The 62,717-nt window shown below is 53.2% G+C and overlaps 5 protein-coding genes across 12 annotated transcripts in view; 3 read left to right on the plus strand and 2 right to left on the minus strand.

The window, feature by feature from the left end:
* Positions 1 to 4,702, plus strand: part of LOC145339561 (tubulin beta-4B chain) — a 5,845-nt gene extending 1,143 nt beyond the window's left edge. The window contains exons 2-4 of the mRNA XM_080184052.1: positions 1 to 38; positions 133 to 243; positions 3,423 to 4,702. The exon at positions 1 to 38 is cut by the window's left edge and continues 71 nt beyond it. Coding sequence (XP_080040178.1) covers positions 1 to 38; positions 133 to 243; positions 3,423 to 4,483 — 1,210 coding nt within the window. The 3' untranslated portion in view covers positions 4,484 to 4,702. The remainder of the gene's footprint in view (positions 39 to 132; positions 244 to 3,422) is intronic.
* Positions 4,703 to 16,393: 11,691 nt separating this feature from the next.
* On the minus strand, positions 16,394 to 20,292 carry LOC145339556 (uncharacterized). Of its 2 annotated transcripts, none has more exons than XM_080184041.1 (3): positions 19,928 to 20,292; positions 18,803 to 18,846; positions 16,394 to 17,374 (listed from the first exon to the last, which is right to left on the minus strand). In XM_080184041.1, the coding sequence occupies exons 1-3, from the start codon at positions 20,271 to 20,273 to the stop codon at positions 16,394 to 16,396; spliced, it is 1,371 nt and encodes a 456-aa protein (XP_080040167.1). In that variant the 5' UTR covers positions 20,274 to 20,292. The 2 variants fall into 2 exon arrangements, with proteins under 2 accessions (XP_080040167.1, XP_080040168.1); XM_080184042.1 differs by lacking the exon at positions 19,928 to 20,292 and adding an exon at positions 19,595 to 19,672.
* Positions 19,777 to 22,662, plus strand: LOC145339558 (uncharacterized). The gene is made up of 2 exons (XM_080184043.1): positions 19,777 to 19,888; positions 21,411 to 22,662. Exon 2 carries the CDS (start codon positions 21,556 to 21,558, stop codon positions 22,477 to 22,479), a length of 924 nt encoding a protein of 307 aa, XP_080040169.1. The 5' UTR covers positions 19,777 to 19,888; positions 21,411 to 21,555; the 3' UTR covers positions 22,480 to 22,662.
* Positions 22,663 to 30,398: 7,736 nt separating this feature from the next.
* On the minus strand, positions 30,399 to 39,829 carry isoc2 (isochorismatase domain containing 2). Of its 6 annotated transcripts, none has more exons than XM_080184050.1 (6): positions 39,742 to 39,829; positions 36,253 to 36,413; positions 35,405 to 35,617; positions 33,733 to 33,803; positions 32,379 to 32,496; positions 30,399 to 30,805 (listed from the first exon to the last, which is right to left on the minus strand). In XM_080184050.1, exons 2-6 carry the CDS (start codon positions 36,382 to 36,384, stop codon positions 30,725 to 30,727), a joined length of 615 nt encoding a protein of 204 aa, XP_080040176.1. In that variant the 5' UTR covers positions 36,385 to 36,413; positions 39,742 to 39,829; the 3' UTR covers positions 30,399 to 30,724. The 6 variants fall into 6 exon arrangements, 5 of the variants coding, with proteins under 5 accessions (XP_080040176.1, XP_080040174.1, XP_080040177.1 ...); XM_080184048.1 differs by lacking the exon at positions 39,742 to 39,829 and adding an exon at positions 39,647 to 39,735; XM_080184051.1 differs by lacking the exon at positions 39,742 to 39,829 and adding an exon at positions 39,324 to 39,631.
* A 312-nt stretch (positions 39,830 to 40,141) lies between these two features.
* On the plus strand, positions 40,142 to 57,816 carry LOC145339559 (splicing factor U2AF 65 kDa subunit). Of its 2 annotated transcripts, none has more exons than XM_080184044.1 (11): positions 40,142 to 40,398; positions 45,680 to 45,815; positions 47,533 to 47,636; positions 47,909 to 48,060; positions 48,670 to 48,786; positions 49,000 to 49,138; positions 49,701 to 49,780; positions 50,094 to 50,216; positions 52,054 to 52,140; positions 56,733 to 56,981; positions 57,399 to 57,816. In XM_080184044.1, exons 1-11 carry the CDS (start codon positions 40,350 to 40,352, stop codon positions 57,531 to 57,533), a joined length of 1,371 nt encoding a protein of 456 aa, XP_080040170.1. In that variant the 5' UTR covers positions 40,142 to 40,349; the 3' UTR covers positions 57,534 to 57,816. The 2 variants fall into 2 exon arrangements, with proteins under 2 accessions (XP_080040170.1, XP_080040171.1); XM_080184045.1 differs by having other exon boundaries at positions 47,915 to 48,060.
* Positions 57,817 to 62,717: the final 4,901 nt, after the last annotated feature.

Raw genomic sequence — 62,717 nt, forward strand, 5'->3', positions numbered from 1 at the left:
GCTGGAGAGGATCAATGTTTATTATAATGAAGCCTCAGGTACGTGACTCTCCCCCACCCTCTTTGGAAAAATAAGAAATTTGGTTGCATTGATCTGAGAAATCAATCCCCTGTCTATTGTCTCCTCCTGTAGGAGGGAAGTATGTTCCCAGGGCGGTTCTGGTTGATTTGGAACCGGGAACAATGGACTCGGTCCGATCTGGGCCTTTCGGACAGATTTTCAGGCCGGATAACTTCGTGTTTGGTGAGTGTCGGTGGGGGGGGGGGGGGGGGGGGTCTGGGCAAGATTGGGGGGGGGGGGTGTTCTAGGCAGGGTTGTGGGGGGGGACCTTGGGCAGGGTGGGGTGTGTGTTTGGGGGGGGGAGTCTGGGCAAGGCTGTGTGGGTTTGCCCGTGTGTGGGGGGGGGGGGGGGGTGGGAGGAGGAAGAGAGGGGGCTGTGGGCAGGATTTTGTGTGGGAGGGGGGGAGGAGTCTGCGCAGGGCTGTGGGGGGAGGGGGGGGGGGGCCTCTGCGCAGGGCTGTGGGGGGAGGGGGGGAGGAGGTTTTGCAGAGGAATGAGTTTGAGAGCAGTGTGGTCTGACTCTCTCTCTCTCTCTGATGTGGGTATGCCGGCGTTGGACTGGCGTAAACACAGTAAAAAGTCTGACAACACCAGGTTTTAGTCCAACCAATAGGTTGGACTAAAACCTGGTGTTGTCAGACTTTTTACTCTCTCTCTGCCCAGGGTTGTGTGGGTTTGCCGGGGGGGGGTGGAGGTTTGCAGAGGAATGAGTTTGAGAGCAGTGTGGTCTGACTCTCTCTCTCTCTCTGCCCAGGGGTGTGTGTGTGTGTGTGGGGGGTGGGGGGGGGGGGGGGGGTGGAGGTTTGCAGAGGAATGAGTTTGAGAGCAGTGTGGTCTGACTCTCTGCAATTGCAGAAGGAAGTCACGTGGTGGTTGTGAAACTGCAGTGAAATGGCTTTGTCTTGTACTGAAATCCAGTCCGCCCTGTCTCTGTCTCTGCCTCTGTCTCTCCCTCCCCCGCTCTCCCTGGCTCTGCAAACACACTCGCTCCAAGGCCATTTACTGGGTGTTGTTGTGAATGCCGATGCAGTGATATCCAATCGGCAGATTAAAACCAGTCGGTAATTTGGAAACTGAAACCCTCCCCCTCCATTTTAAATCCAGTTCCTCCCTTCAAGTTGCGCAGTGTGGGTGATACAAACCCTCATTCCATCAGCTCCCTAGGAGGCCGTTCAGCCCCTCAGCCTGCCCCACCCATTCCACTTTCCTGCTCTCCTTCCCCCCCAATAATCTGAGATTTCCTTATTGATCAGTAAGCAGCTACACCACAGCTGTGGCAAGGAGGCTCTCTCCCCTCAAGTTCCTCACTACTAAATCACTTCCTGTTCAAATCAGTTCCTATTTCTAACCTCTTCCAGCTCCTACAATCCTCACTCTCTCCTGTTCAAATCCCTCCCTTGCCCCCTCACTCCCTACCTCTAGTCTCCAATCCCTGCAGTTAGTCCAGTCTATGCCCTGAAATTGGAAGTGATGGCACCTGATTGAATTTTCACCATTTTGGGGGGAGGGGGGGGGGGTCCTGAACCTGTTTCCAATCCAGTGACACTTTGGGCCTCTGAGGGGTTTGGGCCCAATCTGGGAGCTCTGCCCACATTTCAAACTAACACAGCAGCTGTAACAGTCCATTCAACTCCAAACATCCTGTCTCCCCCCCCCCCCCCCCCACAAGGATGGGTGTGGAGAGTGGGTTTAGCAGAACACAGGCTGGGGGGTGGGGTTTAGCTTCACCGAGTGGGTGGGAGAAGCCGGGTGGGTGTTGGGATGGAGGAGGGAACCTCAGCAGGACCTTTACGGAGAACCTGACTGGATTGGTGGGAGGGGAGGGGAGGGTGGCAGTGGCTATTATCATTAAAACTGGCTCGATTCAGGGTGATCCCTGTCACTGATACAGGGGTAGAAAAATCCCTCATCTGACAAACAGCCCCCCTCCCACACCAGCTGAAACGCTACATTTGCATAGCGCCTGTATCATACTGCACCCCCACAATGCACTCAGTGCCCAACATACTCTGCATTTTGACCCTGAGTTGTGAGGAGATATTGAGGGATCAGCAACCAAAAACCCTCAAGGGAGGTTCTGAGGAGCAGAGAGATGAAGTTCGGGATGGAATTTCAAAACCATTCCTTATTTTAAGTTCTGAACATGAGGATGAGGATTGTAGGGGCTGGAGGAGGTTATAGAGATAGGGAGGGATTTGAAAATGGGGGGGGGGGGGGGGGGGCAGTGAGCACAGGTGGGGGTGAACATGGTGGGGAGGGGGTAGCAGGGGTTTGGACCAGCTGCAGTTTACTGGGGGGGTGGGAGATGGGAGTGTCAGTTTCCAGGGGAGCTGAGGCACAGGCGAGGGTTTCCACAGTTGATCAGCTGAGGCAGGGCAGATCCTGGTGGGTGTTAGTGATGGTGAATGGAGATTGTCCTGGGTTACAATGTGATCCTGTGTGTGAATATTTGCTGTTAATATGTAACCAAAGTACGGACACCACAAGTATGTCAGTAACATCACTGTCACATTGTTAAACTCTCATCAGACTGAACAGATCCAGCTTTTGATCTGGGCCACAGATTACAAAACTATTTACATTCCTGCTGATGCTTTATCACCCTGTGGGAGCATTCAACCTCAATCTCCCTCCCTATCTGTGTAACCTCCTCCAGCCCCTACAATTCTCACCCTCCTGTTCACCTCCCTCCCTATCCCTGTAACCTCCTACAACCCTCTGGGATCTCTGCTCTCCTCCGATTCCAGCCTCAAGCATTCTAATTCCCATCGGTGACCACGCCTTCAGCTGCTTGGGGGGCCCTAAACTCTGGAATTCCCTCCAATTCTCTCTCTCAATCTCTGGCTGATCTTCAGGCTGCTTGTCACTCTATCTCATTATTTCTGCAGTGAGATGGTGGTGGGCAGGGCTCACCCTTGTGTTAGTTGGCTGTTTCTGTGCCTTAAAATATGGGAAACTGAAGGCCATTTGGCCCTTTGAGCCTGATCCACCATTCATTATGATCATGGCTGATCATCAAATCCTGACTTCCCCCTGCATACCCCCCCATATCCCTCAATCCCTTTGTATCTAACAGTGATATCTAATTTCTTCCTGAAATCACACAACATTTTGGCCTTAACTACATTCTGTGGGAGTGAATTCCACACATTCACCACCCTCTGGGTGAAGAAATTTCTCCACCTGTGTCCTAAAAGGTTTACCCCTTATCCTCAAACTCTGGACCCCCCCCCTCCCCACCATTGAGAACATTCTTTCTGAATCTACCCTGTCTGGGCAAGTTTTTTTTCTTGCGTGAGGGGGGTGGTGAGTATGTATGTCTTTAATCCTCTTATCACTCTTCTCTTTCCCCCACCCCTCAGGTCAGAGTGGGGCTGGCAACAACTGGGCCAAGGGTCACTACACAGAGGGTGCTGAGCTGGTGGACTCGGTGTTGGATGTGGTTCGGAAGGAAGCCGAGAGTTGTGACTGCCTCCAGGGTTTCCAGCTCACCCACTCGCTGGGTGGGGGCACTGGCTCAGGCATGGGCACCCTGCTGATCAGCAAGATCCGTGAGGAGTACCCGGACCGCATCATGAACACCTTCAGTGTGGTGCCCTCTCCCAAGGTGTCCGACACAGTGGTGGAACCCTACAACGCCACCCTCTCGGTTCACCAGCTGGTGGAGAACACGGATGAGACTTTCTGCATTGACAATGAGGCCCTGTACGATATCTGCTTCCGCACCCTCAAGCTCACCACCCCTACATACGGAGACCTCAACCACCTGGTCTCTGCCACCATGAGTGGCGTCACCACCTGCCTCCGCTTCCCTGGTCAGCTCAATGCTGACCTGCGTAAGCTGGCAGTCAACATGGTGCCCTTCCCTCGCCTCCACTTCTTCATGCCTGGCTTTGCCCCCCTCACCAGCCGTGGCAGCCAGCAGTATAGCTCCCTGACAGTGCCTGAGCTCACCCAGCAGATGTTTGATGCCAAGAACATGATGGCGGCCTGTGACCCCCGTCACGGACGCTATCTGACCGTGGCAGCCATCTTCCGGGGCCGCATGTCCATGAAGGAGGTGGATGAACAGATGCTCAATGTCCAGAACAAGAACAGCAGCTACTTTGTGGAGTGGATCCCCAACAACGTCAAGACAGCTGTGTGTGACATCCCGCCCCGGGGCCTCAAGATGTCCGCCACCTTCATCGGCAACAGCACCGCCATCCAGGAGCTCTTCAAGCGCATCTCCGAGCAGTTTACTGCCATGTTCCGCCGCAAGGCTTTCCTCCACTGGTACACCGGCGAGGGCATGGACGAGATGGAGTTCACTGAGGCCGAGAGCAACATGAACGACCTGGTGTCCGAGTACCAGCAGTACCAAGATGCCACGGCAGAGGAAGAGGGTGAGTTCGAGGAGGAGGATGACGAGGAAGCCGCTTGAGTTTGTCTCACTGTCTCTATCTCATGTTCCTGCCACCATCTTCCCTTCCCTTCCCTCTTTCCCCCTTCTCCCTCCACTGCCACAGCGTGCTTCAGTCATCAGCTGGTCTCGCTCGCTCTCTGCATGGATTCCTGTCCGCGTTTATGCGCGCGTTGTCTATGTCTTGGTTGCCAGGCGCTGTACAAGGCTTCATTAAAAGAGACTTTTGATAGCAAATAACTTGTGTTTTCCTGTTTCTTCCTGGTGGGTGGATGGGCTTTGTCCATGGGGGTGCTGTGTTCAGTTTAATTTTAAACTTCACAGGCCATCTGGTGGAACAGGCAAGTTTGAGGAGAAAAACATTTTACTGAACAAAGGGCAGTGTTCAGTGTGCAGATTAATACAATTCTCAGGGCACCTGGGGGAACAGGCACCTTTACTGCAGAAAAGGTGTGTATGTGTAAAAGTGCTGTTGGGGGGGAAACCATGCAGTGATGAGGAAAAGCAGCAGACAAACTTAGTGAGCAGTTAGGGTGCAGTAGGTGCTGCTCGAAGGAGCCAGTGAAACCGAGGGGGAAAGCTAGATATCAGGAGCATGTGGGGTACTAGAGTGAGCTGCTCTCGCAGAGGCACCTTTTTGATTTGGATTACAGAAGACAAAAGACTTCCTTTCTTGGAGGGTGGTGAATGTTTGCAGATTTGGGGATACTCAGGTGAGCTGACAGTGAGGGAGACTATCAGGAAAGGAGATGGAGGGAACTGAAGGAGTATATTCAAATTAAAGTTTGGGTGTGATTGAAGCATCACAAAGGTACATTGGAGATTTAAACACTTGAGGTACTGGCTAGCAGCTACAGAAATGTTAGGACAACTTGAACATAAACAGATGCCAAATTCTGAAGGTGGCACTTGTTTGGAACCCTGGTTAGACCACGCTGAGAGCACTGTGCACAGTTCCAGTGTCCATATCCCTTGGTTAGACCACACTGGGAGCACTGTGCACAGTTCCAGTCTCTATCCCTCAGTTAAACCCACACTGGGAGCACTGTGCAGAGTTCCTGTTTGTACTTCAACCAAGGATTTTAAATGCCTCTGAATTCTGACAAGTGATAAATTCCCTCAAAGGGAATGATCGATCCAACACAGCTGGATTTCTCTGGATGAAACAAGGGAGAGGATTTACAATGAAGGGAAAAGGTAAGTGTGCTTATAGTGGTTAGAAAAAATGAACCATCCTGAATCAAGATGATTCAGCTGAAAAGTAGGAGAAACAGGCAGCTAATGGGGGAAGGGCTACTCATGTCTAAATATTTAAGGACAAATAGGGGATTTGTCCAGGCAAGTGAGTGAATACTTCGCATATGACTTTACAAAGGAGCCCGGCCCATGCTGATCTGAAAGGTAAGAGGGTGTTGTCAGCACTTTAAAGGTGACTAGGACAGCAAGACACAAGTTGAATCCAAGAATTGAGGGTGGACAGTGGGGACACCCTGCATCTAAACCTAACCCAGAGTGAGGGCTACAGAATTGCCAATCTTACACTAAAGATGAAAACAAAATGCTGGAAAACTTCAGGTCTGGCAGCATCTGGGGAGAGAACAGCCAACATTGAGACTGCTGATTTTCATCCAGACTTATAATTGGGGGTAGGATGGAGTGGGGCAAGGAGTGTAAATGAGGATGCAGAAGGCTGAGTATCCATTAAGTGGTCAATGTGTGAATGGTAGAAGAGGTACAGATTGTTAAAAGGATTGCCTGAGGAATATGGGAGTTGCCCTGAAAGGGGATGGTGGTGAGGATGAATGTGATGGTGGGGGAGTCCAGAACCAGGGATCACAGTCTGAGCAATTAGGACAGATGAGACATTCCTTCACCCAAAGAATGGTGAGTGTGTGGAATTCATTACCACAGGAAATAGTTGATGCCAAAACATTGAATGTATTCAGGATGTGGTTGGAAACAACACCTTGGGGTGAACAGAATTCAAGATTATGGGGAGAGAGCAGGATTAGGCTATTGAGTTGGATGATCAGCCATAATCATAATGAGTGGTGCAGCAGGATCAAAGGGCCTCTTCCTGCTATCTTCTATGAAACAGAATGGGAATGGGGTGGAGGGGAGCGTTCACACCTGGAGTTGTTGAACTCAATGTGCAGTCTGGAATGCTGTAAAGCGACCAGTCGGAAGATGAGGTGCTGTTCCTCCAGTTTGCGTTGGGGTTCATGAGAACATTGCAAAAAGCCAAGGACAGACATGGGGACAGGAGTGTAGTGTGGGGTGTTGAAGTGACAGGAAGGTCTGGGTCCTGTTTGTGGGCAGACCAAAGGTGTTCTTCAAAGTGGTCACCCCATCTGCATTTGGTCTCTCAGATTTGTAGAGTAGATCACATTGGGAGCAGTGAATGCAACAGATCAGGCTAAAGGAGGTTGCTTCACCTGAAAGGGGTGTTTAGGAGCTGGGAAGGGGTGAAGAGGCACCTTCAGTGATTGCATGGGGAAAGTGCCATGGACCAGGGGGTGGGTTTTGGGAGGAGTGGACCAAGGTGTCCCAGAGAGAACGATCCCTGTGGAATGGTGACAGGGGAGTGAAGGGAAGATGAGTTGGGTTGTGGTGGTCTGCTGGAGTTGGTGGAAATGGTGGAGGATGATCCTTTGAGTTCAGAGACCGAGATGAAAAGTGAGAACAAGAGGGGGGCCTATCCTGGTTCAGGGAGGGGGTGAGAGCAATGGCTTGGGTGAGATGTGTTGGATGCAGTTGAGTCCCCATTCCTTTGCACCCCCGTAGTATAAAGTGCTGCTGATTCTGTGCTCTCAGCTCTGTCAAAGGATCATCCAGACTCACTTCCTACAGATGCTGACAGACCTGCTGAGATTTTCCAGCATCTTCTGTTTTTGTGCCAACAATACACCCTGGATTCTTAAAGGCGTAAGAATAAGTTGTGGGCCAGTCAGATCAACTTTGGCAGGGGAGAAGGCGGAAGTGGGGGTGAGGAGGGGAAATGATTGGGGATAATAATGTTCTGGCCAACTATTGGAAAATCTGCATTGAGCTGTCTGGAGGTTTGTTGGAGGGCATTGCTGTCAGTGTGACGTACAGAGGCCTCCAAAAGACAATGACCATAGTAGACAGACTTGAGCAAGGAACATACCAGCAAGGATTTGGATAAGATCCCCCGATCCTGCTCCCCCACTCGATAAGATCACAGCCCATCTGATTGATTGTGACCTCGACTCCACATTCCTGCTGACACCCCCCCCCCCCCCCAAAGTAACCTTTCACCCCCTTGTTAATCAGGAATCTATCCCACTCTGCCTTAGAAACATTTCAGACTCTGCTCCTACTGCAAAGAGTCCCAGAGACTCACCCTCACCTCCCCTCGGAGAAAACATTTCTCCCATCTCCATCTGGAATGGGCCGCCTCTTATTTTTAAACAGTGACCCCCCCCCCCCTTCCCCCAGTTCTAGTTTCTCCCACAAGAGGAAACATCCTCTCCACACCCACCCTGTCAAGACCCCCTCAGGCTCTGAAAGGTTTGGATCGAGTCACCTCCAGCGGATACGAGCCCAACCTTTCCTCATCCGACAACCCGCCCATTCCTGGGATTAGTCTGCTAGTGCAATGGTTAGCATTGCTGCTTCTCAGCACCAGGGAGGGTCACTGTCTGTGTGGAGTCTGCACATTCTCCCTGTGTCTGCATGAGTTTCCTCCAGGTGCTCTGGTTTCCTCCCACTGTCCAAAGATGTGCAGGTTAGGGTGCATCAGCTATGCTAAATTGCCCCTTAGCATCAGGAGAATTAACAGGGTAAATACATAGGTTACAGATAGGGCCTGGGTGGAATGTTACCACTGCATGCTCAGTGGGCTGAATGGCCTCCTTCTGCACTGTTCAATGAACAAATCAATTCTTCACCCCAGGAAGTTGTGGAGCTGAATCCTCACGTTTTCAATGTTGAGATCGATAGTTTTAGAACAGTCAGGGGACTGGTGGTTACAAGGAGAAGGATTTAGTAAGTAGATCAATTGTGATCTTATTAAATAGTGGGGCAGCCTCAAAGGGCCAAATGGCCTACTCCTGCTGCTGCTCCTTATTGTCTTTTGAGACTTATTTGTTGCTGTACCTGTATCCCAGACTTTTGTGATTTCACGCACTAAGACACCCAGATCCCTCTGTACCTCAAAGCTCTGCGCCTGTTTGGGTACATGGAGGGGGAATTTAGCACAGCCAATGCACCTAACCAGCACATCTTTCAGAATGTGGGAAAAACAGGAGCATGTGGAGGAAACCCATGCAGACACGGGGAGAATGTACAGACTTAGCACAGATAGTCACCCAAGCCGGGGATTAGCTGTGGTGAAGTAGACTGGCCATGCTGAATTGCCCCTTAGTATCTAAAGATGTGCAGGTTAGGTGACTTGGCCATGGAAAATGTGTGGGGTGGGGGGGAGAGGGTGTGAGTGAGATACTCTGTCAGAAACTCAGTGCAGACTCAATGGGCCAGTCTCTTCCACACTGGAGGGATTCGATTGATAGACAAGTTGGTGGAGTGGGTAGATAGATACAAATCATCTCAGCTCCAGGACATCTCTGCAGGAGTTCCTCAGCGTTAGTCTCCTAGACCCCCAACCATCTTCAGCTGCTTCATCAATGACAAGGTCAGAAATGTGGATGTACAATCATCAGCGGACAATGTTCAGCACCATTCGCCACTCCTCAGAGACTGAAACAGTCTGTGTCCGAATGCAGCGAAACCTGGACAGTATCCAGGCTTGGGCTGACAAGTGGCAGTAACATTCGCACTACACAAGTGCCAGGCAATGACTGTCTCCACCAAGAGAGGATCTAACCATCTCCCCCTTGACGTTCAATGGTATTACCATCGCTGAAACTCCCACTGTCAACATCCTGGGGGTTACCATTGACCAGACACTGAACCAGACCCTGCTGTATAAATACTGTGGCTCCCAGAGCAGGTCAGAGGCTGGGAATCCTGCGGAGAGTAACTCACCTCCTGACTCCCCCCAAAGCTTGTCCACCATCTACAAGGACACAAGTCAGGAGTGTGATGGAATACTCTCCACTTACCTGGATGAGTGCGGCTCCCAACAACACTCGAGAAGCTCGACACCATCCAGGACAAAGCAGCCCCCACTCGATCGACACACTAACCCCCACCTTCAACATTCACTCCCTCCACCACCGACACACACAGGCAGCCGTGTGTACCATCTACAAGATGCACTGCAGCGACTCACCAAGGCTCCTTCCACAGCACCTTCCAAACCCGCCACCTCTACCACCTAGAAGGACAAGGGCAGCAGACACATGGGGAACACCACCACCTGCAAGTTCCCCCTCCGAGCCCCACACACACCATCCTGACTTGGAAATATATCGGCCGTTCCTTCACTGTCACTGGGTCAAAATCCTGGAACTCCCTCCCTAACAGCACCGTGGGTGTACCTACACCACACGGACTGACTGATGTCCAATAACAATCCTGGAACTCCCTCCCTAACAGCACCGTGGGTGTACCTACACCACACGGACTGACTGATGTCCAATAACAATCCTGGAACTCCCTCCCTAACAGCACCGTGGGTGTACCTACACCACACGGACTGACTGATGTCCAATAACAATCCTGGAACTCCCTCCCTGACAGCACTGTGGGTGTACCTACACCACACGGACTGACTGATGTCCAATAACAATCCTGGAACTCCCTCCCTAACAGCACTGTGGGTGTACCTACACCATGGAACTGCAGGGGGTTCAAGATGGTGGATCACCTGCCACCTTCTCGAGGGGCAATTAGGGATGGGCAATAAATGCTGGGCCTGGCTAATGACAGAGTAGCTCACAATCCATGACAGTATCTGCACAAGGTATGGGGAGAGAAGCAGTTCCTATTGGTGGAAAGATCGAGAGAAAGGGGAAATGGGGCGGTTTAGGGTGGGAATTCCAGAGCTTAGCCCCCCCCACCCCCACCTCCACCCCACCCCAGGCTGCTGATGGTACAGCTACCAATGGCAGAGTGATGGAAATTGGGGGATGCTCAAGGCCGGAATTGGAGGAGGGGAGGGAGGGAGGTGAACAGGAGGGTGAGAATTGTAGGGGCTGGAGGAGGTTACACAGATAGGGAGGGAGATTGAGGTTGAATGCTCCCACAGGGTGATAAAGCATCAGCAGGAATGTAAATAGTTTTGTAATCTGTGGCCCAGATCAAAAGCTGGATCCTGCTATCAGTCTGATGAGAGTTTAACAATGTGACAGTGATGTTACTGACATACTTGTGGTGTCCGTACTTTGATTACATATTAACAGCGGATATTCACACACAGGATCACATTGTAACCCAGGACAATCTCCATTCACCATCACTAACACCCACCAGGATCTGCCCTGCCTCAGCTGATCAACTGTGGAAACCCTCGCATGTGCCTCAGCTCCCCTGGAAACTGACCTGACACTCCCACCTCCCACCCCCCCAGTAAACTGCAGCTGGTCCAAACCCCTGCTACCCCCTCCCCACCGTGTTCACCCCCCCTCTGTGTGCTCACTGACCCCCCCATTTTCAAATCCCTCCCTCCCTATCTCTATAACCTCCTCCAGCCCCTACAATCCTCATCCTCATGTTCGGAACTTGACAAAATAAGGAACGATTTTGAAATTCCCTCCCAAACTTCTCCATCTCTCTCTGCTCCTCAGAACCTCCCTTGAGGGTTTTTGGTTGCTGATCCCTCAATATTTCCTCGCAACTCAGGGTCAAAATGCAGAGTATGTTGGGCACTGAGTGCATTGTGGGGGTGCAGTACGATACAGGCGCTATGCAAATGTAGCGTTTTAGCTGGTGTGGGAGGGGGGCTGTTTGTCAGATGAGGGATTTTTCTACCCCTGTATCAGTGACAGGGATCACCCTGAATCGAGCCAGTTTTAATGATAATAGCCACTGCCACCCTCCCCTCCCACCAATCCAGTCAGGTTCTCCGTAAAGGTCCTGCTGAGATTCCCTCCTCCATCCCAACACCCACCCGGCTTCTCCCAGCCACTCGGTGAAGCTAAATCCCACCCCCCAGCCTAAGAACATAAGAAATAGGAGCAGGAGTAGGCCATCTAGCCCTTCGAGCCTGCCCCGCCATTCAATAAGATCATGGCTGATCTGTCGTGGCTCAGTTCCACTTTCCCGCCCTCTCCCCATAACCCTTAATCCCCTTGTCTATCAGAAACCTATCTACCCGTGTCGTAAATATATTTAGCGAGGCAGCCTCCACCACTTCAACGGGCAGAGAATTCCAGAGATTCACCACCCTTTGAGTGAAGAAGTTCCTCCTCAACTCCGTTCTAAACCGCCCCCCCCGCCTCATTTTGAGGCTGTGCCCTGGTTTCCTTTCTGAGCGGGAAGGATCTCTCTACCTCTACCCTATCCATCCCCTTCATTATCTTATATGTCTCTATAAGATCCCCCCTCATCCTTCTAAACTCCAACCAGTACAGACCCAGTCTATTCAATCTCTCCTCATAAGCTAACCCCCTCATCTCCGGTATCAGCCTAGTGAACCTCCTCTGCACTCCCTCCAAGGCCAATATATCCTTTCGCAAGTAAGGGGACCAAAACTGCACACAGTACTTCAGCTGCGGCCTCACCAGTACCCTGTACAGTTGCAGCAAGACCTCCCTGCTTTTATATTCTATCCCCCTCGCTATGAAGGCCAGCTTCCCATTCGCCTTCCTGACCACCTGCTGCACCTGCAGACTGGGTTTTTGCGACTCATGCACAAGGACCCCCAGGTCCCTCTGCACCGTAGCATGCTGCAGCTTTTCACCCTTTAAATAGTAATCCCTCCTATTATTATTCCTGCCAAAGTGGATAACCTCATATTTGCTAACGTTATACTCCATCTGCCAGGTCCTCGCCCATTCGCTCAGCCTATCCAGATCCCTCTGCAGACTTTCCACACCCTCCGCACAATTTGCTTTTCCACTCATCTTTGTGTCATCAGCAAATTTTGTTACCCTACACTCAGCCCCCTCCTCTAGATCGTCTATGTTTATGGTAAATAGCTGAGGCCCTAGCACCGATCCCTGCGGCCAGTCACCAACTGCCAACCAGAAAAGTACCCATTGATTCCAACTCTCTGTTTCCTGTTAATGCCTAACGCTAACACCTTACCCCCAACTCCATGCCCCCTAACCTTCTGCAGCAACCTTTTATGAGGCACCTTATCAAATGCCTTCTGGAAATCTAAAAACACCACATCCACTGGTTCCCCTCTGTCTACCGCACTAGTCACATCCTCATAGAAATCCAATAAATTCGTCAAACTCGACTTCCCCTTAATGAATCTGTGCTGCGTCTGCTCTATCAAACAATTCTTTTCTAGGTGTCTTGCTATTTCTTCTTTGACGATGGATTCTAGCATTTTTCCAACTACGGACGTTAAACTAACCGGCCTATAATTCCCTGCCTTTTGCCTGCTACCTTTTTTAAACAGCGGCGTAACATTAGCCGTTTTCCAATGATCTGGCACTTCCCCGGAATCCAGCGAAGTTTGGTAAATAATCACTAAGGCGTCTACTATCACCTCTGCCATTTCCTTCAGAACCCTGGGATGCATTCCATCCGGTCCTGGGGACTTGTCTACTTCAGTCCCGTTAGTCTATCAAGCACTACCTCTCTAGTGACAGTAATCACATTCAGGCCCTCAACTCCTACCATCCTTCTATCTTTAATATTCTGTAAGTTATTTGTGTCCTGCTCCATGAAAACCGACACAAAAAACTTATTTAAAACCTCAGCCATTTCCTTGTTACCCACCGTTAAATCCCCCTTCTCGTCCTCCAAGGGTCCAACATTCACTCTAGCCAGCCTCCTCCTCTTTATATATTTGTAAAAACCTTTACTGTCATTATTTATATTTAGAGCTAGTTTAGCTTCATACTCTATCTTTCCTTTCTTTATCGCTTTCTTAGTCGTTCTTTGTTGATTTTTAAATCTTTCCCAATCTTCTAATTCCCCACTATTTTTAGCCACTCTGAATGCATCAGCTTTTAATTTAATACTCTCCTTTATTTCCTTCGATAACCACGGCTGTTTATCTCTTCTCCTACGTTCCTTCTTTACCATCGGAATAAATTTCTGCTGAGCACCGAAAAAGACCTCCTTAAAGATCCTCCACTGTTCCTCAGCAGTCCTACCGACCAATCTGTGTCCCCAATCTACATTTGCCAATTCCTCTCTCATCCTATCGTACTCCCCTCTGTTCAAACAGAGGACACAGGTCCGGGACCCTACTTTCTCATCCTCCATCTGCATCAGAAACTCCACCATACAATGATCACTCGTCCCAAGAGGATCCCTCACAACAAGGTCCCTAATTCTACCCGCCTCATTACATAACACCAGATTTAAGATAGCTCGCTCCCTCGTCGGCTCCAACACACACTGTTCAAGGAAACTATCCCGGCAGCATTCCAAGAACTCTTCCTGAAGCCCACCGCGTCTGACATGGGTCAACCAATCAATATGCAGATTGAAATCCCCCATAATTATCGCCGTTCCATTCCTGCACAAATCATTTATTTGCTTGTTTATAGCCCGCCCCACCTCTATGTTATTATTTGGGGGCCTATAGACCACACGCACCTGTGACTTCCTCCCCTTACTGTTCCTTATCTCCACCCACGATTCCATGTTCTGCTCTTTGGAGCCTATATCTTCCCTTACTACCACCCTGATATTATCCTTAATCAGCAGAGCTACCCCACCCCCTTTTTCCTCCCGCCTATCCTTCCTAAATGTCTGATACCCCTGGATATTCAGCTCCCAGTCCCTGTCACCCTGCAACCACGTTTCCGTAATGGCCACCAGATCTTTTCCATTTGTGCTGATCTGCGCCACCAGCTCATTCACTTTGTTCCGAATGCTTCGTGCATTCAGGTGAAGTGCCTTTATCCCAGCCTTTATCTGGACCTTACTTGTAGAAATGCTACCAACCTCTCTCGTGCCCCCTACACCTTTAATTAGTGGAATATCCTCAACATTAACCTGCACACGTACCCCCTCCTTTACTTTAGATTTACCCTGTGTTCTGCTAAATCTCCTCTCCACACCCGCCCTGGGGGGAACAGGATGTTTGGAGTTGAATGGACTGTTACGGCTGCTGTGTTATTCTGAAATGTGGGCAGAGCTCCCAGATTGGGCCCAAACCCCTCAGGGGCCCAAAGTGTCACTGGATTGAAACCAGGTTCAGGAAAAAACCCCCCACAGTGAAAATTCACTCAAATTTCAATATCAGCACCTTCCAGATCACAACTCGCTGTGTTCACAATAAACATTCCCTCATCTCCCCCCCCTTTCCCCACCCCCTCTGGTTCTTTCCCCGATCGCCTTCGATCTGTGTCCCCCTCTGGTCCCCGACCCTCCTGTCGCTGGGAACAGTTTCTCCTTATCACAAACCCCCTTCCCCGATTTGGAACGACTCGATTCAATCTCCCCCTTGACCTTCTCCGCTCGAAGGAGAACGACCGCAACCGCTCCCCCCCCCCCCACCCCCCTTCCCCGCCCCGCAGCTTCTCCCAGTCTCTCTCCGCATGAAGTGAAGGCCCTTCGTCTCCCAGAGGAGGGGGAGAGGGAACATTCTGGTAACTCACGTTTTGTCTGGCACAAGTTGAAGGACTGAGACGTCAGCAGCGCAGGCGGTGGCCAGGGTTCCCGGCGGGGGAGATACCAGAGACCGGAACGCAGAAGCAGAGAGAGCGACAGAGCCAGGGAGATCTCGTTCAACTTTTTTACTGATCGCAAAATCACACATTTTCATTAGAATTCATTCAGGGCGCGTGCGCTGGGGTGGGGTGGGGGAATAAAGAAATCAGAAAAGTCTGTATATCTACAGGCACGTTCCCGGGATGACGGAGATCCAGGAGTGTGGGCAGGGAATTTCGGAACATCTCCTCAAGATGGCTGTGAGCAGGACCTTTTGATGGTGCAGGGGTGTCGCTCCGAGGGTGGGCGAGGGACTGGGACAGGATGGGTGGGGTGTGTAGTGCCCGGGGTGGTGGGGGGATGCAGGGATGCCAGGGCCTGACGTGTTGGCAAATGAGGGGGAGAAAGGGGAGGGGGGGTGGGGGGGAAACGAGAGTGGAGCCAGTCGACTCCCGAACCCTTAAACACACGTGTGAGAGAGAGAGAGAGAGAGAGAGTGGGGTGGGGGTTCGACTTTCACAGTTCCTTTGAGAGATGTGTGTGACGGGGGTGGGTGGTTTGCAGCAGGGGAATGTGCGACAGGGTGGGTGAGAATCGCCACTGTTCTCTGTCTCCGTGTTCTTGCACAGGAAGTGTGCCCTGGGGGTGGCGGGGAAGTTGGGTTGGGGGGGTGGTGGGGGGAAGGTCCAGTTGTGTCCCACCCTGGGAGTGGAGCTGCATTAGTGTTAACGGAGGGAGGGGGGAGTGGGGGAGGGAGAGGGAGCGAGGAAGGGAGGAGAGGCAAGGTGAGGGAGGAAGGGAGGAGAGGCGAGCGAGGGAGGAAGGGAGGAGAGGCAAGGAAGGAAGGGAGGCGAGGCGAGCGAGGGAGGCGAGGCGAGCGAGGGAGGCGAGGCGAGCGAGGGAGGAAGGGAGGCGAGGCGAGCGAGGGAGGAAGGGAGGCGAGCGAGGGAGGAAGGGAGGCGAGGCGAGCGAGGGAGGAAGGGAGGCGAGGCGAGCGAGGGAGGGAGGAAGGGAGGTGAGGCGAGCGAGGGAGGAAGGGAGGCGAGGCGAGCGAGGGAGGAAGGGAGGCGAGGCGAGCGAGGGAGGAAGGGAGGCGAGGCGAGGCGAGCGAGGGAGGAAGGGAGGCGAGGGAGGAAGGGAGGCGAGGGAGGAAGGGAGGCGAGGGAGGAAGGGAGGCGAGGGAGGAAGGGAGGCGAGGGAGGAAGGGAGGGAGGGAGGGTGGGGGAATCAGCTGGGTGCCGCTGTCTCTTTACTCCCAGCCGGGGTGCACTGGTGTCCGTGGAAGCCGGCCGAGGTCTTGAAGTGTTGTCCGCAGTCGGCACAGATGCGGGGTCCCTCCCAGGCATGGACACGCTGGTGACGCCCCAGCACCGAGGCCCGGGAGAAGCCCCGCTCGCAGACGGGGCACTTGTAGGGGCGCTCCTGGCTGTGGGTGCTGCGGTGCTGTGCCAGGGTGGAGGACTTGGTGAAACCCTTGCCGCAGAGGGGGCAGGTGAAGGGTTTCTCTCCGCGATGGGTGCGCTGGTGCTGCAGCAGGCTGGAGGAGTGCCGGAAAGCCTTGTGGCAGTCCCGGCACACAAAGGGCCTCTCGCCGGTGTGGGTGCGCTGGTGGCTGCGGAGGCTGTACAGCTCGCTGAAACCCTTCTGGCACTCGCTGCACTTGAAGGGGCGCTCGCCAGTGTGGGTGCGCTGGTGGATGACCAGGATGGAGGACTGGCTGAAGCTCTTGGCGCAGAAGGGGCAGGTGAAGGGGCGTTCGCCCGTGTGGGTGCGCTGGTGGCGTCGCAGGCTGGACAGCTCGCTGAAACCCTTGTGGCAGGTGGGGCAGGTGAAGGGACGCTCGCCCGTGTGGGTCCTCTCGTGGCGCCGCAGGTTGGACAGCAGATTGAAGTCCTTGCCACACGCCTGGCAGGCGAAGGGTTTCTCCCCGGAGTGCACCCGGAGGTGCTGCTTGAGGTTGGAGAACTTGTTGAAGCTGTGCCCACACTCGTTACAGATGTAGCAATTCTGGCGGCCGGTGCCAGGCTTGGACAGGGCCCCCCTGGCACGCTGGAGGGGCACGGCGAGAGGGGCAGTGGCCAGTAACCGGGGCTCCTCTCCTCCCCTCCCCACCGTCCACTCTTCAAACAGCTCCATTGGCTCACACACACACTGGGACTGGTCATCCAACTCTGACCTCTTCACCTCCGCATCAGTGACAGAGTCCTCCTGGGGAGAGAGACAGAGAGTGAGACGGAGAGGGGGAGACAGAGAGAGAGAGAGAGAGACAGAGAGGGGGAGTGACGGAGAGAGTGAGACAGAGAGAGGGAGTGAGAGAGTGGGAGAGAGGGGGAGAAGGAGAGAGTGAGACAGAGAGGGGGAGTGACAGGGAGTGAGTGAGAGAGAGAGATATAAAGAGAGAGAGAGAAAAATAAAGAAAGCGAGAGACAAAGAGGGAGTCAGATGGTGAGAGAGAGAGAGAGACAGTGAGCGGCAGAGGACGAGACAGACAGAAGGTGAGACGGGGGAGGGCGAGGGCGAGAGGGACAGGGCAAGGGCGAGAGGGAGGGCGAGGATGACAGGGCAAGAGAGAGAGAGAATGTGGTGGGAGAGAGATGGGGCAGGAGGCGGGTGGGGAGAGAGGGGGAGCGGCGCGGAGGGGGCAGTAGAGGGGGAGTGGCGCGGAGGGGGGCGGCACAGGACGGGTGGGGGAGGCACAGGGGTGAGTGCGGGGGGGGGAACGGTGCGGGGGGGGACGGCGCAAGGGAGTGGAACAGGGGGAGGAAGAGGTAAAGGGAGAGAGTCACTCTTTCAGGCAGCACAGTAGACATCCATTCGGACCTCTCCCCTCACAACCTTTCCCCTAAACCAACTGGGGTGACACACAAGATGGTGAGGGGGATTGGGACAGGGGGAGGGAGCGACTGTTCCCATTGGCAGATCGATCGGGAACCAGAGGGGGGGACATGGATTTGAGGGGATTGGTGAAAGAAACCATGGAGACACAAGGAGAAGCTCTCAGACAGCGAGTGGTTAGGGTGCGGTAGGTGCTGCTTGGGAGTGTGGGTGAAACTCTGTCACAGCGAGTGGTTAGGGTGCGGTAGGTGCTGCTTGGGAGTGTGGGTGAAACTCTCTCACACAGCGAGTGGTTAGGGTGCAGTAGGTGCTGCTTGGGAGTGTGGGTGAAACTCTCTCACACAGCGAGTGGTTAGGGTGCGGTAGGTGCTGCTTGGGAGTGTGGGTGAAACTCTCTCACACAGCGAGTGGTTAGGGTGCGGTAGGTGCTGCTTGGGAGTGTGGGTGAAACTCTCTCACACAGCGAGTGGTTAGGGTGCAGTAGGTGCTGCTGGGGTCTGCGGGCTGGCCAGTAGCATTGAGGTGTTTGAGATAGAATCGAATTGTTATCTGAAATGGAAAGAATGTGTGGTGTTATGGTGAGAAGCTGGGGAACCAGACAGCATTGCTCCTTTACAAAACTTGGGTGACTGAATGGGGTCCCCTCCTGTCCCAAGGGGCTGAGTGGGACCCCCTCCTGTTCCAAGGAGCTGAGTGGGACCCCCTCCTGTTCCAAGGAGCTGAGTGGGACCCCCTCCTGTTCCAAGGAGCTGGACTAAGGAACAACATCACCCGAGATCAGTTTGAAAAGAGAGAACAAACCTGTGTGTCTGTTGTGCTGTCACCTCCACCCTCCATGTCGAGCTCTGCAGAGAGAGTTTAAAAAGGCGTTAAAACACCCACAAGCAAGGATTAAACTGAAGAACTGAATGGCCTCCCACCCTGACATGGGGTGGGGTGGGCTCATCCATAATCAGTGGGGGTGCGCAGGTACAGGGGAAGGGGGGAGAATGGGCGGGTGCAGAGGAGGGGGGCAGGTGCAGGGGGGGTGGGTGCAAGGGGGTGCGGGCGGGTGCAGGTGCAGGGGGGGATAGTGGAGGGGTGGTAGCGGAGGGGTGGTAGCAGGGTGGGAGGAGGTGGGGAAGGTGCAAGGGGAGGAGGGAGAGGTGATGTAGAGGGGGGTAGAGGAGGCAGGTAGAGGAGAGGAATGGGGAGTGGGGGGAGAGGGTGGGTGAGGGGGGTAGGGGAGGGGGACAGTGGGGGAATGTGAGAGCGGGGGGAGGAGGGAGACAGAGGGGTGGAGACGGGGGAGGATACGCCCAGCACTGACACCCCCGGCACAGGCATGCCCGGCACCAACACACCTGACACCGACAACCCCCGCACTGACACGCCTGGCGCTGACATGCCCTGCTCCGACACTGATACGCCCCGTGTCGACACACCCCATGCCAACACGCCTGGCACCAACATGCCCCATGCCAACACGCCTGGCACCGTGACAGTGGAAGGAGCGAAGGTGATGGTTGGGGGACTGGGGCGTAGGATTGGATAGGAAGGGGTGAGAGTCGGAGTGGGTGGGGGTGGAATGGGGGTCATGGCGGTGTGACCCACCCACAATGCGCAGCGCGCCAAAAAAGTGCACTCTTCCTGGGGGGTGGGGCTGCTGCGTTCAGTGCGCACGCGCCAGAATGCCGCCAGCGGTGCGGGAACGCCGATAATGCAGTTACAGCGCATGCGCCACAGTCATAACCGCCGATGCGCCTGCGCCGGATCAGAGCTGCAGGTGCGCAGGCGCCAGGGTCCCAGCAGCGCCGCCGTCGCTCAGTTTGTTTGAGGCGACAGGAGGAGGTCGGAGGCCTCTACTCCCCTCCCCCCCCCTCACTGATCAGCACCTTCAACAGCCAGGTTAGACAAACGGCATGTGCAATGCGCGCGCAGCCTTACCTCCCAGGCCTTGCTCTGTGATTACTGGATGTATTGATGGAGGTGTTTTTTTTAAAAAGACGCCCGCCCGCACGTCCGTTAACTGACTGGGAGATGGAGGAGAATGGGAATGCGCATGCTCATTTTTCCAGGCCGCGCCTCCTTCCTTTGTGACGTTTATGGCCCCGCCTCTGCTCTGTTGCCATGACGTTGCCGCGCCCCATTCCATTGTGACGTCACAGACTCTTCTTCGGGGTCGCCCCCTCCCATTGTGACGTCTGAGGGGCGCTTCCTCTGATGACGTCACGAGCGCTGATGCCTGAGGGAGGAGCCAAAGTCCCTCTTTTCCCGCCCTCTGTTCTGCCATCTTGGTGAGGGCTGGGTGGTCTTGTCCAGTAGGCAGAGGAGCAAAGGGGCAATGCCTGCAAGCTTTCTGGGGGGAGACAGAAGCAGGGGCAAGATTGGCCTAATAGTTCACAATGCAGTGGGGTGTCTTGGGCTAGGGGAAGTTATGGACATAAGAACATAAGAAATAGGAGCAGGAGTAGGACGTAATGGTCAAATGCGCAGATAAGTGGCAGATGGCATTTAACCCTGAAAAGTGTGGGGTGATACATTTGGAAGGGGTAATTTGATAAGGAAGTACTCAATGAATGGCAGGATGCTAGGAGGTTCTGTGAGACAAAGGCACCTTGGTGTGTCTGTCCACAGATTTCTGAAAGCTGAGGCCATTATAGCAGGGTGGTGAAAATGGCACATGGCCCACTCACCTTCATCAACTGAGGCATAGATTACAAAAGCAGGAAAGTCATATTGGAGTTGTACAGAACTTGGTGAGGCCACAGCTAGAGTACTGTGTGCAATTCTGGTCACCCCATTATAGGAACGATGTGATTGCACTGAAGGGGATACAGAAGAGATACACTAGGATGCTGCCTGGGATGGAATCATTAATTATGAAGAGAGGTTGGAAAGTCTTTGGTTGTTTTCACTGGAACAGAGAATACTAAGGGGCAATCTGACTGAGATTACAAGATTATGAAGGGCGTGGACAAGTGGATAGGGAGCAGCTATTCCCCTGAGTTGAAGGATCAGTCTCAAGGGAGCATAGGTTCAAGGTGAGGGGTAGGAGGCTCAGGGGACATGAGGAAAAGTTTTTTATTCAGAGGTTAGTGATGGTCTGGAATGCGCTGCCTTAGAGGGTGGTGGGGGCAGGATGCCTCACATCCTTTAAAAAGTATCTGGATAAGCTTGGTATGTCATAACATTCAGGGCTATGGGCTGAGGGATAGGTGGGAAGTCAGGTGTTTCCAAAGTGTTAGTGTGGACTCGAAGGGCTTCTTATGTACTGAATGATTCTATGAGGTCCCCGAGGAGGGAAATGGCTGGGTGATTTTGCTGATGGCGCCCATGGCAGGGGATTTAGCTTCACTTCAATCTGCACCACAATAATAACAAGAAATCCCATTATGGCATCGCCCTTGGTGACTGTTTTCTATTCCAGGGAGCCTGAACCTGTGCCACCTCCCAGACCCTCCAGGAGTTGGTGTTGGCGCTGGGGAGGGGGGAAGAAGAGGAAGAGGAGCTGGACCATCGTCAAGTGGCTGCCAGGCCGTGAGCAGGTGCCCCCCCCTGCTCAGCCTCCACCCATGGCCACGGAGGAGGAGGAAGGGGCGGAGGGTCCCAGGGTGGACTCCACGTACCAACCGGTGGAGCTGCCTGCCTCGCCCCAGTGGGAGACCGGAGGAGGGCAACCTGAGCGGCGGCGGTGCAGGCAGGGCTCCAGGAGCGGCCGCAAGTGCTACATCTGTAACGAGTGTGGGCGTAGCTTCAACAAGTACTCCAATCTCAAGCAGCACCTCCGGGTGCACTCTGGGGAGAAACCCTTCGCCTGCCAGGCGTGTGGCAAGGACTTCAATCTGCTGTCCAACCTGCGGCGCCACGAGAGGACCCACACGGGCGAGCGTCCCTTCACCTGCCCCACCTGCCACAAGGGTTTCAGCGAGCTGTCCAGCCTGCGACGCCACCAGCGCACCCACACGGGCGAACGCCCCTTCACCTGCCCCTTCTGCGCCAAGGGCTTTAGCCGCTCCTGTATGCTGGTCATCCACCAGCGCACCCACACCGGTGAGAAGCCCTTCCGCTGCAGTGAGTGCCAGAAGCGGTTCAGTGACCCCTCCAGCCTCCGCAGCCACCAGCGCACGCACACCGACGAGAGGCCCTTCAAGTGCAGCGACTGCCAGAAGGAGTTCCGCTACTCCTCCAGCCTCCTGCAGCACCAGCGAGGTCACACAGGCGAGCGGCTTTTCACCTGCCCCCTCTGCGGCAAGGGTTTCACCAAGTCCTCCACCCTGGCACAGCACCGCAGCACCCACAGCCAGGAGCGCCCCTACAAGTGCCCCGTCTGCGAGCGGGGCTTCTCCCGGGCCTCGGTGCTGGGGCGTCACCAGCGTGTCCATGCCTGGGAGGGACCCCGCATCTGTGCCGACTGCGGACAACACTTCAAGACCTCGGCCGGCTTTCATGGACACCACTGCGCGCCTGAGGACAGTACAACACCGGTGCTGAGCTGATTGCCTCCATTTTCTCTCTCTCTCCCCAACACGGGATGGGTCGAGAAGGGCCCACCACCAATTACATTCACAGGAAATCCCTGGCCCAGGAATCCACTCCTGCTGCCACATTTCCAAAACCAAACTGAAAGCAGCCTCGAGCCAATCAAACACACAGACGTTATTCCCGTCCCCTGCGCCCCCCCCCCCCAATGCCTCGGTCACCAACTCCTCCTGTCCCCGTCACGACTCTCCGTCTGGATGCATGGGACCAATGTGGTCTTTTCCTTTTGTGCCAAGGACGATAAACACAACTCGAGGTAGAAAGAGAGTGTGTTTACAGGCTAAGAGTGAACGGTGGTGCTTATTTAGAAGTAAGACTATACCGAGAAACACTGGAAACACTAAACCCCACCCCTTCCCCCTCCCCTCTTCAGATCCTCGCGATGTCGAATTGGACTAGTTTCACTCACCATTCGAAACACGACCTGTGAATGTAGCAACGTGGCCCCCCTCCTCTCTCTGAATCCAAGCAAAATGCCCTGATCCTGTTCTCCCCCCTCCACCTCACTTAGCACCCAGAACATGGTCAGAGTCAATGAGGGGGGGGTTCCAGTTGCAAGTGGTTAGAAAGGGACGTGGACTTAGTTGGAAAGGGAGATGGAGTATAAAATTCAGGAAGTCTCACTCCAACTGTATGGGGCCTTGTTGTTTCCATAGCTGGAGTACTGCACAGAATTTTGGTTTTCTCAATGAGGGAAGGATAGAATAGTGTTGGAGGTAGTTCTCCAAGTGTGGTCTAACCGAGGAATACGGAGACCAGAACTGTGCACAGTGCTCCCAGTGTGGTCTAACCGAGGGATATGGAGACCAGAACTGTGCACGGTGCTCCCAGTGTGATCTAACTGAGGCATACGGAGACCAGAACTGTGCACGGTGCTCCCAGTGTGGGTCTAACCGAGGGATATGGAGACCAGAACTGTGCACGGTGCTCCCAGTGTGGGTCTAACCGAGGGATATGGAGACCGGAATTGTGCACGGTGCTCCCAGTGTGATCTAACTGAGGGATATGGAGACTGGAACTGTGTACAGTGCTCCCAGTGTGGGTCTAACTGAAAAAACAGAGACGTGAACTCCTCCACTTTGGCAGGAAGAATAGCCATGATGTGGAGACGCCAGCGTTAGCAACATAGAAACTAGAAAAATGAGATTATTATTTAAACAGAGTGAATTTGCAGAGGGATCTGGGTGTCCCAGTACATTGATCATAGAAAGTCTGCAGGCATCAGGTGGTTAGGAAGGCGAATGGTCTTTATTGCAAAGGGGATGGAGTGTAAAAGTCGGGAAGTCTCACTACAACTCTCTGGGGCATTGGTGTTTCCACAGCTGGAGTACTGCCCAGAGTTCAGGTCTCTGTATTGAGGGAGGGATAGACTGGCACTGGAGGCAGTTCAGAGAAGGTTCACTGGGCCAATTCCTAGGGTGAAGGGGATTGTCTAATGGGGAAAGGTTTGAGCAGATTGGGGCCTGGAACCCATTGGGAATTTAAATTAAGGGGATCTTATTAAAACACATCAGATCTTTGGGGGTGTGGGGCTCGACAGGGCAGATGCTGAGAGGATGTTGTTTCGGGGCAGATCTTCAGAATAAGGGTGTCTCCCACTGAAGACGGAGAGGAGGTGGAACTGTTTTGTCCAGGGGGATCAGTAGGTGGAATTCTACCTCCCCACCACCGCTCAGAACTGTGACTCATTGAATATTTTCAAGATCGAGTTAAAGAGGCTTCTTATCAACTCGGGGGGGGGTGGGGGGACATACGATCAGGTCAGTCATGATCGTATTGAATGGGGGAGATCGTGAGGGACTGAATGGCCTATTCCTGCTCCTCATTCCTGTGTTCTGATGACCTGCATTCTCCATTGCCCTCAATATCTTTGGCAACAAGAATCTATCAAACCTCCCTGTTAAACCTCGTCACTCTGGTATCCATTGGCTCTGCACTTGCAAACTCCATCATCCTGAACCCTCTGCAGGATTCCCAGTCTCTGGCCTGCTCTGGTAGCCACAGTATTAACATGGCTGGGGTTTCTTACTCACATCCCCCCACTCCCAGGGGGTGTTCTGACTGGTGTCCCCTGAACTCGTTGTGCAGACAGCCAATGAGAACGCTCCTGTTTGTCCACGAGCTCCGATAGCTCTTGCTGAATCTTACCTCAGTCTCCTCTGGAGAACATCCCCAGCTTCTCCAACACCCGAGTTCCTCGCCCCTCTGCCCCCCGACCTCACAGCGAGAGTTCCTCACCCCTCTGCCCCCCGACCTCACAGCGAGAGTTCCTCACCCCTCTGCCCCCCGACCTCACAGCGAGAGTTCCTCACCTCTCTGCCTCCCGACCTCACGGTGAGAGTTCCTCACCCCTCTGCCCCCCGACCTCACAGCAAGTTCCTCACCTCTCTGCCCCCCGACCTCACGGTGAGAGTTCCTCACCCCTCTGCCCCCCGACCTCACGGCGAGAGTTCCTCACCCCTCTGCCCCCCGACCTCACGGCGAGAGTTCCTCGCCCCTCTGCCCCCCGACCTCACAGCGAGTTCCTCGCCCCTCTGCCCCCCGACCTCACGGCGAGAGTTCCTCGCCCCTCTGCCCCCCGACCTCACGGCGAGAGTTCCTCGCCCCTCTGCCCCCCGACCTCACGGCGAGAGTTCCTCGCCCCTCTGCCCCCCGACCTCACGGTGAGTTCCTCACCCCTCTGCCCCCCGACCTCACAGCGAGAGTTCCTCACCCCTCTGCCCCCCGACCTCACAGCGAGAGTTCCTCACCCCTCTGCCCCCCGACCTCACAGCGAGAGTTCCTCACCCCTCTGCCCCCCGACCTCACGGTGAGAGTTCCTCACCCCTCTGCCCCCCGACCTCACGGCGAGAGTTCCTCGCCCCTCTGCCCCCCGACCTCACAGCGAGTTCCTCGCCCCTCTGCCCCCCGACCTCACGGCGAGAGTTCCTCACCCCTCTGCCCCCCGACCTCACGGTGAGAGTTCCTCGCCCCTCTGCCCCCCGACCTCACAGCGAGTTCCTCGCCCCTCTGCCCCCCGACCTCACAGCGAGAGTTCCTCACCCCTCTGCCCCCCGACCTCACGGTGAGAGTTCCTCACCCCTCTGCCCCCCGACCTCACGGCGAGAGTTCCTCGCCCCTCTGCCCCCCGACCTCACAGCGAGTTCCTCGCCCCTCTGCCCCCCGACCTCACGGCGAGTTCCTCACCCCTCTGCCCCCCGACCTCACAGCGAGTTCCTCGCCCCTCTGCCCCCCGACCTCACGGCGAGAGTTCCTCACCCCTCTGCCCCCCGACCTCACGGCGAGTTCCTCACCCCTCTGCCCCCCGACCTCACAGCGAGAGTTCCTCACCCCTCTGCCCCCCGACCTCACGGCGAGTTCCTCGCCCCTCTGCCCCCCGACCTCACGGTGAGAGTTCCTCACCCCTCTGCCCCCCGACCTCACAGCGAGAGTTCCTCACCCCGCTGCCCCCCGACCTCACGGTGAGAGTTCCTCGCCCCTCTGCCCCCCGACCTCACAGCGAGTTCCTCGCCCCTCTGCCCCCCGACCTCACGGTGAGAGTTCCTCACCCCTCTGCCCCCCGACCTCACAGCGAGAGTTCCTCACCCCTCTGCCCCCCGACCTCACAGCGAGAGTTCCTCACCCCTCTGCCCCCCGACCTCACAGCGAGAGTTCCTCGCCCCGCTGCCCCCCGACCTCACAGCGAGTTCCTCGCCCCTCTGCCCCCCGACCTCACGGCGAGAGTTCCTCGCCCCTCTGCCCCCCGACCTCACGGCGAGTTCCTCACCCCTCTGCCCCCCGACCTCACAGCGAGAGTTCCTCGCCCCTCTGCCCCCCGACCTCACGGCGAGAGTTCCTCACCCCTCTGCCCCCCGACCTCACGGCGAGTTCCTCGCCCCTCTGCCCCCCGACCTCACGGTGAGAGTTCCTCGCCCCTCTGCCCCCCGACCTCACAGCTCGAGTTCCTCGCCCCTCTGCCCCCCGACCTCACGGCGAGAGTTCCTCACCTCTCTGCCCCCCGACCTCACAGCGAGAGTTCCTCACCCCTCTGCCCCCCGACCTCACGGCGAGAGTTCCTCACCCCTCTGCCCCCCGACCTCACAGCGAGAGTTCCTCACCTCTCTGCCCCCCGACCTCACGGCGAGAGTTCCTCGCCCCTCTGCCCCCCGACCTCACGGCGAGTTCCTCACCCCTCTGCCCCCCGACCTCACAGCTCGAGTTCCTCGCCCCTCTGCCCCCCGACCTCATGGCGAGAGTTCCTCACCCCTCTGCCCCCCGACCTCACAGCTCGAGTTCCTCGCCCCTCTGCCCCCCGACCTCATGGCGAGAGTTCCTCACCCCTCTGCCCCCCGACCTCGCAGCGAGTTCCTCACCCTGGACCCGCAGTGGGAGTTCCTCACCCCTCTGCCCCCTGACCTCACAGCGAGTTCCTCACCCCTCTGCCCCCTGACCTCGCAGCGAGTTCCTCACCCCTCTGCCCCCTGACCTCGCAGCGAGTTCCTCACCCTGGACCTGCAGTGGGAGTTCCTCACCCCTCTGACCCCGCCCTCGCAGTGAATTCCTCACCCCGGACCCGCGTCAAGAATTGCTCACCCTGGACCCTCATGCCTCTGACCCCGAGCTCACAGCTCCTTGGGGAGCCTCGCCCTTCCAGGAATTTGGTGACAGGAGCAGGATGCACTCCCTCACCGAACACAGTAATGTCTCCGGGTTTTGCCGATAGTGCTAGACAAGGTGTGGAAGAAAACGGTGAGGGGGATACAAAGACATCACAAAGGGTTCAGAAGTGGAAACCCACCCACTGTTCACTGACCACCAGCAGCCTCCAGACTGGCAATGCCTCCATTTCCAATATTCTCATCCTCCTGTTCAAAACCCTCCCTCCCTATCTCTGTAACCTCCTCCAGCCCCTACAATTCTCATCCTCCTGTTCAATTCCCTCCCTTGCCTCCTCCCTCCCTACCTCTGTAATCTCCTACAACCCTCCAAGATCTCTGCTCTCCTCTGATTCTGGCCTCTCGAGCATTCCCCGATTCCCATCGCTGTGCCATTGGCAGCCGTGCCTTTAGCTGCCTGTGAGGGGGGGCGGGGGGGGGTGCCTAAGCTCTGGAAATCTCTCCCTAAACTTCTGTCCGTCCTTATCTCCTCAAGTGGTTCGGGGTCGAAGTGTATCTGATAATCGCTCCCCAGAGGAGCAGCCTCGGGGAGCTCTTTACCTGGTCCAAGGATGATGATGTCCGTTTATTTCACAGAGTCATGAAGGACTGTCAAAGACAAACACTTTTGCAAAAGAAAGAAAACAATGTAAAAACTATCACCGATGCGTCATTGCTGACTACCCATCCCTCAGATGATGGACTCACCAAGGAAGAAATAAAGACTTGCATTTGTGTAGCGCCTTTCCAGCCATAGATCTTTTGAAGTGTAGTCCCTGTTGTAATGTCGGACAGGGAAGATGAAGGTGACTAATGATCCCGCCGGAAGTCACCACGGACTGGTCGACTCTCCGATAGACAACACCAAAGGCAAGTCCAACCTGAGTGCGTGCAAAGACCCCTCCAAGAACAACCATGAGGAGTCGAGCTTGGGCAAGCAAGAAGGTGGATGCTTTCGAGGAGGCTCGGGGGGGGTGAAATGGTTCCCCCTTGCCTGGGATACTGGGTGGACAGATGCTTGTAAATTGAGGTCCTTCCATCCCCGCAAGGAAGCTGCAGCGGACAGAATAAAAGAAGTGTGACAAAAGTTGCTTTGCAATGTCTACCTCCTCATTTCTCCAGATGTACCCTGAGTTTCAAAGGCTGAGTCTGGACCCAATAAAGCTTTGGTGATACATGTAGCTGGTATGGCTATCGCCTCGTTTCCTGTTTCTGTGGTTGTAAGGGAACTTGGGTCTTGCTACAGGACACCAGTCAGTGTACAGATATCTCCCTCAGAGAGAGAGAGGGGGCTCTGAGAGACACCAGTCAGTGTACAAATATCTCCCTGAGAGAGAGAGAGGGGACTGAGAGACCCCAGTCAGTGTACAGATATCTCCCTGAGAGAGAGGACTGAGAGACACCAGTCTGTATAGATATCTCCCTGAGAGAGAGGGGACTGAGAGACACCAGTCTGTATAGACATCTCCCTGAGAGAGAGGGGACAGAGAGAGAGAGACACCAGTCAGTGTACAGATATCTCCCTGAGAGAGAGAGGAGACTGAAAGACACCAGTCAGTGTACAGATATCTCCCTGAGAGGCAGGGGACTGAGAGACACCAGTCAGTGTACAGATATCTCCCTGAGAGAGAGAGGACTGAGAGACACCAGTCAGTGTACAGATATCTCCCTGAGAGACAGGGGACTGAGAGATACCAGTCAGTATACAGATATCTCCCTGAGAGAGAGAAGGGACTGAGAGACACCAGTCAGTGTACAGATATCTCCCTGAGAGAGAGAGAGGACTGAGAGACATCAGTCAGTGTACAGATATCTCCCTGAGAGGAGACTGAGAAACATCAGTCAGTGTACAGATATCTCCCTGAGAGAGAGAGGACTGAGAAACACCAGTCAGTGTACAGATATCTCCCTGAGAGACAGGGGACTGAGACACACCAGTCAATATACAGATATAGAAACATGGAAAATAAGAGTAGGCCATTTGGCCCTTCAAGTCTGCCCTGCACTTATATCATTCATCAAGTTCAATATCCTGATCCCCCATATCCCTTAATCCTGACAATGACACCTAATTCCTTCTGGTTACGGATTCCACAGATTCAGCACCCTCCCTTATCCTAAAACCACGGCCTCTCATTCCAGACAGTTCCACAAGAGGAAAAGTCCTCTCCACATCTCCCCTACCATTCCCTGATAGCATCTTAGATACCTTGATTAGATCTCCTCTCATTCTCTGGAGACACTATCAGCCTGAACTGCCCAATCTCTCCTCAGTTGTCCACCCCTCAGCCCTACAACCAATATAGTGAAACTCCAGAGATCCCACAGAATTCCTACAGTGCAAAAAGAGGCCATTTGGCCCATTGAGTCTCCAAAAAAGCATCCCACCCAGGCCTTCCCCTATCCCCCTAGCCCTGAACATTTAGCATGGCCAATCCACCTAACCTGCACAACTTTTGACTGGGAGGAAATCAGAGCACCTGGAGGAAACCCACGCAGACAGGGGGGGAATGTGCACACAGTGACCCGAGCTGGGGATCGAGCCCGAGTCTCTGGCGCTGTGAGGCAGCAGTGCTAACCCACTGTGTTGTCTTCCTCCTCCAATGCAACTACAACTCTCCTTAAGGGATCAAAATTGTGCATAGTACACCAGGCTTGAGGGGCTGAATGGCCCTGCTGTTCCTGTGTAACAGACTCAAGGGGCTGAATGGCCTCCTCCTGTTCCTGTGTAACAGGCTCGAGGGGCTGAATGGCCTCCTCCTGTTCCTGTGTAACAGGCTCAAGGGGCTGAATGGCCTCCTCCTGTTCCTGTGTAACAGGCTCGAGGGGCTGAATGGCCTCCTCCTGTTCCTGTGTAACAGGCTCGAGGGGCTGAATGGCCTCCTCCTGTTCCTGTGTAACAAGTTTTTGTTTATTTATTAGTGCCACGAGTAGGCTGACATTAACACTGCAATGAGGTTACTGTGAAAATCCCCAAGTCGCCACACACTGACACCTGTTTGGATACACCGAGGGAGAATTTAGCACGGCCAATGCACCTAACCAGCACGTCTTTCAGACTGTGGGAGGAAACCGGAACACCCAGAGGAAACTCACGCAGACACGGGGAGAACATGCAAACTCCACACAGTGACCCAAGCTGGGAATCGAAGCCGGGTCCCCAGCACTGTGAGGCAGCAGTGCCAACCACTGTGCCACCCAGGCTGGGCTGCAGGGAGTGCAGAAACAAAGCACTGAAAGCAGTGGAGATGGACAGCAGATTTGGGAGGAAGAAGTTTACTTGCACAGGTGGGTACAGCAGTCGACATAGGCCCAGGGGAGACACTCAAGAGTTCCATGCCTGGTCGGTGTTTGAGCTTTGGTATGTGGTGAAGGGTGACAGCCACAGGCTGGAGACGGCGCACATTCCGACAGTCCTTGTCCGAGAATTCAGAGACCAAGACAGCCAGTCCCTGCAGCTTTTCGACTTTCCAGGGCTTCACGATGAGTGCTTCAGGATGGAATCGGATCACCAGAGCCTTTGGACAGTGTAGCTGCAGTCCCGAGGCATCCTCACCCCCGTTCTGCCTTATGTAAAGAGTGGGTTCTGCCCCTGGAAAAGAGCCATCAGGTTGCTATCGGGTGCTGGGTCCGTAATGATCTTCTGTACCTGCGTGGGGGAGTGGTGGGGGGATCAGAGAGAGAGTTCAGGACCTGGCGTCACACATCAATATCACAACAGAGTTTTACATCTCCCGCCGGCAGTGCAGCACTCCCAGTGTGGGTCTAACTGAGGGATACGGAGACTGCAACTGTGCACAGTGCTCCCAGTGTGGGTCTAACTGAGGGATATGAAGTCTGGAACTGTGCACGGTGCTCCCAGTGTGGGTCTAACTGAGGGATACGGAGACTGGAACTGTGCACGGTGCTCCCAGTGTGGGTCTAACTGAGGGATACGGAGACTGGAACTGTGCACGGTGCTCCCAGTGTGGGTCTAACTGAGGGATATGAAGTCTGGAACTGTGCATGGTGCTCCCAATGTGGATCTAACTGAGGGATACAGACACTGGAACTGTGCACGGTGCTCCTAGTGTGGGTCTAACTGAGGGATACGGAGACCGGAACTGTGCATGGTGCTCCCAGTGTGGGTCTAACTAGGGATACGGAGACTGGAACTGTGCACAGTGCTCCCAGTGTGGGTCTAACTGAGGGATATGAAGTCTGGAACTGTGCATGGTGCTCCCAATGTGGGTCTAACTGAGGGATACGGAGACTGGAACTGTGCACAGTGCTCCTAGTGTGGGCCTAACTGAGGGATACGGAGTCTGGAACTGTGCACGGTGCTCCCAGTGTGGTCTAGCCGAGGGATACAGAGTCTGGAACTGTGCACAGTGCTCCCAGTGTGGTCTAACCGAGGGATACGGAGACTGGAACTGTGCACAGTGCTCCCAGTGTGGTTCTAACTGAGGGATACGGAGACTGGAAATGTGAACGGTGCTTCCAGTGTGGTCTAACTGAGGGATACGGAGACTGGAACCGTGTACGGTGCTCCCAGTGTGGGTCTAACCGAGGGATACGGAGACCGGAACTGTGCACGGTGCTCCCAGTGTGGGTCTAACTGAGGGATATGAAGTCTGGAACTGTGCACGGTGCTCCCAATGTGGGTCTAACTGAGGGATACGGAGACTGCAACTGTGCACAGTGCTCCCAGTGTGGGTCTAACTGAGGGATATGAAGTCTGGAACTGTGCATGGTGCTCCCAATGTGGGTCTAACTGAGGGATACGGACACTGGAACTGTGCACGGTGCTCCTAGTGTGGGTCTAACTGAGGGATACGGAGACCGGAACTGTGCACGGTGCTCCCAGTGTGGGTCTAACTAGGGATACGGAGACCGGAACTGTGCACGGTGCTCCCAGTGTGGGTCTAACTAGGGATACGGAGACTGGAACTGTGCACAGTGCTCCCAGTGTGGGTCTAACCGAGGGATACGGAGTCTGGAACTGTGCACAGTGCTCCCAGTGTGGGTCTAACTGAGGGATATGAAGTCTGGAACTGTGCATGGTGCTCCCAATGTGGGTCTAACTGAGGGATACGGACACTGGAACTGTGCACGGTGCTCCTAGTGTGGGTCTAACTGAGGGATACGGAGACCGGAACTGTGCACGGTGCTCCCAGTGTGGGTCTGAGGGATAGGGATTCAGGAATTGTGCATGGGACTCTGGATGCCCTCCACACACTTACCTCTCGAAATTTTGGGTGCTTGGCATCAGTGACGAGTTCCAGCAAGGTCCCTTCGCTGGTGGTGAGGAACGCGCCGCTCTGCTTCAGGCGGGACAGAGCCATCAACCGATCAACCTGGCTGCAGAGAGGCCATACAGGGTCGGAGAGGTCTTCATTGATCTAGCACCCATCACCATCCCTTCCCTCAGTCCCCAACCAACCAACGGGGAACTCATTCTGAACTGCACCCACTGCTGGAACATCGGAAACCATACAGCCCATCAGCGCACAGCACGATCCACAGAACACCACTGGGTATGGACCTCCATCATCTTTTTAAAGGTGATGTTTAAAGGATAAATATCACGGCACGGTGACACAGTGATCGGCGCTGCTGTGTCACAGCGCCAGGGACCTTGGTTCAATTCCCAGCTTGGCTCACTGTCTGCGTGGAATCTGCATGTTCTCCCTGTGTCTGCGTGGGTTAGGTGGATTGGCCGTGCTAAATTGCCCCTTAGTGTCAGAGGGACTAGTAGGGTAAATATAAGTGGTTACGGGGATAGGACCGGGGTGAGATTGTGGTTGGTTCAGACTCGATGGCCCGAATGGTCTCCTTCTGTTTTGTAGGGTTCTATGATGACGCCTCAAGACACTGAGGACACGGACACACACACCACACACTCCCACCTGCCCCCAGACCAAGCGAACTGGTTCAGCCTGGGTTATGGAGCTCAAATCCTAGCGTATATACATCTACCCCTGACAGTGCAGCACTCCCTCAGTACTGGCACTGGGGGGTTGACATGCAGAGATCAGGACGGGTTTGAATAAGGTGGTAGAGGTGGCGGGTTTGGAAGGTGCTGTGGAAGGAGCCTTGGTGAGTCACTGCAGTGCATCTTGTAGATGGTACACACGGCTGCCTCTGTGCATCGGTGGTGGAGGGAGTGAACGTTGAAGGTGGGGGTTAGTGTGTCGATTGAGCAGGGCCTGCTTTGTCCTGGATGGTGGACAGGCTTTGAGGGGAGTCAGGAGGTGAGTTACTCTCCGCAGGATTCCCAGTCTCTTGACCTGCTCTGGGAGCCACAGTATTTATACGGCTGGGTCTGGTTCAGTGTCTGGTCAATGGTAACCCCCAGGATGTTGACAGTGGGGGATTCAGTGATGGTAATACCATTGAACGTCAAGGGGGAGACGGTTAGATCCTCTCATGTTGGAAGTGGTCACTGTCTGGCATTTGTGTGGCGTAAATGTTACTGCCACTTGTTAGCCCAAGCCTGGATATTGTGTGTGATCAAACACCACACTCTTCCTCCTGTCCCTGTGTCTCTCTCTCTCTCTGTCCTTCTTTGTGTCTTTCAAATCTTCCCAGGCTTACCTGCGGGATGAACAAGCATCTGCTACCACATGTACATCCAGCCCCTTCTCCAACAGGTCCAGCGCAGTGCTCTGTCAAGACAAGGAGAATTTAGGAATCTGTCCCAGAACTCCATTCCCTGGTCTTCCCCCTCCCATGCCCTCTGCCTCGCCCCGCTATTGAACGGATACCCAGTGTCAAACACCCCTCACTCTACAGTATCTTTAACCTGGTAACACACCCTCTAAACCCTTTGTCGGAGCAACCATCTAATACAATTCTATCACTGAGCTGCATCAGGAGATATTAGGGACATGCGAGCCAAAATTCCACTAAACAGCGAGGTTTAAATGGAGCGTCTTTAAGGAGGAAAGACAGACAGAGATTGCTGTTTGTATGTAACAAACAGTTAGCAGTAAACTCCCTCTACACTGTCCCCAACAAACACTCCCAGGACAGGTACAGCACGGGGTTAGATACAGAGTAAAGCTCCCTCTACACTGTCCCCCATCAAACACTCCCAGGACAGGTACAGCACGGGGTTAGATACAGAGTAAAGCTCCCTCTACACTGTCCCCCATCAAACACTCCCAGGACAGGTACAGCACGGGGTTAGATACAGAGTAAAGCTCCCTCTACACTATCCCCAACAAACACTCCCAGGACAGGTACAGCACAGGGTTAGATACAGAGTAAAGCTCCCTCTACACTGTCCCCCCCCATCAAACACTCCCAGGACAGGTACAGCACGGGGTTAGATACAGAGTAAAGCTCCCTCTACACTATCCCCAACAAACACACCCAGGATACATACAGCATGGGGTTAGATACAGTAGTGTGGAGAGGTGTGAGGTTATGCACTTTGGAAGGAGGAATGGAGGCATAGACTACTTTCTAAATGAGGAAATGCTCAGGAAATGAGAAACACAAAGGGACTTGGGAATCCTTGTTCAAGATTCTCTTAAGGTTAACGTGCAGGTGTAGTCGGCAGTTAGGAAGGCAAATGCAATGATAGCATTCATATCGAGAGGGCTAGGATACAAATGCAGTAATGTACTTCTGAGGCTGTATAAGGCTCTGGGTCAGACCCCATTTGGAATATTGTGAGCAGTTTTGGACCCTGTATCTAAGGAAGGATGCGCTGGCCTTGGAAAGGATCCAGAGGAGGTTCACAAGAATGATCCCTGGAACGAGGAGCTTGTCGTATGAGGAACGGTTGAGGACTCTGGGTCTGTACTCGCTGGAGTTTAGAAGGATGAGGGGGGATCTTATTGAAACTTACAGGATACTGCGAGGCCCTGGATAGAGTGGACATGGAAAGGATGTTTCCACTAGTAGGAAAGATGAAACCAGAGGGCACAACCTCAGGGTGAAGGGACGATCCTTTAAAACAGAGATGAGGAGGAATTTCTTCAGCCAGAGAGTGGGGAATCTGTGGAACTCTTTGCCGCAGAGGAGGCTGTGGAGGCCGGGTCACTGAGTGTCTTTAAGACAGAGATAGATAGGTTCCTGATTAATAAGGGGATCCAGGGTTATGGGGAAAAGGTAGGAGAATGGGGATGAGAAAAATATCAGCCATGATTGAATGGCAGAGCAGACTCGATGGGCCGAGTGGCCTAATTCTGCTCCTATGTCTTATGGTCTACTCCGAGGACAGGTACAGCATGGGGTTAGATACAGAGTACTCACACACCATGATACAGGCCTGTGTCTCAATGCCACACAGGATGACAGACTGTATCTGGGGCAGGGTGCGGAGCTCTTCCTCGACCTCGGGGGTCAGCATGCTGAAGCAGGTCTTCTCAAACTTCCTGAGGTCCCCGGCCCCCAGCTCAGGTACAGTGGGCCCCAGGCCCCTGGGGTACTGCTCCGTCATGATGACAGGGATGTCCAGGATCCGGGATGCCTGTGGGAGAGAGCACAGAGAGTTTAAACCACAGCCCATGTTCCGGGGCAACTCAGTCACGACAACCCACCCCATTGCAATCTGCCCCATCCCCCCCTCCAAAACCCCTCTCACATTCAGAACTTCTCTCCCCCATCAACCCTCCTGAACACACCGCCTCCCATCCCATCCCATCCCCTCTCCTTCCCAGGACCCGACCTCTCCCCTCCAAGCACCCAGTCTCTCCCCTCCAAGAACCACCCCCCCCCCCCCAAACCCCAGGACCCATACCTCCAGGAGCACCCCTCTCCTCTCCACAGCCCCCTCTCTTCCCTCCAAGACCCTGCTCCCCACAGGGCCCCCTCACCTCCAAGACCCTTACCCCTCCCTCCAGGACCTCCGCTCTCCCCTCCAGGACCCCGTCTCCCCTCCAAAGCAACAGTCTGATCCCCTTCTCCCCTCCAGACAAGCCATCAATCCTCCAGACCCCCATTCTGCCTGCCCTCTCCTCCAGAACCCCCATTAAATCCCTCCCAGGACCCCAGTCTGACCAATCCCCAAATCCCCTCCTCCAATGCAGAACACACCTGCTTCTCCTCTCACCCACTCTGGACTGCCCAACTGCCCTCCCAGTCTCCCCCATCCCTCCACGTCACCTGTAGCATCCTGGCTGCGACAGCTACGATCTGGGGGAAAAAGGCCACACTGGGACGAAACTTCTCCTGCATGTCACAGAGGAAGAGAGCACAGGACTTGGCACTCAGCCTTCCGAGCCTTTGGGCAGCCATTTCCCTGGGGAGAGCAGGAGGGAATGAATCTGCAGAGGGAGAGGAACAGGGAAGATCAACAGGGAAGATCAGTTCAAGGCCATTCAGCCCCTCGAGTATGTTACACAGGAACAGGAGGAGGCCATTCAGCCCCTCGAGCCTGTCACACAGGAACAGGAGGAGGCCATTCAGCCCCTCGAGCCTGTCACACAGGAACAGGAGGAGGCCATTCAGCCCCTCGAGCCTGTTACACAGGAACAGGAGGAGGTCCATTCAGTCCCTCGAGCCTGTTACACAGGAACAGGAGGAGGCCCATTCAGCCCCTCGAGCCTGTCACACAGGAACAGGAGGAGGCCATTCAGCCCCTCGAGCCTGTTACACAGGAACAGGAGGCCATTCAGCCCCTCGAGCCTGTTACACAGGAACAGGAGGAGGCCATTCAGCCCCTCGAGTCTGTTACACAGGAACTGGAGGAGGCCATTCAGCCCCTCGAGCCTGTTACACAGGAACTGGAGTCATTCCATTCCATCCCAGGTCTACGCACACCCCTGTGATCTTCCCAGCCATTTCTCCTTCTTTTACTGAATGCTTTCAATCTCAACTCTGTCCCGAATCCCTCATCTTTTGGAATACCGCGATCAATTCCCCTCTTAACCGTTCTCTTCACCAAACCATCCCAGATTGGATCAAAATTGGCTCAGTTGTTGGAGACAGAGAATGATGACAGAAGGCTGCTTTAGTGACTGGGACACAGTAAAAAGTCTGACAACACCAGGTTTAAGTCCAACTGATTTATTCAATAGTACACTCACTAGCTTTCGGGGTTAGTCCCTTCGTCAGCTCCATTCACCTGACGAAGGGACTAACCCGAAAGCTAGTGAGTGTACTATCAAATAAATCAATGGGACTTAAACCTGGTGTTATCATATTTTTTACTGTGTTTACCCCAGTCCAACGCTGGCATATCCACATTAGTGACTGGGAGCCAGTGTAATACCACAGGGACCTGTGCTGTGTACCCTATTATTCGTCATTTACAGAAACGACATAGATGACTACGTGGGGTGGGGGGGCAATGTTTGCAGATGACACAAAGATTGGCCAGGTGGTTAAGTGAGGCTGAACCTGTGCCTCCTTGTAATTGACACTTCCACCCTGGGGAAAGGCCTCTGACTATCCACCCTGTCTATTCCCCCCCCTCTAATTTTGTAGACCTCTATCAGGTCTCCCCTCAGCCTCCATCTTTCCGGTGAAAACAATCCTAGTTTATTCAACCTCTCCTCATAACCAACACCCTCGGGACTAGGCAGCATCCTGGTGAACCTTCTTTGCACTCTCTCCAAAGTTACCAATTCTTTCTGGCAGTGTGGTGGCCAGAACTGCACGCAATGCTCCAAATGAGGCCGAATCAAGGTTTTATATAACTGCAACATGATTTCCCAACTGTTATACTCAGTGCCCCAATCCACAAAGGCAAGCATGGCATATGCCTTCTTAAATCATCTTGGCCACCGGTGTTGCCCTTATCAATCGAGGCATAGATTATAAAAGCAGGGAAGGCATGTTAGAGTTGCATAGAAATTTGGTGAGGCCACAGCTAAGAGTACTCTGTGCAGTTCTGGTCGCCACATTATAGGAAGGACATGATTGCACTGGAGGGGGTGCAGCGTAGATTCACCAGCGTACTGCCTGGGATGGAGCATTTAGGTAATGCAGACTTTGTGGAGCACAGGAGACTGAGGGGCGATCTGATCAACGTGTACAAGATCATGAGAGACATGGTCAGAGTGGATAAGAAGCAGCTGTTCCCCTTAGTTGAAGGGTCAGTCACATAGGGATATCCAATCAAGATGAGGGACAGGAGGTTTAGGGAAGATTTGAGGAAGAACCTTTTTACCGAGAGGGTGGTGACAATCTGGAATGCGCCGCCTAGGAGGGTGGTAGAGGCGGGATGCCTCACATCCTTTAAAAAGTACCTGGATGAGCACTTGGCAAGTCATAACATTCAGGGCTATGGGCCAAGTGCTGGGAATTGGGATTAGATGGGAGTTCAGATGTTTGTTGTGTGTCAAACCAGATTCGATGGGCTGAAGTGCAATTCTGTAATCCAGATAACTGAAGTTTCTCATCTCTGGAACCATTCTCCTGAATCTTTTCTGCCTCTCTCATCAACGTTTTCACATCTTTTCTAAAATGTGGCGGTCACAACGTAGTGGAATTAAGGGATGTTGCAAGCGGGGGCCAAAAACAGATGCTGCAAGACAGGGCATTAGGGCAGCATTCGACGCCAACTGGGGACGAGGGTTGTTGACAGGGGTGTCATAGAGCCACAGAACCCCTGCAGTGCAAAAATAAGCCATTTGGCCCATCGAGACTCCAATGACTCTGCAAAATAACATTCCGCCCAGGCTGGTCTGCACCTCATCAGTGTAACATGACCAATCCATCTAACTTGCACATCTTTGGACATTAAGGGGCAGTTTAGCATGACTAATCCAACTAACCTGCACACCTTTGGGCTGAGAGAGGAAACTGGAGCACCAGACAAAACTCACTCAGACACGGGGAGAATGTGCAGTCTCTACACAGACAGTGACCCAAGTTTGGATTTGAACCTAGGTTCCTGACTTTGTGGGGCAGTAGTTTTAACCACTGTGCCATCCTGCTGAAATTGCAGAGGAAGATCCCAATTGTGGTGACTCTTGAGGAATTTCCAATAATCCTCAGGTCAAGCAAACACTCTTGGCCCTCTGACAGGATTGCCAGTCGAGAACTGAGTCTACATTCCAGTTTGCAAGACTTTGCACCTATCCCCGACCGAAAGGGGGGGGAACAATTTTACCGAAGAGCGGCTCAAAATGTGGCCAAGCCAAGAGAAAGCAGATCCACAAAATGGCCGCCGATTCCTCCGGCAGAGTACCCCACCCGGGCAGAGAGGCAGACTGAAGATCTTCGCTTGCCTCCCACAGACTGCTTCTTTGGCGTCTCTTCCACCGCATGCGCCGTTACCCCGCCCCCGCAGGAGAAGTGGAGCACGCGTGCGCACAACCCTCGTCCTGCCAGCGCCAGCACGCAGGCGCACTCCCCCCCACAGCTCGGTCGTGCCAATTCTTTTCGACGACCTTCGGTCCTCTCGGCTTTTTGAAATAAAAAAATTCCAGAGGGTTCCCCCTCTTATAGCCTAGCTGAAAACGAGGTTTTTTGTTTCCTCCTTCTCGGTTCGGGTGTCGAGGTTCCCCATTCCTCCCCTAAGGCTTTCTCTATACATTCCCCTCAGCCCTACCAGCACTTTCCCAGGCCCCCCGAGCCTCCAAGCGGTAGTGCGCAAGCGCCCCGCCTGGTCCTCCCAACTTCCCCCATTAATCCTCCCAGAATTACTGCGCAGGCGTCCAGCCGCCGGCAGAGATCCTTGCTCCTGCGCGTCCTTCTTTTCCCGGCACTGTGTCCTAACATGCAGGCGTCGACTATCTCCTCCTTTGGCAGTGGAGCGCAGGCGCAGATCATCTTTCCAGCCTCGCTTCTCCGAGTGCGCAGGTGCGGATCCTCCAAGTCCGGACGGCGCGCTCAGATGCTGGAGCGCAGGCGCGCGGGAAACAGGCCCTAGAGCGCAGGCGTCCACTTCTTCCCCTCCTCGCGTGATCCTTCTGGTGCGCAGGCGCCCCGGTTTTGAGGGCACCCAGCGCCAGTGCCCAAGCGCCCCGGCCCCGAGTCCTCCCAGCGCCAGCGCGCAGGCGCCCCGGCCCCGAGTCCTCTCAGCGTCAGTGCGCAGGCGCTCCAGCCGAGTCCACCCAGGACTTGGCGGGGCGGCTTGTGCGGCTGCGTAGTTGCCTCCCTCTCTCCCCCCCGTACCCCCTGGAAATCTGTGAAGCGCGGCGTGGAGGAGAGAGAGAGAGAAAGAGAAATAACACAATATATGTATATAAAACACTTCCTGGGCTCCAAATACCTCCTTCCAGGCCAGCCGCCCGCCCAAGCACAGCAGCAGCATGTCTGAGTTCGATGAGTTCGAGAAGCAGCTTCATGAGAACCGGCAGGGTGAGTACGAGAGGCAGGCTTCAGGGCCTAGTCCCTAAATCACCCAGAACAGCATGAAAACCCCCCCAATAAACATTAAAACACAAATATAACCCTGAATAAACCCAAATAAACCTCACTAAACCCCTTTACAGGGGGAGAGGGGGGCAGGCTTCAGGGCCTAGTCCCTAAATCACCCAGAACAGCATGAAAACCCCCCAATAAACATTAAAACACTAATATATCCCTGAATAAACCCAAATAAATCTCACTAAACCCCTTTACAGGGGGAGAGAGGGGCAGGTTTCAGGACCTAGTCCCTAAAACCCTTCAAAAGAGCATGAAAACTCCCAAATAAACATTAAAACACTAATATAAACCATAAAATAAAGATATAAATGCCACTAAACTGGAATAAACCCATTTACAGGGAAAGGCCTTCTGCTCCGAGTTTGTGATTCTATAAAGCTGAATAAACACAAATAAACTCCTCTGAACCTGCGTATACCTGTCTGTAGGGAGAGAGAGGGGGTTCAGGGCCTAGTCCATAAGAGCAAAAAAAACCTAAAACACAAAAATAAACATTACAACACTGATATAAACTGCAGTAAACCTCTATAACCGCCCCACCCCCCATAAGGGGGGGAACTAGACTTCAGGGTTTGTCTACAAAAAAACCCCAGATCAACAATAAAACATCGATATTAAACTGAATAAAGTCAAATTACTGTGGGTACTGGAATCTGAAACGAAAACTGAAAATCTCAGCAGGTCTGACAGCGTCTGTGGAGAGAAAATAAGAGCCAGTGTTTTGAGTCTGGATGTCCCTTCGTCAGAGCTGATGAAGGGTCATCTAAACTCAAAACATTGGCTCTTTTCTCTCCCCACAGATACTGTCAGACCTGCTGAGATTTTCCAGCATTTTCTGTTTCTGTCGAACTGAATAAACCACACAACCTGAATAAACCTCACTCAATCTGAATAAACCCATCTACCGGGGGAGGGAGACTCAGACTTCAAGGCCTAGTCTGTTTAAAAAAAACCCAAATAAACACAACTAAATAAACCTTAAAAACCTCACTAAAGCTGAATAAATTCCTTTTACGGTGGGAGAGGGAGCAGGCTTCAGGACCCAGTCCATAAAAACTTCCAAATAAACTTCAACCCAATAAACACTGTCCAAAGAGGTGCAGGTTAGGTGCACTGGCCATATTAAATTGCCTCTAAGTTTCCTGGAATGTGTAGGTTAGACGGATTCGCGGGGTAAATGTGTGGGATTACGGGAATGGCCTGGGTGGGATCGTTGTTGGTGCAAACTCGATTGGCCAAATGGTCCTCTACTGCACTGGGGTTTCTATGAGACCTGAATAAACCCCTTTACAGGGAGAGAGGGAAGCAGGCTTCAGGGCCTAGTGCATAAAAATACTGAATAAACATTATACCAAAATGGCAGGTGGCACAGTGGTTAGCACTGCTGCCTCACAGTGCCAGGGACCCGTTTCAGTTCTGGCCTCGGGTTAATTTGTGGAGTTTGCATGTTCTCCCCGTGTCTGCGTGTGTTCCATCTGGGTGCTCCAGTTTACTCCCACACTCCAAAGATTGTGTGGGTTAGATGGATTGGTCATGCTAAATTGTCCCTTAGTGTCAGGGGGACTAGCTGGGTAAATACATGGGGGATATGCAGATAGGGATGGTATTTGGTGCAGACTCAATGGGCCGAATGGCCACCTTCTGCACAGTAGGACTCTCTGATTACTTCTAAAATATCCAAATACACATCAAATGTCCAAGTAAAGCTGAGTGAACCCCTTTACAGGGGGGGAGAGAGAGAGAGAGACAGGCTTAATGGCCTGGTCCATAAAAACAGCTCCAAGGACTTGAATAAAGCCCTTTAGAGGGGAGTATGAGAAGCAAGTTTCAGGGCCTAGTCCATAAAATCCCCCAAATCAAGATTAAAACATCAAAATAAACATTAAACACCTGACATTAAACTGAATAAACCTGGGGGAAGGCAAGCTTCAGGGCTTAGACCATACAGATTACCAAAGTGGAACAGTCTAGAACAAGAGGTCAGAGATATAGAGTGAAAAGGAGGTTGGTTCAATCTGAGATGAGGAGAAGCTACTGCTCTGAAGGTTGTGAATCTGTGGAAGTCACTGCCCCAGATGCAGTGGAGGCAGAATCAATCAACAGATTCAAGAAAGAGATAAAGATTAAAGTTAATAGTGTCACAAGTAGGTTTACATTAACACTGCAATGAAGTTGCTGTGAAAATCCCCTAGTCGCCACACTCCGGTGCCAGTTCGGGTACACAGAGGGAGAATTTAGCATGGCTAGTGCACCCTAACTAGCACGTTGTTCGATCTGTGGGAGGAAACTGGAGCACCCGGAGGAAGCCCACACAGACATGGGGAGAACTCCACACAGACTATGACCCAAGCCGGGAATTGAACCTCGGTCCCTGGCGCTGTGAGACTGCAGTGCTAGCCACTGTGCCACCCATTAGTATTTCAATGGTGCACAGCGCTCCCAGTGTGGTCTAACCGAGGGATACGGAGACTGGAACTGTGCACAGTGCTCCGAGTGTTGTCTAACCGAGGGATACGGAGACTGGAACTGTGCACAGTGCTCCCAGTGTGGGTCTAAGCAAAGGGTACGGAGACCGGAATTGTGCACGGTGCTCCCAGTGTGGTCTAACCAAGGGGTGCGGAGACTGGAACTGTGCACAGTGCTCCGAGTGTGGTCTAACCGAAGGGTATGGAGACCGGAACTCTGCACGGTGCTCCCAGTGTGGGTCTAACTGAGGGATACGGAGACTGGAACTGTGCACGGTGCTCCCAGTGTGGTCTAACCGAGGGATACAGAGACTGGAACAGTGCACAATGCTCCAATGCAACTACATTGCAGTGTTAATTCAAGCCTTACTTGTGACTAGTAAATAAACTTTACTGTGAAAATCCCCAAGTTGCCACACTGAGGGAGAATTTAGCATGGCCAATGCTCTTAACCCGCACGCCTTTGGATGGGGGGGGGTAGGACTGGAGTACCCGGAAGAAACCCACGCAGACACAGGGAGAATTTGCAGACTCCACACAGACAGTGATCCAAGCCAGGAATCAAACCCGAGTCCCTGGAGCTGTGAGGCAGTGATACCAACCGTTGCTAGATAGAATGGTTTGCGACGTGATAGAGATGTTTATGAAGTAACAGGTATGTTTCTGATGGAAAGCGGGATGAAGGACGATGGGGAACAGGCAGGAAAGTGGAGCTGTGACCAGGATAAGGTCAGCTGTGATCAGCTTAAATGGCAGAGTGGCTCGAGGGGCTAAATCAAATCTTAATGAGATATTATCTCATTAATCATCTAATTAAAACTCCCAAATAGACCTTAAAATGACCACACCTGAATAAAGCCCTTTACAGGGGAAGAGAAAGATTGGTGTCTTTCACTGATCCAACCTCAAAACCCCTCATTGGAGGAGAGGAAGGCAGGCTTCAGAGCCTAGTCTACAATCCTAACACAAAACTGAACACACAGCCCAAAATTAACTTAAAAACATCCTTTGGAGAGGGGAACACTCAAATCAATACAGTTAGTGCTTGGCCTGACAGGGTTGTAAGTGACTGTCTTCTGGTTGGGGCTTCTGGTGGTTAGGTAATCCTCTTCTCCAACTCCCCAACAGGGTAGCTGGCAAGCACTTTGAACACGGTTTCATCTCCTTCGATGTTTGTTCTCCACCTCCTGCTGTGTGCACTCACTTCTTCGGAAAACAAGAGGGCAGAATTCAGCCCTTTGAGCCTGCTCCACCATTCAGTCTGGTCGTGGCTGATCCCCTATCGCGACTCGCTACACCTCGCCGTGCATTCTCCCCATACCCACTGCTGTCTTCAGAGACTAGAAATCTCTCTGTTTCCACCTTTAATATATATTCAGTGGCTTGGCCTCTGCAGGTTCACCACCCTCTGAGTGAAGAAAAATCTGTAAAAAGGCCTCCCCTGTACCCTGAGACTGTGACCCCTTGTTCTTGACCTTCTAACCAGAGGAAACCATATCCCTGCATCCAGTCTATCCAGCCCTGTCAAGAGATTTATCTGTTTCCATGAGACGCCCTCTCATTCTTCTAAATTCCAGTGAATCCAGACCCAGTCCAGCCAATCTCTCATCATATGACAATCCTGCTATCCCAGGAATCAGTCTACTGAACCTTCTCTACACTCCCTCTAGAGCAAATATTATCCTGTTTCAGAGAAGGAGAGCAGAACTACGCACAATACTCCAGATGTGGTCTCACCAAGGCCCTGTCCAGCTGCAGTAAGACATCCTTGCTCCTGTCTTCAAGTCCTCTTGGGAAGGAATGGACACAGCACACCAGTTGAATGCAGTTCCACCTCTGTGTCCTTCCCACCTAGTCTAGTGTCAACAGCAAACCGTGTTGCCTGAATCTGTTTCTCCATCTTAAGTCGTGAATGTGGACTGTAAATAACTGAGGTCCAGCAGTGATCGAGATGACACTCCACTACTCACACCTGACCGAACGGGGAGAGCCTCACTCCTGCCCAATCCCTGCTTCCTGTCCATTAACTGATCTACTGGCCATGCCAGGATATTATTCCCAAATCCCATGGGCCCTTCACCTTGTGACAAGCTCAAGTGTGGCACTTTGTTCAGTTCGAACAGTGAATCGAGGTAAACCGCACATACTGCTCCCCCTGGGGAATTTTGCAACTAACACTGTGTTGTAACATTTTGTTTTACGTTTCTTGTTCCATGTCCTTAAATTCCAGCCCTCACCCGACACCAGATCTTAGGAAACTCCCTGGTTTTCCCCACCCCCATTCATCCCTAAACATTCTGGTTACATTTTCAAGCTAACAACACACTAGGATCTAGTGAAAGATTATAACCAATACTATTGCATTTCCCCCCAGCCTCTGTTCTCCCCCCAACCTCCGTCCCTCCGGCCCCGGCCTCCATTTCCCCCCACCTCCATTCCCTACAATCCTCATCCTCCTGTTCAAATCGCTCCCTCTCTCTCTATCCCTGTAACCTCCTCCAGCCCCTACAATCCTCAACCTCCTGTTTAAATCCCTCCCTTGCTCCCTCTCTCTCTATCCCTGTAACCTCCTCCAGCCTCTCCAGTTCTCGATTTACTGTGGGTAAAAGCCAGGGATTGCTCGTGGCCCTGCTGGTTGATGGTAGTTCGCCAGAGTTTACCCACCGTTCTGATTGCAGCCGGGACATGGGTGATGTCTCACCCCCATCTACTGCTCACTCCACCTCTCTTCCTCCCCCAATCTGTAGAGCGAGACAAGGAGAACCGTCACAAGAAAAAGAGTCGCAGTCGTTCCCGAAGCCGGGATCGCAAGCGGCGGAGTCGGAGCAGGGACCGGGTAAACCGGGAACGGCGGAGTGCTTCTCGGGAACGCAGGCGTCGCAGGTAACATGGCTAACCTTGGTGAGAGGGAGGCAGCATGGCAATGTGAGAGAGAGGGAGGGAGCTGGATTAACATCAGTACAGATACCAATGTGTAACACAGGATGCTGGGGGGGAGGAGTTACTGAGTAACAGTGTGAGGGAGCTGGATTAATATCAGTACAGATACAGTCAGTAACACAGGGTGCTGAGGGGGAGGGGTTACTGAGTAACAGTGTGAGGGAGCTGGATTAACAGTACAGATACCAACAGTAACACAGGGTGCTGGGGGGTGGGGGGAGAGGGGTTACTGAGTGACAGTGTGAGGGAGCTGGATTAACAGTACAGATACCAACAGTAACACAGGGTGCTGGGGGGGAGAGGGGTTACTGAGTGACAGTGTGAGGGAGCTGGATTAACATCAGTACAGATACAGTCAGTAACACAGGGTGCTGGGGGGGGAGAGGGGTTACTGAGTGACAGTGTGAGGGAGCTGGATTAACATCAGTACAGATACAGTCAGTAACACAGGGTGCTGGGGGGGAGAGGGGTTACTGAGTGACAGTGTGAGGGAGCTGGATTAACATCAGTACAGATACAGTCAGTAACACAAGGTGCTGGGGGGCATGGGGTGGTGGAGAGAGGGGTTACTGAGTGACTGTGAGGGAGCTGGATTAACATCAGTACAGATACAGTCAGTAACACAGGGTGCTGGGGGGAGAGAGGGGTTACTGAGTGACAGTGTGAGGGAGCTGGATTAACATCAGTACAGATACAGTCAGTAACACAAGGTGCTGGGGGGCATGGGGTGGTGGAGAGAGGGGTTACTGAGTGACTGTGAGGGAGCTGGATTAACATCAGTACAGATACAGTCAGTAACACAGGGTGCTGGGGGGAGAGGGGTTACTGAGTGACTGTGAGGGAGCTGGATTAACATCAGTACAGATACAGTCAGTAACACAGGGTGCTGGGGGAGAGAGGGGTTACTGAGTAACAGTGTGAGGGAGCTGGATTAACATCAGTACAGATACAGTCAGTAACACAAGGTGCTGGGGGGCATGGGGTGGTGGAGAGAGGGGTTACTGAGTGACTGTGAGGGAGCTGGATTAACATCAGTACAGATACAGTCAGTAACACAGGGTGCTGGGGGGAGAGGGGTTACTGAGTAACAGTGTGAGGGAGCTGGATTAACATCAGTACAGATACAGTCAGTAACACAGGGTGCTGGGGGGAGAGGGGTTACTGAGTAACAGTGTGAGGGAGCTGGATTAACATCAGTACAGATACAGTCAGTAACACAGGGCGCTGGGGGGAGAGGGGTTACTGAGTGACAGTGTGAGGGAGCTGGATTAACATCAGTACAGATACAGTCAGTAACACAAGGTGCTGGGGGGCATGGGGTGGTGGAGAGAGGGGTTACTGAGTGACTGTGAGGGAGCTGGATTAACATCAGTACAGATACAGTCAGTAACACAGGGTGCTGGGGGAGAGAGGGGTTACTGAGTGACAGTGTGAGGGAGCTGGATTAACATCAGGACAGATACAGTCAGTAACACAGGGTGCTGGGGGGGAGAGGGGTTACTGAGTAACAGTGTGAGGGAGCTGGATTAATATCAGTACAGATACAGTCAGTAACACAGGGTGTTGGGGGGAGGGTGGGGGTACTGAGTGACAGAACTGGATTAACATCAGTTGAACTGCCTTGAGACTGACTCCCCCATCTGTCTCTCTCATTGTCCAGCCGATCTCCGAGACGGATTCAGAAGAAGAAACCATACAAATACTGGGATGTACCGCCCCCAGGATTCGAACACATCACCCCCATGCAGTATAAAGCGATGCAAGGTGAGATGCATCGAGCCCCTCGGTGGCTTTACAATGCCTGACCCTCCATCAGTTCTCCTCATATTACACAGGAATGGGCCATTCAGCCCCTCAGGCCTGTTACACAGGAACAGGAGGAGGCCATTCAGCCCCTCGAGCCCGTTACACAGGAACAGGAGGGGGCCATTCAGCCCCTCAAGCCTGTGATGAGGGTGAGATTTTCTTCCACGTGTCTAATCTTTTTTTATTTGTCTCTCCTTCTCTTGTCTCCTTCGGTTTTCCTTTTTCTAAAGCGGCAGGTCAAATTCCAGCCACCGCACTACTGCCCACAGTCACCCCTGATGGTTTGGCGGTCACCCCAACCCAGGTTCCAGTGGTTGGCAGTCAGATGACTCGGCAAGCGCGAAGACTCTACGTTGGCAACATTCCCTTCGGTGTGACTGAGGTATTTCCAAAATCTTATCCCCATCAAACACTCCCAGGACAGGTACAGCACGGGGTTAGATACAGAGTAAAGCTCCCTCTACACTGTCCCCATCAAACACTCCCAGGACAGGTACAGCACGGGGTTAGATACAGAGTAAAGCTCCCTCTACACTGTCCCCCCATCAAACACTCCCAGGACAGGTACAGCACGGGGTTAGATACAGAGTAAAGCTCCCTCTACACTGTCCCCCATCAAACACTCCCAGGACAGGTACAGCACGGGGTTAGATACAGAGTAAAGCTCCCTCTACACTGTCCCCATCAAACACTCCCAGGACAGGTACAGCACAGGGTTAGATACAGAGTAAAGCTCCCTCTACACTGTCCCCATCAAACACTCCCAGGACAGGGACAGCACATGGTTAGATACAGAGTAAAGCTCCCCCTACACTGTCCCCCATCGTAGACACCCAGGACTGGTACACCCCCCTCTTGTCCCCCCTCCCCGGGAGGCTGTGGATAGTCAGGGATTGAGTCTATCGGAGATGGTGGGGGTCACGGAAGTTCTCTTGCAACCTCGTTCGCGAGTGATATCTCACCCCCTTTCTTGTGTGTGTCTTCCCGATAGGAAGCAATGGCAGATTTCTTCAATGCTCAAATGCGTCTGGCCGCGCTCTCGCAGGCAGCAGGGAACCCTGTGCTGGCCGTACAGATCAACCAAGACAAGAACTTCGCCTTCCTCGAGGTACGTTCGCTGCTGACTTTCCCACATTTTGGGGGCTGGTTCAGAGTCATTCAGTGGCACACAATCCAGCCCCTTCATTCTGTTCCCCCCCCCCCTTCACTCCCATCCCCCCCTTCCCTCCGTCCCCCCCGTTCTGTCTGTCCGTCCATCCCCCACCCACTCAGCCCTCCCCTCCCCTCTGTTGCTCTCTCATGTTCGCTCTCTCTTTCTCAGTTCCGATCAGTTGACGAGACGACACAGGCGATGGCTTTCGACGGTATCATCTTCCAGGGCCAGTCGCTGAAGATCCGTCGCCCGCACGACTACCAGCCGCTGCCCGGGATGTCTGAGAACCCGTCCGTATACGTGCCAGGTAAATACTGGCTGATACCCAGCGCAAGCGGGCTCATTGTAGGAGCGCAGCGACTGGGCAACATTTACACGTTCCAGAAAGAGGGAGAGGGCGAGGGAGGGATGTGAACAGAGGGCGAGGGAGGGATGTGAACAGAGGGTGAGAATTGGAGGGGCTGGAGGAGGTTACAGAGATAGGGAGGGAGCGAGGGAGGGATTTGAACAGGAGAATGAGAATTGGAGTTGCTGGAGGAGGTACAGAGATAGGGAGGGAGGGATGTGAACAGGAGGGCAAGAATTGTAGGGGCTGGAGGAGGTTACAGAGATAGGGAGGGAGGGATGTGAATTTGAAAATTGTGGTCTTGGGGACTGGCTGCCCCTGCAGTTATCTGCGGGGATTTAGTGATTGATTGTAATTTCTGTGGGAATGTGGATGAATGTTGGCCCAGTGTGAGATGAGTAGCTCTTACAGTCCTTTCTCACAGTGTCCCAGGCTTCTGACTGTCCCAGGGTCACCTCAGTGTGTTCACGTCATGTTCTCCTCTAACCCCCCCCCGTCTGTTTCTCTCTCTGTGTCCTTGCAGGTGTCGTTTCCACTGTTGTCCCTGATTCCCCACACAAGCTGTTCATCGGAGGTCTGCCGAACTATCTAAACGATGATCAGGTAATCACGGAGACACCCTCTGGGGGTGGGGACAAGGGAGTGCTGCACTGTCGGGGGTAGATGTATGTACTCTAGGATTTGAGCCCCATAATCCAGGCCGACACTCCCCCCGGTACCAGTACTGAGGGAGTGCTGCACTGTCGGAGGTAGATGTATATACTCTAGGATTTGAGCCCCATAATCCAGGCCAACACTCCCCCCCGGTGCCAGTACTGAGGGAGTGCTGGGAAATAAATCCAGGCTCTGTTGCTATGAGATTTCATGCCCTTCACATAACTCTGACTCTCTATCACTCATCTGTTCTGGTTCACAGGTGAAGGAGCTTCTCACATCTTTTGGACCCCTGAAAGCATTCAATCTGGTGAAAGATAGTGCTACTGGGCTATCCAAGGGTTACGCTTTCTGTGAATACGTTGACATCAACGTCACTGATCAGGTAAGGGAGCACGGCAGGGGCTGCTTACCGAGACCCCGGGGTCCGGCAGTTACTTGGGGAACCTCACACTGGGAGTTATCGCGCCCTGGTCTCTTTCTCTACCCTGGGTATGGTGCCTCGCAGAACCATAGGAAGTTGCTGGATGAAAATCTGTGCTGCTTGGTGCCTCAGTTGGGTTCTTGCTCCAGCCTGGTCTGTTCAAGCATTAGTATTAGTGCCTAGTGCCAGTACTGAGGGAGTGCTGCACTGTCGGGGGTAGATGTATATACTCTAGGATTTGAGCTCCATAATCCAGACCGACACTCCCCCCCGGTGCCAGTACTGAGGGAGTGCTGCACTGTCAGGGGTAGATGTATATACTCTAGGATTTGAGCTCCATAATCCAGGCTGACACTGCCCCCGGTGCCAGTACTGAGGGAGTGCTGCACTGTCGGGGGTAGATGTATATACTCTAGGATTTGAGCTCCGTAATCCAGGCTGACACTGCCCCCGGTGCCAGTACTGAGGGAGTGCTGCACTGTCGGGGGTAGATGTATATACTCTAGGATTTGAGCTCCATAATCCAGGCTGACACTGCCCCCGGTGCCAGTACTGAGGGAGTGCTGCACTGTCGGGGGTAGATGTATATACTCTAGGATTTGAGCTCCGTAATCCAGGCTGACACTGCCCCCGGTGCCAGTACTGAGGGAGTGCTGCACTGTCGGGGGTAGATGTATATACTCTAGGATTTGAGCTCCGTAATCCAGGCTGACACTGCCCCCGGTGCCAGTACTGAGGGAGTGCTGCACTGTCGGGGGTAGATGTATATACTCTAGGATTTGAGCTCCATAATCCAGGCTGACACTCCCCCCCCCCCCCCCCCCGGTGCCAGTACTGAGGGAGTGCTGCACTGTCCGGGGTAGATGTATATACTCTAGGATTTGAGCTCCATAATCCAGGCTGACACTCCCCCCCCCCCCCCCCCCCCGGTGTCAGTACTGAGGGAGTGCTGCACTGTTGGGGGTAGGTGTATCTACTCTAGGATTTGAGCTCCATAATCCAGGCTGACACTCCCCCCGGTGCCAGTACTGAGGGAGTGCTGCACTGTCGGAGGTAGATGTATATACTCTAGGATTTGAGCCCCATAATCCAGGCCAACACTCCCCCCGGTGCCAGTACTGAGGGAGGGCTGCACTGTTAGACGTGCCATCTTTCAGGACGAGACATCAATCGAAGGGCCCAGGCCAGTGGTGTGGATGACCCCATGGTCGCTCTCGGTTCAGGCGAGGTGTCCTGGGCTGCAGTATTTAATCCCACAACATAACTCCCTCCCTGGAAGGAAAGTGGCTCTCAGTCCCATCGCGGGGTCTGCGCTGTGTCTGGAATCGCGTCTCTCTGGCCGTTGCCATGTGCTTTGGAACACATCCTCTTTCCCCAGCGCTTCTCCCAGCCCTCCCCCAGCAATGCCGCCCGCTCCCCCGGCACGCCCATGAAGCCCCCACTCAGTGAATATTCTGATGTCTTTGCATCGATCCTACGATGAATTTTTTTTCTGTTCTTCTCCCCCCATTGGTTTCAGAGACCATCGAACAAGGGCAGCCGCTAAGAAGCACGGCCACCCGTACTCTTCCTCCCTAGCTAACCGCCGCGCTAGACCGCCTGCGAGAATTAAGTCGTTGTCCTTCTCTGATCACCCCAACCCTCCCCCCCCACGTCCCGCCTTCCCCCAACTCCACCTCCCTCCGTCCCTCTAACCCCCACTCCACCCTGTCTCTGCTCCCTCACCCTCTGTCCTCCCTCCCTTTGCCTCACCCCTCCCCTCCCCGCCCATCCCGACGTTACCCCTCTTTTCTTACAGGCCATTGCCGGATTGAACGGCATGCAACTCGGAGACAAGAAGCTCATCGTCCAACGGGCCAGCGTGGGGGCGAAGAACGCAACCCCGGTAAGTCGCAGGAACCTCCGTCTCCATATCGCACCGGTGGGAGCTGGCAGTGGGGATCGAGGTGGTATTTGGATGGCCCTGGGGGAGAGGGGGCTGGTGAGGTCTGCCCACCACTGATTAGATCAGCGTTTATTGCCCATCCCTAATTGCACCTTCAAAAGGTGGTGGGCAAGCCCCCATCTTGAACCCACTGCAGTCCTGTGTGGTGTAGGTACACCCACAGTGCTGTTAGGGAGGGAGTTCCAGGATTGTTATTGGACATCAGTCAGTCCCGCGTGTTCTCCCCCAGGAGGTAGAGGTGGGAGGGTTTGGAAGGTGCTGTTGAAGGAGCACTGGGGAAGTTGCGAGTATTATCAAGGATTTCATAAATCAGTATTTGGAAGGCAGTGGTGTAATCAGACACAGTCAGCACGAATTTACAAAAGGAAATCATCCTTGAAGAATATATTGGAATTCTTTCAGGATGTAACGTATGGAGTTGACCGAGGAGAACCAGTGGATGTGGTTTATTTAGATTTTCAGAAGGCTTTCGACAAGGTCTCACATAACAGACTACTGTGTAAAGTTAGAGCACATGGGATTGTGGATAATGTCTTGAGATGGATAGAAAGCTGGTTAGCAGATAGGAAGCAAAGAGTTGGCATAAATGGGTCTTTTTCAGATTGGCAGTCAGTGATTAGTGGGATTCTGCAGGGATCTGTGCTCAGACCCCAACTGTTCACAGTATATATTAATGATTAGGAAGAGGGATCTGTGTGTATTATCTCCAAATTTGCAGATGATACGAAGTTGGGTGGGAGGGTGAGCTCTGGGGAGGATGCAGAGATGGTTCAGTGTGATTTAGACAGGCTGAGTGTATGGGTATCTGTATGGTAGATGCAGTATAATGTGGATAAATGTGAGGTTATCCACTTTGGTAGCAATAATAGGAAGGCAGATTGTTATCTGAATGGGTTAAATTGAGAGGGTGTAACTGGATACTCAGTGAGACCTTGGAGTCCTCGTGCATCAGTCGCTGAAAGTAAGCGCGCAGGTACAGCAGGCAGTAAAGAAGGGAAATGGTATGTTCGTCTTCATAGCGAGAGGCTTTGAGTATAGGAATAGGAATGTTTTACTGCAATTGTACAGGGTGTTGGTGAGGCCACCCCTGGAGTATTGTGTACAGTTTTGGTCTCCTTATCTGAGGAAGGATGTCCTTGCTATAGAGGGAGCACAGCGAAGGTTTACCAGGCTGATCCCTGGGATGGCAGGTCTGTCATATGAGGAGAGACTGAGTGGGTTAGGATTATATTCACTGGAGTTTAGAGTGAGAGGGGATCTGATAGAAACTTATAAAATTCTAACAGGATTAGACAGGGTAGATTCAGAAAGAATGTTCCCGATGGTGGGGGAGTCCAGAACTAGGGGTCAGAGTTTGAGGATAAGGGGGAAACCTTTTATAACTGAGGTGAGGAGAAATTTCTTCACCCAGAGGGTGGGGAATGTGGAATTCACTCACACTGAAAGTAGTTGAGGCCAAAACGTTGTGGGATTTCAGAAAGAAATTAGATTTCAGTCTTGGGGCTAAAGGGATGGAGGGATATGGGAGAAAGGCAAATAGCTTTTTTCACCTCTGTAGGGTTTCTATTGGACCCCCAGGATTCTGACCCCACCCACAGTGCAGGAACGGCCGATATATTTCCAAGTCAGGATGGTGTGTGTTGGGCTTGGACGGGGAACTTGCAGGTGGTGGTGTTCCCCATGTGTCTGCTGCCCTTGTCCTTCTAGGTGGTAGAGGTGGCGGGTTTGGAAGGTGTTGTGGAAGGAGCCTTGGTGAGTCGCTGCAGTGCATCTTGTAGATGGTACACACGGCTGCCTCTGTGTGTCGGTGGTGGAGGGAGTGAATGTTGAGGGTGGGGGTTAGTGTGTCGATCGAGCGGGGCTGCTTTGTCCTGGATGGTGTCGAGCTTCTCGAGTGTTGTTGGGAGCCGCACTCATCCAGGCAAATGGAGAGTATTCCATCACACTCCTGACTTGTGTCCTTGTAGATGGTGGACAGGCTTTGGGGGGAGTCAGGAGGTGAGTTACTCTCTGCAGGATTCCCAGCCTCTGACCTGCTCTGGGAGCCACAGTATTTATACGGCTGGGTCTGGTTCAGTGTCTGGTCAATGGTAACCCCCAGGATGTTGACAGTGGGGGTTTCAGTGATGGTAATACCATTGAATGTCAAGGGGGAGATGGTTAGATCCTCTCCTGTTGGAGATGGACACTGCCTGGCACTTGTGTGGCGCGAACGTTACTTTGCTGCTTGTCAGCCTGAGCCTGGATACTGTCCAGGTCTTGTTGTAGTTGATTCTGCAGCTGTCCTGGGCAGTGGTGTTTCCGCAGCTGGAGTACTGCACAGAGTTTTGGTCTCCTTACTGAGGGAGGGATAGACTGGCATTGGAGGCTGTTCAGAGAAGGTTCACTGGGCTGATTCCTGGGGTGAAGGGGGTTTGTCTGAAGGGGAAAGGTTTGAGCAGATTGGGGCCTGGAACCCACTGGGAGTTTAGAATGACAGGATCTTATTGAGACGGGATGGATGCTGAGAGGATGTTCCCCCTCCTCGTGTGGGAGACTCTAGAACAAGGAGGACACAGTTTCAGAATAAGGGGATCTCGCTCCGATTGAAGATGGAGGAGGAGGAATTCCTCCTCTTAGAGAGGGAGGAGGGGTCAGTGTGTGGAATTCTGCCCCCCACCCACCAGAGAGCAGTGGGGGCTGTGACTCATTGACTATATTCAAGGCCAAATTAGAGAGGCTTCTGATCCACAAGGGGTCACGGCTGGAGGGGGGACGGAGGGGGTCACGGCCGGAGGGGGGGGGCCAAGGGGGTCACGGCTGGAGGGGGGGCTGAGGGAAAAGGGGGATTTCTGAAAGAAATGGCGGAGGTGATAGTGGATGCCTTGGTGATTATTTTCCAAACGTCGCTGGATTCCGGGGAAGTGCCGGAAGATTGGAAAGCAGCTAATGTTACGCTGTTGTTTACGAAGGGTGCCAGGCAAAAGGCGGGGAATTATAGGCCGGTTAGTTTAACGTCTGTTGTAGGTAAAATGTTAGAATCTGTCATTAAGGAGGAAATTGCGAGGCATCTTGAAGGGAATTGCTTGATAGAGCAGACGCAGCACGGTTTCATTAAAGGGAAGTCGTGTCTGACAAATTTACTGGAGTTCTATGAGGATGTGTCTAGGGCGGTGGATAGAGGAGAGCCGGTGGATGTGGTCTTTCTGGATTTTCAGAAGGCGTTTGACAAAGTACCTCATAAGAGGCTATTGCAAAAGGTCGGGGGACATGGAGTTGGGGGTAGGGTGTTAGTGTGGATAGAGGATTGGTTGTCAAATAGGAGGCAGAGAGTGGGGGTCAACGGGTGCTATTCGGATTGGCGGATGGTGACTAGTGGAGTGCCCCAGGGGTCGGCGCTGGGGCCTCAGCTTTTTACTATTTATATAGATGATCTGGAGGAGGGAACCGAGTGTAGGGTGTCGAAATTTGCTGATGACACCAAGATTGGGGGAACAGCAAATTGTGCGGAGGGTGTGGAGAGTCTGCAGAAGGATCTAGATAGGCTAGGCGAATGGGCCAGGAAATGGCAAATGGAATTTAATGTTGGCAAGTGTGAGGTGGTCCACTTTGGTAGGAATAATGGTAGGAAGGACTATTACTTACATGGCGAAAAACTGCAGCAGGCGACGGTGCAGAGTGACCTCGGGGTCCTTGTGCATGAGTCGCAAAAACCCAGCTTGCAGGTGCAGCAGGTGGTCAGGAAGGCGAATGGGATGCTGGCCTTCATAGCGAAGGGGATTGAATATAAAAGTAGGGAGGTCTTGCTGCAGCTGTATAGGGCATTGGTGAGGCCGCAGCTGGAGTACTGTGTGCAGTTTTGGGCGCCGCACCTGCGCAAAGATATTTTGGCCTTGGAGGGAGTGCAGAGGAGGTTTACTAGGCTGATACCGGAGTTGAGGGGGTTGAGCTATGAGGAGAGGCTGAATAAACTAGGCTTGTACCCATTAGAGTTTAGAAGAATGAGGGGAGATCTCATTGAGATGTATATGATGATGAATGGGATGGATAGGATAGAGGTGGAAAGACTCTTCCCGCTCAAAGAAGACAGTAGGACTAGGGGGCACAGCCTCAAGATAAAGGGGGGGCGGTTTAGAACAGAGTTGAGGAGGAACTTCTTCACTCAAAGGGTGGTGAATCTCTGGAATTCTCTGCCCGTTGAAGTGGTGGAGGCTGCCTCGCTAAATATTTTTAAGACGCGGGTTGATGGGTTTTTGATAAGAGAGGGGATTAAGGGTTATGGGGAGAGGGCGGGAAAGTGGAACTGAGCCACGACAGATCAGCCATGATCTTATTGAATGGCGGGGCAGGCTCGAAGGGCTAGATGGCCTACTCCTGCTCCTATTTCTTATGTTCTTATGATTTGGGATTACAATCAGATCAGCTATTGAATATGGACTCGGAGGCTGGAGGGGGTGCTGAGTAGCCTCCACCTGCTCTGATGTTACATTGCCGCCTGTACTGAGAGTCTAATGGTTTTCCCATTCTCCCCTCTTCCCACCCGGACTGTCCAGAACACGATAAACCAGACTCCAGTCACACTGCAGGTACCAGGCTTGGTGTCAACGCAGGTCCAGATGGCTGGGATGCCCACTGAGATTCTGTGCCTGATGAATATGATCACCCCAGAGGAGCTGGTGGATGACGAGGAATATGAGGAGATTGTGGAGGACGTTCGTGAGGAGTGCAGCAAGTATGGCATCGTCAAATCCATCGAAATCCCACGGCCCATCGATGGCCTGGAGGTGCCAGGCTGTGGCAAGGTACACCTCTTGCCCTCATCCTCACCCTGCACCCAGTTGCTGCCCCGTCCCTCCCTCTCTCTGTAACCTCCTCCAGCCTCTCAATTCTCACCCTCCTGTTCAGCGCGCACCTTCCCTACCTCTCTCTGTGCTCCGCCTCCCTCGCACCCTCCCTATCTCTGTAACCTCTGAGATCTCTGTGCTCTGCTGATTTCGGTCTCTCAAGCGCCCTGGGGGGATCCTAAACTCTGGAATTTCCACTGTAAACCTCCCCACCTGTGTCTCCCCCTACCCACCACACCTCTACTCCACCTCCCCCCCCGCCCCTTTCTGAATAGCTCCCTGCTGTACATTCTTTTAGCCGCTCTCTCTCTCTTGTGCTGTATTGTTGGGTTTGATCCCCTCAGACTGATCTCTCCCCTCTCTCTTGCCTCACAGATCTTTGTGGAGTTTGTTTCGATCCTCGACTGTCAGAAGGCAATGCAGGGGCTGGCTGGGCGTAAATTTGCCAACAGGGTGGTTGTCACCAAGTACTGCGAACCAGACTCGTATCATCGCCGTGACTTTTGGTAGAATTTCTCTTCCCTCCACCCCCCTGACGTCGAGCAAGCCACACGGGACTCCAGATCTGTGTTTTTTTGTTACTATTTTTTAAAAGAATATTTGTTTCTCTTTATTTTTTCCCTCCCCTCTTCGCAGGCCCCCTCCTTCGCCCTGGACCCCCTTTTCCCCACTTACCTCTCCCCTACTTTTTATTTTGTGCTGTCTTGTCTTCACAGAAGCCTGTCGGCGTTTGTGGCGTGGCTTGGGGGTTGAGAGCGGGGTGGGGGTGCTGACGGCTGGCGCCGGTCCCCCGGGGACTGGGGTGCAGTCGAGAGGAGGGGAGGGGGTGTGGGAAAGGGGTGCAGTAGTGAACAGGGGTGGGGAATGGGGGAGGTGCAGGGGAAGTGGGGGCATGCAGGGAGGGGGTTGGCAGAGTGCAGGGAGGGGATTGGGGGGTGGGGGTGCAGGGAGGGGAGGGGAGTGGGGGGCACAGAAGGTGAGTGGGGGGGGGTGGGGTCACAGGGAGGGGAGTGGGGTTCTGAATGCTTCTGTTGTTGAGACAGCACAAAATCTATTCCTCCCAACCTGTGAATGCGGTTCCTTGTCAGTGTCTTGGGGAACTGGCCAGAGGGCTGTGCACACCGTCTCCCCCAGTCAGATATCCCCAGTCCGGCACACCCAGGCACTGTCTCCCCCATTGCTGTTCCTGCGGTTTTGTGTGTGTGGGGAGGGTGTGAGAGTTAGAAGGCGGGTGAACCATCTGCTGTTGTCACTGTGAGGGGCTGGCTGATCGAATACTGAGCCCTCTCACAGTCGACTGTTCCAGCTTTCCCGCCGGCTGGACACCATTAGCGGAACTGATTCCTGTCCCCGGCTTCAAAACTTGACAGGATCCCCACTGGGTCGTTCCCCCCCAACCTTTATTCCCTTCCCCCCTCCCTCCAAAACAATCCAACCCTCCATTCCGTCAGTGACTGTGTGGAGTATAACCCGTGTATGTGTGCTCTCCACCCCCCCCCCCCACTTCGCTCCCCCCCTCCCACCCTCTCTTCGCTCCCCCCCTCCCACCCTCTCTTCGCTCCCCCCCTCCCACCCTCTCTTCGCTCCCCCCTCCCACCCTCTCTTCGCTCCCCCCCTCCCACCCTCTCTTCGCTCCTCCCTCCCTCTCTTCGCTCCCCCCCTCTCTTCGCTCCCCCCCCACCCTCTCTTCGCTCCTCCCTCCCTCTCTTCCCTCCCTCCCTCTCTTCGCTCCCCCCTCCCTCCCTCTCTTCGCTCCCCCCTCCCTCCCTCTCTTCGCTCCCCCCTCCCTCCCTCTCTTCACTCCCCCCCTTCGCTCCCCCCTCCCTCCCTCCCTCTCTTCGCTCCCCCCTCCCTTCGCTCCTCCCTCCCTCTCTTCGCTCCCCCCTCCCTCCTCTCTTCGCTCCCCCCTCCCTCCCTCTCTTCGCTCCCCCCTCCCTCCCTCTCTTCGCTCCCCCCCTTCGCTCGCCCCCTCCCTCCCTCTCTTCGCTCGCCCCCTCCCTCCCTCTCTTCGCTCCCCCCTCCCTCCCTCTCTTCGCTCGCCCCCATCCCTCCCTCCTCCCCCCCCCCCCCCCCCCCGGTGTGTTGTTGATCTTTTATATAAACTGTGTGAAACGGTGCCCATTAACTGGGCCCTTTCGCCCTGTTTCTTTTTATAAGGAAAACAAAGTAATAAAAAGACAAATGTTTCCGGCCCCCCGGACTGCTCCCTCCGTGTTTCTTCTTCTCCTCGCTTCCGTGGTCCTGCGTTCCTTCCAGGCTGTGGGGGGGGGAGGGGGCAATTCTCGTTCCAGCTCATTTAGCACTGGGGCCCTCCCCCCACTGCTCTCCTGCCAGCACTCGAGGCACTGGGACGTTCCGCGTATATACCTCCCCTCTTGCCCAAGGAGAGGAAACTGGCTCCCAGGCAAATAATCACATTCAGTAAATGCCAACTTGCCACAATTATCGACCATATTTCATCCCAGATCCGCCTGAGGAGATAGCAGCGACCAACAGCCCAGAGAGGAGGGTTTAAGGAATATTTTAAAGAGAGGTGGGGAGGTTTACAGAGGGAATTCCAGATCTTGGGTCCCCAGGCAGCTGAAGGCACGGTCACCAATGGTGGAGCGATGGAAGTCGGAAATGCTTGAGGGACCAGAATTGGAGGGATGCAGAGATCTCGGAGGAGGTCATAGAGATTGGGGGGGTGGGGGGGGGGGGAGCGAGGGATTGGAACAGGAGGATGAGAATTATAGGGGCTGGAGGAGGTTGCAGAGATAGGGAGGGTACAAGGGAGGGATTGGAACAGGAGGATGAGAATTGTAGGGGCTGGAGGAGGTTGCAGAGATAGGGAGGGAGGGATTAGAACAGGAGGATGAGAATTGTCGGGGCTGGAGGAAATTATAGAGATAGGGAATAGCCTCTTGAGCATCTTCCACTCCAATTCCCCCCACTGCTCGCTCAACCACTGACCATGTCTGTGGGGGGGGCGGGGGAGATGAATTGAAGCCTTTACAATGAGAGGGATAGAATACAGTGTCAAATAGTCAATGGTTTACTGCTTTCAATGGGACACCTGTTAAAGCCTCACACACCCTTCTGGATGCTTAACAAGATGCCCAGGTTGAAAGAGAGTGGTTGGCAAATGAGTGGCTTTGTTCTGGAGGATGTGCTAGTTGAGGGTGATTGACAGTTAACTGCTGAGCGTTGTTTGACCCTGGCTGATCAAGGCATTGATTGTCCTGAGGAATGAAACAGCGAAGGGCTTTTCACTTAAGTTTGCAGAGCTGAAACAGGTGCAACATGCACACTGGTCCTTTCTGTCTGAAGACTGTGCTGTTGTGTATTCAGTAGATTTAGCTCTTGGGCTATGCTGATACTCCCATTCCAACCATCTTAAATTGGTCACTGGACCTTGTGGGTAGCAGAACATCTCGGTGCTGAATACTGCCTGTGTTTAGAGTGTGGTCTTTGCCAGAAATTCTCCAACTCCAGACAACCAACGGACAACTATTAACATGATGAGTCCTCCTTGTTTGGCAGCAGCTGAAGGGAGGCTGGGAGCTGGCACAAGTTTGGTAATGGTAGTTTTGGGAAATGTTACATTAAGGAATGGCAAATGGGACAGCAAAGATTCAAGGAGCGAGTGCTATTGTCTATCCCGTCTGGCTCAAAAATAAAATGGGAAAGACGGCCAAACCATGGCTCGCAAGGGAAATTAGAGAGAGTATCCGATCGAAAGACAAGGTGTACGCATTAGCCAGAAAAAGCATCAGATCCGAATACTGGGAGTGGTTTAAAATTCAGCAAAGGAGGACCAAGAAGGGGAAAATAGAGTATGAAAGAAACTAAGTGAGGAACATCAAAACTGATTGTAAAAATAAGTTGGTATGTGAGGAGAATAAGATTGAAGACAAACATAGGTCCCTTGCAGTCAGAAATGGGAATTTATAATGGTGAACAAAATGGCTGACTCGATACGTAGTCATACTGTGCAGAAAAGCCTCTTCAGCCTATCGGGTTTGCACCAATAACTACCACTACATACTTGGGTTCTATCTTCAGAAAGGAGGGCACAAATAAGATACCAGAAATGGAAATTGGGGAGCACAGGGTTTAGTGAGAGGCAGGAACTGAGGGAGATCAATATTAGTAGAGAAATGGTGTTGGGGAAAGTGAAATGGGATTGAAAACAGATAAATCCCCCCAGGGCCTGATAAGCTACATCCCAGTGTACTTACGATAATGGCTCTAGAAATAGTGGATGCATTGGTGGTCATCTTCCAGGATTCTACAGACACTGGAAGGGAACTAATGTCACTCCAATATTCAAAAAGGGAGTAGAAAAGTGAGAATTATAGACCAGTAAGCTCCACATCGGTAGTGGAAAAAATTCTTGAATCCATTTGAAGGGGTAACCAAGAAGGTAGATGAGGGCAGTGCAGTTAATGTTGTCTACATGGACTTTAGCAAGGCCTTTAACAAGGTACCGCATGGTAGTTGTTGCATAAGGTTAAATCTCACAGGATCCAGGGTGAGGTATCTAAATGGCTACAAACAGGTGGTTGTAGAGAATTGTTTTTCAGACTGGAGGCCTGTGACCAGCGGTGTGCCTCAGGGATCAGTGCTGGGCCCACTGTTATTTGTCATTTATATTAACGATTTGGATGAGAATATAGGAGGTATGGTTAGTAAGTTTGCAGATGACACTAAGATTGGTGGCAGAGTGGACAGTGAAGAAAGTTATCTCCTATTGCAATGGGATCTTGATCATTGGGCCAGTGGGCTGATGAATGGCAGATGGAGTTTAATTTCGATAAATGTGAGGTGATGCATTTTGGTAAATTACTCAGTTAATGGGGAGAATTACAGAACAGAGATCTAGGGTACAGGTTCAAAGCTCCTTGAAAGTGGAGTCACAGGTGGACAGAGTGGTGAAGAAGGCATTCGGCATGCTTTGGTTTCATTGGTCAGAACATTGAATACAGGAGTTGGGACGTCTTGTTGAAGTTGTACAAGACATTGGTAAGGCCACACTTGGAATACTGTGTACAGTTCTGGTCACCCCTATTATAGAAAGGATATTATTAAACTAGAAAGAGTGCAGAAAAGATTTACTAGGATGCTGCCGGGGCTTGATGGATTGAGTTATAAGGAGAGGTTGGATAGACTTTTTCCTCCAGAGTGTAGAAAGTTGAGGGGTGATTGTATAGATTATAAAATGAGGGGCACAGATTAGCTAGATAGGTTTAAGGTGAGAGGGGGCAGATACAAAAGTGTCCAGAGGGGCAAAGCTGCCAGCGGTAGTAGTAGAGGGGGGTACAATTTTGTCTTTTAAAAAGCATTTAGACAGTTACATGGGTGTGATGGGTATAGAGGGATATGGGACAAATGTGGGCAATTGGTTATCTTAGGGGTTTTAAAAAAGGGGTGGCATGGACAAGTTGGGCCAAAGGGCCTGTTTCCATGCTGTAAACTTCTGTGACTCTATGATCAAGGCTTTTATGTGAAGCATTTAGAAAGCAGTGACAGAATCAGACAGAGTCAGCTTGGATTTATGAAGGGGAAATCATGCTTGGGAAATCTGTTGGAATTCTTTGAAGATGTAACTGGTGGAGTTGACAAGGGGGAGCTCAGTTGATGTTGTATGTTTCGATTTTCAGAATGTGTTTGACAAAATCCCACATGAGAGATGATCGTGCAAGATTAAAGCGG

The sequence above is a fragment of the Carcharhinus amblyrhynchos genome, unplaced genomic scaffold, assembly GCF_965287045.1.
Source record: "Carcharhinus amblyrhynchos unplaced genomic scaffold, sCarAmb.v2.hapA scaffold_536, whole genome shotgun sequence".
Taxonomy (NCBI): domain Eukaryota; kingdom Metazoa; phylum Chordata; class Chondrichthyes; order Carcharhiniformes; family Carcharhinidae; genus Carcharhinus; species Carcharhinus amblyrhynchos.

Coding starts and splice junctions, on each gene's coding strand:
- LOC145339556 (XM_080184041.1), bottom strand. CDS start 20,273: ATGGCAGAACAGAGGGCGGGAAAAGAGGGACTTTGGCTCCTCCCTCAG. Junction 18,847..19,927: donor CACAGAGCAAGGCCTGGGAG/GTAAGGCTGCGC, acceptor CTCTCTCTGCAG/AGCTCGACATGGAGGGTGGA. Junction 17,375..18,802: donor ACAGCACAACAGACACACAG/GTTTGTTCTCTC, acceptor CTCTCTCCCCAG/GAGGACTCTGTCACTGATGC.
- LOC145339558 (XM_080184043.1), top strand. CDS start 21,556: ATGGCCACGGAGGAGGAGGAAGGGGCGGAGGGTCCCAGGGTGGACTCC.
- isoc2 (XM_080184047.1), bottom strand. CDS start 39,024: ATGGCACAGTGGTTAAAACTACTGCCCCACAAAGTCAGGAACCTAGGT. Junction 36,414..38,867: donor CTCAGCCCAAAGGTGTGCAG/GTTAGTTGGATT, acceptor CTCCCTCTGCAG/ATTCATTCCCTCCTGCTCTC. Junction 33,804..35,404: donor AGACACAGGCCTGTATCATG/GTGTGTGAGTAC, acceptor TTGTCTTGACAG/AGCACTGCGCTGGACCTGTT.
- LOC145339559 (XM_080184044.1), top strand. CDS start 40,350: ATGTCTGAGTTCGATGAGTTCGAGAAGCAGCTTCATGAGAACCGGCAG. Junction 49,139..49,700: donor CCCGTCCGTATACGTGCCAG/GTAAATACTGGC, acceptor GTGTCCTTGCAG/GTGTCGTTTCCACTGTTGTC. Junction 56,982..57,398: donor AGGTGCCAGGCTGTGGCAAG/GTACACCTCTTG, acceptor CTTGCCTCACAG/ATCTTTGTGGAGTTTGTTTC.